The 72,089-nt window shown below is 37.0% G+C and overlaps 5 protein-coding genes across 5 annotated transcripts; 2 read left to right on the plus strand and 3 right to left on the minus strand.

Annotated features, from left to right (window-relative positions):
- Nucleotides 1-20,299: 20,299 nt before the first annotated feature.
- LOC138901755 (uncharacterized) lies at nucleotides 20,300-21,408 on the minus strand. The gene is made up of 3 exons (XM_070189543.1): nucleotides 21,150-21,408; nucleotides 20,762-20,964; nucleotides 20,300-20,440 (listed from the first exon to the last, which is right to left on the minus strand). The coding sequence occupies exons 1-3, from the start codon at nucleotides 21,406-21,408 to the stop codon at nucleotides 20,300-20,302; spliced, it is 603 nt and encodes a 200-aa protein (XP_070045644.1).
- A 7,715-nt stretch (nucleotides 21,409-29,123) lies between these two features.
- LOC138901756 (uncharacterized) lies at nucleotides 29,124-29,582 on the plus strand. Its single transcript, XM_070189544.1, has one exon. The coding sequence runs from the start codon at nucleotides 29,124-29,126 to the stop codon at nucleotides 29,580-29,582; it is 459 nt and encodes a 152-aa protein (XP_070045645.1).
- Nucleotides 29,583-37,847: 8,265 nt separating this feature from the next.
- Nucleotides 37,848-40,587, plus strand: LOC104104206 (zinc finger protein SHOOT GRAVITROPISM 5-like). The gene is made up of 3 exons (XM_009612229.4): nucleotides 37,848-38,088; nucleotides 38,360-38,759; nucleotides 39,704-40,587. The coding sequence occupies exons 1-3, from the start codon at nucleotides 37,968-37,970 to the stop codon at nucleotides 40,380-40,382; spliced, it is 1,200 nt and encodes a 399-aa protein (XP_009610524.1). The 5' UTR covers nucleotides 37,848-37,967; the 3' UTR covers nucleotides 40,383-40,587.
- Nucleotides 40,588-55,210: 14,623 nt separating this feature from the next.
- Nucleotides 55,211-57,228, minus strand: LOC104104201 (CASP-like protein 4D1). The gene is made up of 3 exons (XM_009612219.4): nucleotides 56,964-57,228; nucleotides 56,234-56,369; nucleotides 55,211-55,639 (listed from the first exon to the last, which is right to left on the minus strand). Exons 1-3 carry the CDS (start codon nucleotides 57,170-57,172, stop codon nucleotides 55,424-55,426), a joined length of 561 nt encoding a protein of 186 aa, XP_009610514.1. The 5' UTR covers nucleotides 57,173-57,228; the 3' UTR covers nucleotides 55,211-55,423.
- A 7,261-nt stretch (nucleotides 57,229-64,489) lies between these two features.
- Nucleotides 64,490-66,213, minus strand: LOC104108317 (CASP-like protein PIMP1). Its single transcript, XM_009617321.4, has 3 exons — nucleotides 65,937-66,213; nucleotides 65,433-65,568; nucleotides 64,490-64,926 (listed from the first exon to the last, which is right to left on the minus strand). Exons 1-3 carry the CDS (start codon nucleotides 66,125-66,127, stop codon nucleotides 64,720-64,722), a joined length of 534 nt encoding a protein of 177 aa, XP_009615616.1. The 5' UTR covers nucleotides 66,128-66,213; the 3' UTR covers nucleotides 64,490-64,719.
- Nucleotides 66,214-72,089: the final 5,876 nt, after the last annotated feature.

The following is a 72,089-nucleotide window of genomic DNA, read 5'->3' on the forward strand; positions in this document are numbered from 1 at the left end:
GGCAACATTATTGGTGGGGGAGAATGAAAAAGGATATAGTTACATATGTAGCTCGATGTCTGAATTGTCAGCAAGTTAAGTACGAGCATCAGAGACCTGGTGGTTTGCTTTAGAAGTTTGAAATTCCTGAGTGGAAGTGGGAGCGTATCACTATGGATTTTGTTGTTGGGCTCCCACGGAGTCAAAAAAAATTTGACGCGGTTTGGGTCATTGTGGATAGGTTGACCAAGTCAGCATATTTCATTCCAGTGGCAGTTACCTATTCTTTAGAGAGGTTAGCTGAAATTTACATTTGTGACATTGTCCGCCTATACGGTGTGCCCGTATCTATTATTTCAGATCTAGGTACGCAGTTTACCTCACACTTCTGGAGAGCTGTACAACGTGAGTTAGGCACGCGAGTTGAGTTGAGTACAACATTTCATCCACGGACAGACAGACAGTCAGAGCGCACCATTCAGATATTGGAAGATATGCTTCGCGCTTTGTGTTATGGATTTGGAGGTTATTGGGATCAATTCTTGCCACTTGTTGATTTTGATTATAATAATAGCTACCAGTCGAGCATTGAGATGGCTCCATATGAGGCATTATACAAAAGGCGATGTCGTTCGCCAGTTGGCCGGTTGGAACCGGGAGAGGCTCAGTTGTGGGGTACCGATTTGGTACAGGATGCCTTGGATAAGGTCAAAGTTATTCAAGATCGACTTGGCACAACTCAGTCTAGGCAAAAGAGTTATGCCGGCCATAAAGTTCGTGATATTGCATTCATAGTTGGAGAAAGAATATTACTCCGGGTTTCACCTATGAAAGGTGTAATGAGATTTGGAAAGAAGGAAAAGTTGAGCCCTAGGTATATTGGACCCTTTGAAATTCTTGAAAGGGTGGGTGAAGTAGTCTACAGGTTTGCATTACCACCTAGTTTATCAATGGTTCATCCGGTGTTCCATGTGTCTATGCTCCGAAAATATCATGGTGATCCATCCCATGTGTTAAATTTTAGCTCAGTCCAATTGGACAAAGATTTGACTTACGAGGAGGAGCCAGTGGCTATTCTAGCCCGGCAGGTCCGGTAGTTGAGTTCTAAGAGTTATCCTTCAGTTCGAGTGCAATGGAGAGGTCAGCCGGTAGAGGCATCTACCTGGGAGTCCGAGTCGGATATGCAGAGTAAATATCCACACTTATTCACCAGCTCAGGTACTTTTTCTAACTCCGTTCGAGGACGAACGTGTGTTTTAGAGGTAGAGAATATGATGACCTAAAATGTCAACTTTAAACTTAATAAGTAATTCTATGTTTTAAAACTTCGAAAAGCACTATTTATCACTCCTCGACTTGCGTACGTAGTCCGTATAATTTTTCGGAAAGTGTTTATGTGAAATTTGGATTAAAAGGCGAAATAGAGTTTTAAAACTAAATTGAGTTGACTTTGGTCAATATTTTGAGAAAGCAGACCTGGATCATTATTTTAACAGTTTCGGTAGGTCCGTATCGTGATTTGGGACTTGGGCGTATTCCCGGAATCAATTTTCGAGGTCCCTAGCCCGAGATATGGAATTTTGATGAAAAATTAAAAGTTTGAAAGCTTAATGATTTTTAAGAATTTACTGATGTTGGATTTATTAACACCGAGTTCGTATTTTGGTTTCGGAAACCGGTATAGATCCACTATAATATTTATTACTTGTGTAGCGAATTTGGTGAGAATCGGAGTTGATTTGATGTGATTCAGACGTCCGGTTGTAAAAATATAAGTTTTAAAATTTTCTTGAAACTTTCATTTGATTAGGTGTCCGATTCGTATTTTTAGATGTTATTTTGGTAATTTTATCGTGCGAGCAAGTTCGTATGATATTTTAGGACTTGGGTGCATGTTTGGTTTAGAGCCACGAGGGCTCGGGTTGGTTTCGGGTGGTTAACAGATCATTTTTGGACTTGAGGAAAGTGTAGAAACCTGCTTCTGGTTTCCTTCTTCGCGTTCGCGAGGGGAGTCTCACATTCGCAAAGAGAAAATTAAGGCTGGCACATTTTGTGCTTCGCGTTCGCGACAGAGTGAACGCGTTCACGAAGGCTTGAGGTGCGAAGCTTCGCCATCGAAGCCTCTCGTTCGCGAAGGGAAAGTGGCTGGCCAGGAAAATTGCCTTCGCGTTCGTGAAGAGTAAAATTGGTCAGCAGGAATTTGTGCTTCGCGAACGCGAGGCACTGACCGCGTTCGCGAAGGGTAAAAGTTCGAGAAACAGAACTTAAGTTCTGGAAATCGGGATTCATCCCATTTCAACCCTTTTCCATTTTTGAGATCGGGTAAGGCGATGTATGGGCGATTTTCACGAAAAAATAGTGGGGTAAGTGTTCCTTATCCTATATTGATTATATTTCATGATTCCATACTCATTTACATCATGAATCCGTGAATTTATGGAAGAAAAATCAGATTTTTATGAAATCTTCCAAAAACGAAAATTTAAGATTTGAAGGTCCATTTAACATCGGAATTGGTTACTTTTTATATGGTTGGACTCGTCTCGAAATAGGTGTTCGGATTTCGTAAGTTTTTTTGAGATTTGAGATGTGAGTCCCACTGTCGAATATTTAAATAAATTTTGGATTTTTATCCTGAAAATTAGTAAATTCATATGGAATTAATTCCTATGATTCGTATTGAGTATATCGAATTGTTTGTGAATAGATTTGAAGCTTTTGGAGACAAATTTAAAAAGGAAAATTTGTGGTCGAGTAATTGATTGGAATTTACAAAGCGAGGTAAGTGTCGTGGTTAAGCCTGACTTGAGAAAATAGAACCCTTAAATTATTTGTTATGTGAATTGCATGTGAACAACGTATAGGTGAGGTGACGAGTGTCTATACGTCGTCAAATTAATTGTTTGCATAATTATTTGAAAATCATAAATCGTTTTGAATAATGAATGAATTATTATATTAGTTGTTTCACTCATAATTCTTTGTCAAATATAAATTCTTGAATTCCTGTAATAATTGCTACATGCTTATTTGAATTATGTGCATTAATTGCTATTTGACATTTAGCATATTAAACATTAAACTGCCTATTTTCTTCCTGATTTTCATAATAAATTGCTATTTGTCATTGTTTGTTTCATAATTAAATCATAATTATTCTATGCTTGTTGTCTTAAAATTTTATATTAATTGCTGCATTTATTGGGGTAATTTCTTCTATGAAAATTGGTAAATAAAAATATTGGAGGATCGGGTTGCACGCCATAACAAAATTGATTGAAATGAATGTATTGGAGGATCGGGTTGCACGCCACAACAGAATTGATTGAAATGGATATATTGCAGGATCGGGTTGCATGCCGCAACAGAATTGATTGAAATGAATATATTGGAGGATCGGGTTGCACGCCGCCACAAACTTATTAAAAAGTCCATATTGGAGGATCGGGTTGCACGGCGCAAGAGACTTATTAAAAAGTCTATATATATACTTGATTAAATAAATATATTGGAGAGTTGAAAATGAATATATTGTGGAAACGGGTTGCACGTTGCAACGGAAATTGATTGAAATAATAATTGATTATGACTCCTGAGTTGTCTTCAACTATTGAAAATGAGTTACCTCATTTATTTCTATTGTTGTTGTTTTACTAATATTTCATACGGGTTAATTTAAGTGACCCGCCTTAGCATCGTCACTACTTCGTCGAGGTTAGGCTCAACACTTACCAGTACATGGGGTCGGTTGTACTAATACTACACTTTTCCCTTCTTGTGCAGATTTCGGAGTTGGTCCCAGCGGCGTACCATAGACTTGCTCGGATTTCAGCTACTCACAGGAGACTTGAGGTGTAACTGCACGGCATCCGCAGTTCTGAAGTCCCCGTCTACTTTACTTTATCTGTGTGTTTATTTCCAGACAACTTTATTTTATTCAGACCCTTATTTGTATTATTCTAGAAGCTCGTATACTTGTGACACCAATTCTGGGATGGTATTTAGACACCGTTATTTTTATGGATTATTCACTACATTTCAGACTTTACTTCCGCATTTGTCCTTTGTTATTAATAAATTTTAAAATTATTTTAAAAATAGATAATATTATTCTAACGTTGGCTTGCCTAGCAAGTGAAATGTTAGGCGGCATTATGGTACGAATGTGAAAATTTCTGGTCGTGGCATAATTAAGATAAGCATGCGGAGAAGAAGAACGTTCGAAGTCAAGAAGCAAAAGAGAAGAGCTCTAGCAATAGAAGAGGTATTTTGCAACAGTCAAATCAGGTATATTCATTTAATTTTTGATAATCTATTTCACTTAATCCTCATGTTTAATAGAATTAAAACAAATGCACTATTTTTGAGAAACGTTTACTAATTATACTCACTATATTGGTTTTTCTTTTCCATTTTGGGGTCCAGGTATGGCCGGCCAATTTATCTATGCAAATCATATATATTTTTACGTATATCACTCTGTACAACTGCTGAAAATTCTTTTCTTTTCTTTTTGATCTGTTTTATTCTTGTTAGTTACTTTTCACTAACATATGACTTACATTTTTTCAGAAAAATATAATATATACGAATTGTTTTACTTTTAATTGGAATATTAATGTCGAAAACAATAGTTGTGATTATGACAAAGCAAATCATAATAAAATATACTCCAAGAACATCGTATGTGTAATGTGTGTACGTACCTCATATGATCAAAGTTAATATGATTATAAAATATGCCTAACCTAACTAATTATAACTGTGTACCTATCCAATCATTTTAAGTTCAACACCATACATCTTTTAAATTTTGCATAATACTTAATGCACACGTCCTAATAATATTAATTTCATATTAGAAAATTCTGTACTGGTTTATATGGGACACACGTGCAACGGCGTGCCCATAAACTAGTCATACTAAAAGTAGGAAACTCTCACACCTTCAAAGTTGAATTACAATAATATCCTTTAAAATTCGAGTTACAATTTTGTCCTTGAAAAATAATTTCAATTAAATAATATTCAAATTAGATTAGAAGTTAGCGCTGATGTTGTAGCAATTTAATGCTTCATCAAATCAATTCAATGGATTCAATTAGGTTTAGGCCATTCATATTCTCCTTCCCAAAAACGTTCTCCTTTAACTAAGTCATCATAATTACCAAGGAAAGTGTTTCTCCCTCTTCTCCATTTTTCTTGAATTCTTAATTTCCAAGAGCTTTAACAACACAGATTTGGATCGTTAGGGAGAATCAAAAGGTAGAATAAAAAAGGATATCTGATAAGCAACGTATGGAGAATTTTTTGAGTTCCACTCTTTATATTTTGTTTGTTTCATCTTCCATGGTAACATCTTTCTTTATACATTCTTTATTTATAACATTGTAAATTACCTTAGTTAATTCTGGTTGTTTCTATCTTTCATATTCAACACTAGTAAGTTCTTTTCACATTCTTCACCACACACTATATAAGTGCACAATAAGGTATCTTTGTCCCATTATCCTTTTTTGTATTCTTTCTGCAAGAAATTTCTTTTTCTTTCAAAAGAATATCTTCACTCACCAGTATCTGCAAGGTATATATGTTTCAGTTATTTTATGCTGTAAATATTGACTTCTTTTCCGTCCTTTATGGATCATAGTTAGCAACCTATTATTCTTGATTATGCGATTCTTGAAAAGTTCTAAAGTTAAACATGACACTAATGTGAAAAATCTTGTAGAAAGTATATGGAGAATTTCTAGAAATGTACAAAACCTTTATATTGTCATGTTATATTCAAATAGCTTATGATGCAATTGTAGACTTCTCTTTGGATCATTGCTAATTAACTATTGTCAATGTGTTGCGAATTATGTAGTATTAATATTGCCATGTTATATTCAATTAGGTTCTGCTGCAACTGCAGACTTCGCTTAACTACTTTTGGATCATAGCTAATTAACCACTATAGTACTTAGTGCAGAATATGTTTGTTGCAGATTATTTGGTATTGTCATAGTAAAATTCTTATTACGTTCCATATAGCCGTAGATAGTTACTCCAAATAGAAAACACATCAAATGATTTGTTTGTCTTAATTCCAATGCCTTATTATTTAGTATGAGTGTTAAATTCATTATCTGCATTAAAACTTAATTTTTATGTTAACGATGGTTGTGTATGTATTGTTTAAGTATTCTTCATAGCTACATCCTTCTTGTTAGACAATATTTCATAATAGATAATACAATTCTTTTTTCTTTCTTTATTTTTTGTTGTAGTGTTGTTATTATTTGCTTGTTTGATTTTGATTTTGGTGACTTTGTAGCATGTCCATTTTGTAAGTTTAATTTTCTTAGTTATTCAACTTTGACTGTTTATTTCTTTCATCTTCACCAGTTATAATAATATTTTTGCATTATAGTTTTTTTTGACAATCTTCATTATACGCCATAAAAATGCACAATAAAGTATCGATAGTTGCAAACTTGAGCATACACAAAATATTTGTGGTTCCTACTTTCTTGCCGTTGTAACATATTTTATTCATAAATTTTTATCATCTTTTATATTTTCTTCAATATGAAAATTTTTACTTGAAAACTTATGAGATAATATTTAAATTCCCATCAAAAAATAATTTGTGTGAATCATTCTCTAATCTATAGAAGTGTTAAGTTTTTCATAAAGTAAGACAAATCAAAATATCAAACTATCAGCATTTGATATGCGGGTGCTAAAATTACTGATACTATTATATTTATGCAATTCAACTAATATTCTTCTATCAAATTCACACATGAAAGGGCTCATAATTTTGAATCAGACAAAGGGTACATGTACGTTGCAATTATGATTTATAAGTATTAGTCAAATTTATTAATTTCAAGAATTATTTCTATTTCTATCACAATTGACTACTATTTTGGTAATGACCCGGCCATTCGTTTTGATAGTAATAGCCCTGATCCCCTATTTACTACTTTTTCCGTATCATCTTATGCTTATGTGACTTTCCGGGAGGCTTTGTTCTTGATTTCGGAGTGATTTGGGACACTTAGTCCCTAAAGCAGAAGCTTAAGTTCTAGGTTTTTGACTGTAGTTAGAACTGTGTGAAGATGACTCTGCAATGGAGTTTCGTCGGTTCCAATAGCTTTGTATGGTGATTTTGGTCTTAGGAGCGTGTACAAATTGTGAATTGGAGGTCTGTAGCAGAATTAGGCTTGAAATGGCGAAAGTTAAATTTTTGGGAAGTTTGACCGGAAGTGGACTTTTTGATATCGGGGTCGGATTCTGATTTCGGAAGTTGGAATAGGTCCATAATGTCAAATGTGGCTTATGTGCAAAATTTGGGATCAATAAGACGTGGTTTGATAGGTTTCGGCATCAGTTGTAAAACTTTGAAGTTCTAAAGTTCATTAAGCTGGAATTGGGGTGTGATTCGTGTTTATAACATTATTTGATGTGATTTGAAGGCTCGACTAAGTTCGTATGATGTTTTAGGACTTGTTGGTATATTTAGTTGAGGTCCCGGGGGGCCTCGAGTAGATTCCGGGTGGTTAACGGACCAGTTTAGGAGTTGGAAAAATTGCTGAAGCAGTGTTGTTTTGGTGGCATCGCACCTGCGGTGAGGTTGGCCGCAAGTACGGACTCGCAGAAGCGAGCGTGTGGCCACAGGTGTGAGTCTGTCTTGGCCCAACTGGGGGCACGGGTGCGAAAGGAGAGCAGCATCCGCAGATGCAGAGATGTGACTGTAGAAGCGCAAAAGGCTGGCCTAGGGCAATGTCGCAGAATCTGAAGGTCCTCCGTAGAATCAGGCCCGCAGGTGCGAGCCCTGGTACGCAGAAACAGAATTGTTTGCCTTAAGTAGAATCCCCACTTGCGATGGAATTTTTCGCAGGTGCGTCGTCGCAGGTGTGACTGGAAGCCCGCAAAAGCGAGATCACTGGGCAGAAAAGGGGTAATTACGAGGGTTTGATCTCATTTTCACTTTGGGACTTTGAGAGCTCGGATTAAGGCGATAATTTTAGGGACTTTAATAGGAAACTATTGGGCAATGATTCTTAACTCGTTTTTTGTTATATTCCACTAATCTATCGTTAATTTCGTCATTTAATTAAGGATTTGGGTTGAGCAAATTGGGAAAAAAGTTAGAAAGTTCTTCAACCGAATATTTGGTGTTTTGATTAAGATTTTGGTATCGGATTTGAATAATTTTGGTATGGGTGGACTCGTGGTTGAATGTGTGTTCGTATTTTGTGACTTTTACATGATTTCGAGACGTGGGCACGGGTTGACGTTTTGGGGCAATTTTCAAATTTCTTGTTAAAGTCTTGATTTTATTAATTAGATTCGTTTATTATAGTTGTATTTATAGTATGTGATTGTTTTTTACCATATTTGGGCCATTCATAGTCGGAAAGTTGAGGAAAAAATATTCTTACTGATTGATTGAGCTTGGTTCGAGGTAAGTGTCTTGCCTAACCTTGTGCGTGGAAAATTCCCTTAGGATTTGGTATTGTTGTGATACTTATGTGATATGTGAGCATCGTGTACGCGAGGTGACGTTTGGGTACACGGGCTAATTGTTGAAAATTTTGATTTTTATTGAGCAATAACCTGTTACATCTTATTTGAGTTATACCAGCATGTGTAGTTATCCCGTTAGCCTAATATCGCATGTCTACCTATCTTAATTGCTTATTTGAAACATGTACAACATGCTTAGTTGATTTCCTATTTTTCCTTGACTTGTATTTTGTCATAAACTGTAGGATTTCTTGCTGTAATTGTTGTTTCCATCTATTTTGAGCTATGTGTTTACTTTTGGTACTACGAGGCGGTACCTTAGGAGATCCCCTATCACATATTTACTTTTGGAACTGCGAGGCGGTACCTTGGGAGATCCTGTGCTGCATATTTACTTTTGGGACTACGAGGCGGTACCTCGGGAAATTCCTCTGCATATTTACTTTTGGGACTACGAGGCAGTACCTCGGGAGATCCTCTGTTGAGCATTTACTTTTGGGACTACGAGATGGTATCTCGGGAGTGCCCCCATTGTTTATACCTATGTGTTGTGCTGTTATCTTTCTGTAGTTTCTCCTCATTAAATTTCCAGTCTCTTATTACATTGCTATATTTTTCTGCCTTAAATATTTATATACCAGTAGGGCCCTGACATGACCTCGTCACTACTCTACCGAGGTTAGGCTTGGTACTTACTAGGTATCGTTGTGGTATACTTATGCCACTCTTCTGCAGATGTTTTGTGTACAGATCCAGGTACCTCCTTCCAACCCCGCTATTAGTTGTGTACTTGTTATTGTTCCAGAGGCTTCAAGGAATATCTGCCAGCGTCTGTAGATATCAGAGTCGCCCTCTATCCCTTTCATGTTGTTACTCATTTGTTTCTTCTAGTTATTGATGTATAGAAACAGTTAGAAAAATTCTTAGAGCTTGTCACTCGTGATTATCGTGGTTTGGGAATATTGTTATACTCGAGTTGTTGGTTACATTTACATACCGAGCATCATTTTTCTGTTATATAGTTATCTGATGAAAATTAGTTGTTAATTTTGTCTTTATTTTTTATTTTTTCGCAATTGTTAGGCTGACCTAGTCGTACATACTAGGTGTCGTCGTGTCATCTTACAGAGGGAGAAATGGGTCTTGACAAGTTGGTATCAGAGTTCTAGGTTCATAGGTGTTATGAGTCACAAACAGGTTTAGTAGAGTCTCGTGGATCGGTACGGAGACGTCTGTACTTATCTTCGAGAGGCTATGAAACTATTAGGAAAAATTTCACTTCTTTGATTTATTGTCATGTGAAATTGTTGACTTTTGAATTCTAAACTTCTATATTCTATTCTTTTGGTGAGGACACGCATAGGCGGATCAGATGATCAGGCACTCGCGCCCCCAGCTAGAGCCGCGAGAGCCCGGGGCCGGGATAGAGGCTGAGGACGTCCACGTGGTGAAGCCAGAGCACCCTCACGAGTTTCTACAGAGCAGTCACCAGTAGCTCCAGTTGGAGCGCAGGCGCCCGAGACACCTGCTGCTGCACCAACTCTTCAAGAGACCCTTGCACAGTTTCTGCGCATGTTCAGCACTTTGGCTTAGGCAAGGTTGATTCCACTTGCTCCTGCCACATCTCAGGCCGAGGGAGGAGAACAGACTCCGGCCGCCCGTACCCCAGAGTTGTGGGTTCAGGAAGACGAGGTTCCAGAGATCATATCAATGCAACCGGTAGCTCAAGTTCAGCTCGAGGTTAGGGCAGCTGTTTCTGAGGCGGAGCAGCTCAGGCTTTAGAGGTACAATAAGTACCACCCTCTTACTTTCAGTGCCTTGGCGTCAGAGGATGCCTAGGGTTTTCTTGAGGAGTGTCACTATGTCCTCGTACCATGGCTGTAGCGGAGTCGAGTAGGGTTTCTTTCACTACATTCCTGCTTAGTTGAGCGGCCTATCAATGGTGGCATGATTATGAGTTGGTTAGTCCGGCAGAGGAAACTTCACACATATAGACTCAGCTCTCGGATATATTCTTGAGGGAGTATGTTCCTTAGAGTCTCAGAGATACATGGTGCACATAGTTTGACTAGTTACGCCAGGGTTCTTTGACTGTGTCAGAGTGTGCGGTTCACTTCAGTGATTTGGCTAGGCATGTTCCAGCCTTGGTTGCTACAGTTCGAGAGAGGGTCCGTCGGTTTATCAAGGGGCTCAACCCCAGTATCAGGCTTAGCATGGCCCGGGAGTTGGAGATGGATATTGCATACCAGCAGGTTGTGGGGATTGCTAAGAGATTGGAGGGTATGCTTGCTCGGGAGAGATAGAGAAGAGGGAGGCCAAGAGGTCTCGAGATTCTGGAACTTATAGTAGTACTCCTTCCCCAGGGATAGCTCATCATGGTAGAGGCGCTGTGGTTTGCCATGTTTATGCAGTACTTCCAGCCGCCAGTGGTATTCCGGTTACTCCTAGGCCCCACGAGTCTTATTATGCACCGCCAGTGTCTAGTGTACCTCCTACACGGGGTGATTTCAGCGATCAGTCAAGCAGACCTGGCCCGAGCCAGCCATGCCCTCAAATAGCTTGTTTTGAGTGTGGCCAAGCTATATATTATGCCCTTCCTGCTCGTACAGAGGCAATTGCATCCGACTCTATCAATACAGGTATTGTTCCGGTCTGTCATAAAGATGCGTCAGTCTTATTTGATCCAGGCTCCACATATTCTTATGTGTCATCTTATTATGCTCCATATTTAGGCGTATCCCGTGATTCTTTAAGTTCTCATGTTTATGTATCTACACATGTGGGCGATTCCATTGTTGTTGACCGTGTGTATCGGTCGTGTTTGGTTGTTCTTAGTGGTTTTGAGACGAGAGCCGATTTATTTTTGCTCAATATGGTAGACTTTGATATTATTTTAGGCATGGACTGGTTGTTGCCCCATTATGCTATTCTTGATTGTCACAGAAAGACCGTGACGCTGGCTATGCCATGATTGCCGTGGTTAGAGTGGAGAGGTACCTTAGATTATAATCCCAGTAGAGTTATTTCATTTCTTAAAGGTCAACAAATGGTTGAGAAGGGATGTGACGCATATCTAGCTTATGTGAGAGATATCATTATTGATACCCCTACAGTTGAGTCAGTCACAGTAGTGAGGGAACATCCATATATATTTTCAACTGATCTTTCGGGCATGCTGCTCGACATAGATATCGACTTGTTACCGGGCACTCAGCCCATCTCTATTCCTCAATATCGTATGGCTCCTCCTGAGTTAAAGGAGCAGTTATAGGAGTTTCTTGATAAGGTCTTTATTCGGCCCAGCGTGTCACCTTGGGGTGCTCCGGTCTTGTTTGTGAAGAAGAAGGATGGTTTTATGTGTATGTGCATTGATTATCGACAGTTGAAGAAAGTTACAGTGAAGAACAAGTATCCATTTCCTCATATTGATGACCTATTTGATTAGTTACAAGGTTCCAGAGTGTTTTCCAAGATTGACTTACGTTCAGGCTATCATCAGTTAAAGATTCGAGAGCTAGATATCCCGAAGACTATTTTCAGGACTCGGTATGGTCACTTCGAGTTCCTTGTGATGTCATTTGGGCTGACCAACGCCCCAGCAGCATTCATGCACTTGATGCTTGACTCATTCGTCATTGTGTTTATTAACGACATTCTGGTGTACTCCCGGAGTCGGGAGGATCATGAGCAGCACCTGAGGACTGTGCTTCAGACCTTGAGAGAAAAGAAGTTATATGCAAAATTCTCAAAGTGTGAGTTCTGTCTACATTCAGTGGCATTTTTGGGACACGTAATGTCGAGTGAGGGGATCAAGGTAGATCCGAAGAAGGTTGAGGTAGTGCAGAGTTGGCCTAGACCGTCCTCAGCTACGGAGATCCAGAATTTTCTTGGTTTGGTGGGGTATTACCGTCGATTTGTAGAGGGTTTCTCATCTATTGCAGCACCTATGACCCGGCTAACCCAAAAGGGTGCTCCGTTCGGGTGGACTGAGGAGTGTTAGTAGAGCTTGCAAAACCTCAAGACAACTTTGACTACAACCCCAATATTGGTATTGCCTACTGGTTTGGGGGTCTTATACTGTATATTATGATGTATCGCGGATTGGTCTCGGCACGGTGTTGATACAAGACAGTAGGGTAATTGCCTACGTGTCTAGACAGCTGAAGGTGCATGAAAAGAACTATCATATCCATGACCTTGAGTTAGCAGCTATTGTTCATGCCTTGAAGATTTGGCGGCACTATTTGTATAGTGTTCCTTGTGAGATCTACACCGACCAATGGAGTCTGCAGCATTTTTTCAAATAGAAGGATCTTAACTTGCGTCAGCGGAGGTGGTTGGAGATGCTTAAGGATTATTATATCACTATTCTATACCATCCCGGAAAGGCCAATATGGTGGCCGATGCTTTGAGCCGCATGGCGGAGAGTTTGGGGAGCTTAGCATATCTACCAGCAGCAGATATGCCATTGGTATTAGATGTTTATGCCTTAGCCAACCAGTTTGTTAGATTGGATATTTCTGAGCCGAGTCGAGTTTTGGCTTGTGTGGTCTCCCACTCTTCTCTTTATGATCGTATCAGGGAGCGTCAGTATGATGACCCCCATCTGCTTGTCCTTTATGATATGGTTCGACACCGTGATGCTAAGAAGGTTAGTATTGGAGATAATGGTGAAATGAGGATGCATGGCAGGCTCTGTATGCCCAATGTAGATGGTTTGCATGAGTTGATTCTCCAGGAGGCTCACAGTTCGCGGTACTCCATTCATCCGGGTGACGCAAATATGTATCAGGACTTAAGGCAACATTATTGGTAGAGGAGAGTGAGGAAGGACATAGTAGAGTATGTAGCTAAGAGTCTAAATTTCCAGCAGGTGAAGTATGAGCATCAGCGGCCAGGTGGTTTGTTTCAGAAGCTAGAGATTCCGGAGTGGAAATGGGAGCGGATTACTATGCATTTCGTTGTTGGGCTTCCACAGACTCAGAGGAAGTTCGATGCAGTTTGGGTGATTCTGGATAGGCTGACCAAGTCAGCTCATTTAATTCCAGTGATGACTACTTATTCTTCCGAGCAACTGGCTCGAGTTTATATCTGCGAGATTGTCAGGCTTCACGTCGTGCCGGTATCTATCATATCTGACCGAGCTACGCATTTTACATCACATTTCTGTAGAGACGTACAACATGAGTTAGGTACTCAGGTTTAGTTGAGCACAATATTTCACCCTCAGATGGACGGGCAATTCGAGTGCACTATTCAGATACTGGAGGATATGCTTCGAGCATGTGTGATGGAGTTTGGTTTGAGCCGGGCGAGGCTAGGCTATTAGGTACAAACTTGGTTCAGGATGCTTTGGAGAAGGTTAAGGTGATTCAGGATCGACTTTGCACAGCCTAGTCCAGACAGATGAATTATGAGGATCGGAAGGTTCGCGATGTTGCATTCATGGTTGCAGAGCGGGTCTTACTCCGGGTTTTGCCCATGAAGAGTATCATGAGGTTCGGGAACAAGGGTAAGCTGAGCTCATGGTTTATTGGCCCATTCGAGATGTTGCGGCGAGTTGGGGAGGTTTCTTATGAGCTTGCCTTGCCTCTCAGTCTAGCAGGAGTTCATCCAGTATTCCATATTTTTATGCTTCGGAAGTATCACGGCGATCCGTCTCATGTGCTAGATTTCATCTTAGTCCAGTTGGACAAGGATCTATCTTATGTTGAGGAGCCAGTTGCTATTTTGGACAGGCATATTCGAAAGTTGAGGTCAAAGAACATTTCTTCAGTGAAGGTTCAGTGGAGGGGTCATCCGGTCGAGGAGGGGACTTGGGAGACTGAGCATGATATGCACAGTCGTTATCCTCCTCTTTTTACCACTTCAGGTATGTCTCTATGCTCGTTCAAGGACAAACGATTATTTTAAGATGGGGAGGATGTAACGACTCGGCCGATCATTTTGAGATTAATAACCACGATCTCCTATTTACTGCCTTCCCCGTATCATCTTATGCTTATGTGACTTGTCGGGAGGTTTTTTTCTTGATTTCAAAGTGAATTGAGACACTTAGTCCCTAAAGAGGAAGTTTAAGTTTTAGGATTTTGACCGTAGTTGGAACTGTGTGAAGACGACTCTAGAATGGTGTTTCGTCGGTTCCAATAGCTCCATATGTAGATTTTGATCTTATGAGTGTGTCCGGATTGTGAATTGGAGGTCCATAGGTGAATTAACTTGAAATGGCGAAAGTTGACTTTTGGGGAAGTTTGGCCGGAAGTGAACTTTTTGATATCGGGGTCGGATTCTGATTCCGTAGGTTGGAGTAGGTCCGTAATGTCAAATGTAACTTGTGTGCAAAATTTGGGATCAATCGGACATTATTTGATAGGTTTCAGCATCAGATGTAGAAGTTTGAAGTTCTAAAGTTCATTAAACTTGAATTGGGGTGCGATTCGTGTTATTAGCATTGTTTGATGTAATTTGAAGGCTTGACTATGTTAGTATAATATTTTAGGACTTGTTGGTATATTTTGTTGAGGTGTCAGGGGCCTCGAGTGGATTCCAGGTGGATAACGGACCAAATTGGGAGTTCGAAGAATTGCTGAACCACTGCTGTTCTGGTGTCATCGCACCTGCGATGAGGTTGGCTGTAGGTGCGGACTCGCAGAAGCAAGAATGTGGCCGCAGGTGCGAGGCTAGCTTGGTCCAAGTGGGGGCGCAAGTACGAAAGGAGAGCCGCATTTACGCATCCATAGATGTAGAGATGTGACCGCAGAAGCAGAAAATGCCGGCCTGGGGCAGGGTCGCAGAAGCGAAATGTCCTCCACAGGTGCGAGCCCTGGTCTGCAGAAGCGGAATTGTTTACCTTAAGTGGAATCCGCACCTGCGATGGAATTTTCGTAGGTGCGGCGTCGCAGGTGTGACTAGAAGCTTGCAGGAGCGAGATCACTAGGCAGAAAAGGGGAAATTGCGAAGGTTTGATCTCATTTTTAGTTTGGGACTTTGAGATCACAGATTTAGGCAATAATTTGAGGAATTTTCATATGACACTATTGAGTAATGATTCTTAACTCGTTTTTGGTTACATTCCACTAATTTATCATTAATTTCATCATTTAATTAAGGGTTTGGGTTGAGAAAATTGGGAAACATATTGGAAAGTTCTTCAACCAAAATTTTGGATTTTGATTGAGATTTTGGTATCGGATTTGAGTAATTTTGATATGTGTGGACTCATGGTTGAATGGGTGTTCGTATTTTGTGACTATTACCCTATTCCGAGATCTGGGCCCGGGTCAACATGTTGGGACGATTTTCGAAATTCGTGTTAAAGTCTTGATTTCATTAATTAGATTAGTTTATTATAGATGTATTTAAAGTATGTGATTGTTTTTGGTCAGATTTGGGCCATTCAGAGTCGGAAAGTCGAGAAAAAGGCATTCTTACTATTGTGATACTTCTGTGATATGTGAGCACCGTGTACGCGAGGTGACGAGAGCGTACATAGGCTAATTGTTGAAAATTTCGGTTTTTACTTAGCAGTAACTTGTAACATCTTAGTTGAGTTATACCAGCATGTGTAGTTATCCTGTTAACCTAATATCGCATGTCTACGTGTCTTAACTACTTATTTGAAACCTGTACAACATGCTTAGTTGATTTCTTGTTTTTCCTTGACTTGTATTTAGTCATAAATTGTAGGATTTCTTGTTGTAATTGTTGTTTCCATCAATTTTGAGCTGTGTGTTTATTTTTGGGACTACTAGGCGGTACCCCGGGAGATCCCCTATCGCATATTTACTTTTGAGACTACGAGGCGGTACCTCTAGAGATCCCCCTGCATAATTACTTTTGGGACTACGAGACGATACCTCGGAGATCCCCTGTTGAGCATTTACTTTTGGGACTACAAGACGGTATCTCGGGAGTGCCCCCGTTGGTTATCCCTATGTGATGTGCTGATATCTTTTTGTAGTTTCTCCTTGTTAAATTTCCAGTCTCTTATTACATTGCTATATTTTTCTGCCTTAAATTATTATTTACTAGTAAGACCCTGACCTGACCTCGTCACTACTCTACCGAGGTCAGGCTTGGCACTTACCAAGTACCGTTGTGGTGTACTTATGCTACTCTTCTACAGATATTTTGTGTGCAGATCTATGTACCTTCTATCTGCCCCGCTATTAGTTGCGTAGTTGCTGCTTCTCCCGAGATTTCAAGGTAGGTCTTCTAGTGTCCGCAGAACTCGGAGTCCCCCTCTATCCCTTTCATGTTGTTCCTCCTTTATTTCTTCTAGTTACTGATGTATAGAAATAGTTAGACAAATTCTTAGAGCTTGTGATTTGTGATTACCGGGTTTTGAGAATATTGTTATACTCGAGCTGTTAGTTACTTGTACATGTCGAGTGACATTTTTCCGTTATATAGTTATGTGATGAAAATTAGTTGTTAATTCTGCCTTTATTTTCGATTTTTCCGCAATTGTTAGGCTTACCTAGTCGAAGAGAATAGGTTTCGTCACGTCGTCTTACGTAGGGAGAAATGGGTCGTGCCAATTTCTGTGCAGTTGTACACCATAAAATTAACATTGATTTTCTAGCCATCATAAGAAAGACATATGTTGATCGAATTTCTCTACAGCTTCTACAAAATTTTACTTCCATTCGACAATACCTTCTTGACATGTACGCGACTGTAAAATAGAGGAGGCTACAATTTCTTAAACATAAGGCACAAAGTTTAAGACGAGTATCACCATAGCCAACGTTGCTCATATTCATGTATAAAGTATGTGTTGTTGAAGCATAGTAGGCTCATCATAAATTAGTTTTGAGTATACATTTTTCTTTTTCAAAATTTGTGTAACTCGTTACACGTTTATTCTAAGAATATTCATATCGCTTTAAAATATTTGTAGTAATTTGCATGGTGTCCAAAAACTAGTTACAATAAATAACCACAACTTTTGCTGTTCAATACACACTATTCTGTCTCAGATTAAATTCTATTCTCTTTTATTTTTTGTAAATATCTTTTGATATTTAGAAAATATAATCTTTAAAGATAAACAATTTCGTACATGTTACAAACTTTAACATCTGACTACTCTCTTTTATGTAATCTTAATTAAGTTCGACTTTGATTAGAAGATAATATTTCCTGATACTTTTAAATGCCTTTTCAAAATCATATATTACTACAGAAGTGTAACATAAAACTCACGTTCAGCCAAATTATTATTAACTGAACCAAAAGGTAAATTTCTTTAATTGTTTTTTACAATAACTGTGAAATATTACCATTAACAAACCAATGATTATTACAAACTAGCTAGAGCAATCAGAATTATAACCACCTTCTAGGAAGGATGCTACAATCTCTGAATCTCCCAACAAACAAAAATTAGTTACATAGCCTATGTATTATACTCTAACATTTCCTAGCTCTCTTGTATTCTACTCTATCCTTTCATTATCTTTCTTTGTGTCAGTACTATGACAAAATCTGTATTTACAACAATATGTCTAAATATTTTCCAATTGCTTGCTAGCCATGTATAGTATATATTTGCTTCCAGAATAGCAGTTGCTACCTCTTCTTCCACTTCATCCGTTTGATCCATCTTATGCTGGTTGCTTCCTCTACTCTTACTAGTTGTATTCTGCCTCTACTCTAACTACATGTAGAAAAAAAGTGAAGATCTGTCTCCATCGTATTGGCTGTACACACGCTACATTTGTAATCATCAATGGGAACTTGTAGTCTGTGTAATCTTTCCTTTGTAAGTAACATGTTGTTACACCCCACATTGTTCCCCATATATGGAGTTAAGGATTAATAAGGTTTTGGTACTACCAATCATCTGGCCTCATGTTACCAGGCAGAGAGGTAGATTAAATTGACTAGATTGCACCACTTATGCCACCGGACGCAGTAGCCGGTGTGGGGTGACCCGTTTAACATTCAGGGCGGTAGAATTTCCTAGACCGGACTGGATATAAAGAGGCAGTGCAACTCTCTTTTTTTTCATTCTAGGAGATATCACCCATCTTAATCCACCCCCAAAATGCTCTTAAACCTTCTCTAGAGTTCCGAAACAATTTAAGGCTAAATTAGAGGCGAATCTCGTACCATCTAGCGTGAAGGAGCTTGGAATCGTTACTATAATATCTATTATCTTATTGTATTGATTCTGGAGATTCATTGAAGGCAGAGTTAACCACTATAGAAGTTTAGTAAGTTCTGTAGGATAACTTTTTTTCTTGGCATGACTTGGTATGAGTATCTCTCTCTCCTTCAAGGGTTTTTGTGTTGTGAGATTAATAATTTCTAAGGTCTTCTCAGTAATGCGGTCTTTGTTCTTGTACATTATTCTTACCGGTGGCATTCTTTCAAGTTTGAGGTGTTTCTAGGCAGTACCCTGAGTTCGGAAAAAGAAATATGACTTCTGAGTTTAATCTAAAGTTTTCTTTGAAATTGACTCTGGAGTTCATTTATGTATATATGTATCTATTTTACATTACCGAGTTGCATTATAGACGGTCGGATACGGAACCTATTGTGTAACCATCAGTCGGGTATAATGAGACATGCCATAAGATATTATCGAGCCCTTGTATGGCCGTGTACGATGATGTGTGATATGAGGTTATCAATTCCTCTCAAGGCTGATTATGCTGAGTTTTGCTAAGATCGGGTAAAGCCGAGACCTCCTGAGGCCCAGTAAGACCGAGTTCTCTATGATGTCGTGTATGCAGCGATGTGTGATGTGAGGCTACTGAGTCCTGTTGGGGCCTACGACTTCGAGTCCTGCTGAGGCCAGGTACTGTAAATCTAGATGACAGAAAGAGTACATCTGGATATGTTTTTATGCTAGGCTCTGGAGTTATTTCTTGGTCTTCAAAGAAACAACCTATTGTTACTTTGTTGACTACTGAGGTGGAGTATGTAGCTGCAGCATCATGTGCTTGTCAAGCTATTTGGTTGAGAAATATCCTTGAAGAAATTTGTTTTAAGAAGGAAGGGCCTACACCCATTTGTTGTGACAATACCTCAACAATTAATCTTTCAAAGAATCCAGTTCTACACGGAAGGAGTAAACATATAGATGTGAAGTATCACTTCTTGCGTGATCTCACAAATGATGCAAAGATCAGCCTTGTTTATTGCAGAAGTGAGGAGCAGGTTGCAGACATGTTCACAAAGCCCTTGAAGCTAGTGTCATTCCTAAAGCTACGTGACTTGATTGGAGTTTGCAAATTAAACTAAAAGATGTTTCAGTTTAAAGGAAGGAATGTTGGCAATTTGGCTTTGTAGGTCATTTAGCTCATTTGTTAATATGTTAATTCTTTACTGATGTAATGTAGGCAGCAGTTAAATTAGTAGTTTTCTAGTCTTTAGGCTACATGTGCTAGTGGAGTTTATGGTCAAGTTAGTGGAGTAGTTTCCTCTTCAATTTAGGAGTCATGGACATCTTCAGTTATTAGTTTTGTTCTATTTAAAGTGTGTGATGTATTTGATATATTACTCAAGTCAATTAAGTACTTTCATTGTCGGTTGCTTTCTCATATATGCTACTGATAATTTTTAACATTTGGTATCAGAGTTGTATTCTCCACCCCGATCAGTCCGCAAGCTTTTAATTTTACAACCAGCTTCATTTTCAACAAGCACTTTAAACTTCTTAAAAGTTTCAAATGCTTATGATTTTTCCTTTAAGAAATAAACCCATGTGTTTCTGCTATAATCATCAATGAAACTGATGAAATATCGTCTACCTCCCTTAGATGTAGGACTTATGGGTCCATAAATATCTTAGTGTACTAGCTCCAGCACCTTCTTTGCCCTCCAAGACTTGCTTGTTGGAAATGATTCACGGTGTTGTTTGCTAACAACACACTCTTCACATATTCCGTTAGGAGGTTCAAATTGCGGCATACCCAATACCATCTCTTTCTGAGATAAGGATTTCAAGCTTCTAAAATTCAGATGCCCATAGCGAAAGTGCTACCTCCATGCATCATCCTTCACTTTTGCAGAAAAATAAGACTTTGTGGTGTTGCAAAGATATAAAGGAAATAAAGGATTGGTCGACATATTAATTTGAGCAACTAACCCCTAATAATAATGTCGTATTTGACAAACTCCACGTTTGATATTAAGCTCATACCCCTTTTCTAAAAGTTGTCCAGCACTCAATAAATTTGTCTTTAAAGTAGGAACATAAAAGACATTACTGATAGTAAGAACGGAGTTGTCTTTGGTTGTGACTTGTACCTTCCCTTTTCCCACAATAGAGACAGCTGAATTATCTCCAAACTTCACAGTATCTTGAAAAGTTTCATCTAATTCTGAGAACGCCACTTTGTGTCCATACATGTGATTGTTGCAACCAGTATCAAGATACCATAAATTAGCAGAAACTTTTTCTCTAGAAGTATATGCCATCAAGAGAGAAACCTCTTCTTCCGCCTTTGTCTCTGCAAAGTTAGACCTTCCGCCATAATATTTATTTAAATTGGTACGACACTCTGAGCGATAGTGTCCATACCGATGACACCGATGGCATTTCACTTGAGATTTGTCACGCCTTTTCTCTTTTCCTTGAGAATCACCAGATTTGATCTTCTCCGTTTTGTGATGCCAGTGTTTTACTTCCATTTGCCTTTCTCATGATCTTCTCCTTTTGAGAAAGTCGTTGTCTTCAATCCTAACTCCTCCTTGTCTTGTTGATTTAACTTCTGTTCATGAACCAACAAAGAACTTTGCAATTCATCAATAGAAAGAGTATCAATGTCCTTGGATTCTTCAATGGAGAAAACGATATAGTTGAACTTTGCTGTCATCGAGCGAAGTATTTTCTCAATGATGGTAACGTCCTCCAGCTTTTCTCCATTAATTTGCATATTATTTGCGATAGCCATCGCTCTTGAGACCTCCTGAGGCCGAAAACGACCGACGACTGAATCCTCTATGAGGCCAGGTATTGAGTTAAATGCGATGGTATTCCACAACGAGTGGTTGAACAATGATATATGTAAATTATAATAAATGCATGGCCCAAATGAGTTGCTTGATTTTGCAAAAGCTTGCATAGATTCATGACTCATGGTTATAAGAGTGTACGCTCCTAGTGCTTGTCTACAGTATCGAGGGTAAACTTGTGCATTTCTATCTCATATGTTATGCCTTTGGTTTATATACGATATTTATTTTACATACTCAGTACATCTTTCATATTGATCCCTTTTTCTTTGGGCGCTTTGTCCATGCCCACAAGTACAGATAAACCCGTGACGTCCCTCCCCAATAGGATGTTCGTTTTAGCGGTTGGTCGTTGCTCTCCACTTCTTCGGAATAGGTGTTCAGAAGTTAATAGGCATCAAAGCGTATGTTCCAGTTATTTTTGAGTACGGTGTGGCCCTATCCCGATCAAGTTGTACATATATGCATATTTCTCAACGATCTTAGAGGTTTGCAGACTAGTATACTGATGTATGTAAGGGTTGGTTATGACCATGTTGGTAACAATTGTGAAATTATAGAAATATTAATATTCCTTTCTCGGTCAGATATGTACATTTTAATTTCTGGTATATTTGCTTGGAGGCCTCGTTGGCCCTGATTTCATGATCTTAAATATGTAAGTATGGATGTCGGTTCGCACGGGCCTTCGGGCATCATGTGTTGGTCTCACCAACCAAGGTTGGGGTATGACAAACTTGGTATCAGAGCAGGTTTGTCCTAGAGAGTCTGCAAGTCATATCTAGTAGAGTCTTATTTATGGGTATATCGTGAACCATACTTATAAACAAGAGGCTACGGAATATCTAGGATGAGTACCTTTCCTTCTAATCTAGATCGTTCATTAGAGCAGGGTCATAAGTATTCATTTCTGATCCCCATCATGCTTATGTGTATAGCAATGCCTACCATAAGAAGCCACGCAGTTGTTCAGAATTGAATGAAGAAGCAGTAGAAGGTACCAGTCAGGTGCCACCTGTCCCTTTGGGTCAACAAGGACCGTGCAATGAGGTAGATACTCAAGTTTCAGGGACATCCCAAATATCCCCGGGACGGCAAGGAGAAGCCAACATGCCTTGGATTTATCCCCTGATTTTTCCTGAGCGGGATCTAGTTATGAGAAGCGTTGTGCAGTTGTTGACTCAATTAGGAGTTTCTCAGGCCCAACCACAGGCCCCTTGCACTTCAAATAGAATGGTCAGTGCAAGAGTTCGAGCTTTCATAAATTTGGATCCCCCGGTATTCACAGGAACAAATCCAAACGAAGATCCCCAGAATTTTCTAGATCAGATGCAACGGACTTTACGAGTTATGAATGTTACTAATATGGAGTCGGTAGAGCTTGCCTCATACAGATTGTGCGATATTGATGTTACTTGGTATGAAATATGGGAGAAATCTAGAGGACCACTTGCTCTACCAGTAGGATGGAGGGAGTTTATGAGACCTTTTTGCAATAGTATTTTCCAATTAAGCTATGCCGAGCTGAATAAGACATATTCTTATGATTGAAGTAGTGTAACATGAGAGTCCGGGGGTACAACAAGTAATTTAACTCATTGTCCAAGTATGCTCCTTTGTTCGTGGCTGAGATAAGCGATAAAGTACATCGATTTGTGGGTCGTTTGGGACTATACTTGATGAATGAGTGTACCACTGCTTCTTTGAATCCAAACATGGACATTGCTCGTATTCAAGCCTATATGCAGAGCTTGGAGGATCGAAAAAGGCAATAACGAGCTAATCGAGAGCGTGATCAGGGCCAACATAAAAGTGCCCGGTCTACAGGTGATATGGGTGAGTCTCGAGGCGAGTTCAGACCCCGTTTCCCCGGCACCCATCTTTTCTGACTGCTAATGCAACAACACAGTCCCAATGTTAGCGGCGATATGAGACCACATAGTCCTTTTAGGGTTTGAACCCCCAAGGGCAGAGCTCACCATATAGTGGAGACCTTAGTGAGATGAGGCCCCCAACACCATATTGTGGTCGATGTGGTATGAGTCATTTTGTCATTTTCTACTAGGGTTCAGACGTATGCTATTCTTGTGGGCAGCCCAGTCATATTATGCATTTTTTCCCAATGAAGAATGTGGGTAACATGATGTCGCCAACATGATTTGCATCAACTTCCTCATCATCAGCACGCCCTCATGAAAAAGGAATGCAACCGTCAGTAGGAAAAGGGTAGAGGTAGAGATGGAGTACATTACTCGGGTGGATAACAGAACTGTATATATGCCCTAGCGGAATGACAGAACTTGAAGTCATCACTGGATGTGGTTACATGTATATTATATGTGTTCTCCATAAATATGTATGCTTTGATAGATCCAGGTTCCACTTTGTTGTATATTTCTCCATTTGTTGCTAGTAAATGTGCTTAGGAGCCCGAATTGTTACTTAAGTCGTTTGAAGTGTCCATACCCACATGTGAGTCTGTGATAGTTAGATGATTATATCGAGGTTGCAATATGTGATCCTTATCTGATTTGAATGAATTAGAGACGATGGTATTTTATGTCATCATGGGGTGGACTAGTTGGTTTCGTGTTATGCTAACATGGATTGTGGGATGAAGGTTGTTCACTTTATTTTCCAGGAGAACCCATCATTGAATGGAAGGATGGTGTCTCAGTGCCAAGAGGGAAGTTTATTTTTTTACCTTAAGGCTCGAAAGATGATCTCGAAGGGGTATATATTTTATTTGGCACCAGTATGGGATGCAGAGGCAAAGCCTCCCACCCTTCGATCGATTCCGGTTGTTAGTGAATTCCCCAATGTATTTCTTGATGCCCTCTAGGGTGTTCCTGTGGGGAGTTCCAGTGCTATTTGTTCGAAAGAAGGACGGTTCCCTAAGGATGTGCATTGATTATTGACAACTGAATAAGCTCACTATTAAGAACAAGTATCCACTCCCGAGGATCGACGATTGATCTCAGATATGGGTATCACCAGTTAAGAATTAAGGAAGAAGATATTCTGAAGGCAGCTTTTCGGACCAGATATGGCCATTACGAATTTCTTTTTATGTCATTTGGCCTAACCAATGCACCATCGGATTTTATGGATCTGATGAATTGAGTGTTCATGCCATTTTATGATATCTTCTTGATCGTGTTCATAGAAGATAATTTGGTGTATTCTCGATCAGAAGCAGAGCATGCAAAACATTTGCGAAAGTTCCTACTTACACTCCGGGATCACAAGTTGTACGCTAAGTTTTCCAAGTGTGAGTTCTAGCTGAACTCAGTGGATTTTCTTTGGCATATAGTATCGGGTGAGAGTATCAAAGTCGATAGTCAAAATATTAAAGCAGTTAATATTTGTCAAAGGCATACAACTCATATCGAGGTACGCAACTTCTTGTGCTTAGCCGGTTACTAACGAAGGTTTGTGAAAAATTTCTCATCTATAGCTACTCTATTAACGAAGTTGGCGAATAAGGAAGCGAAATTCCGGTGGATCGATGTTTGTGGGAATAGCTTCCAAGAGTTAAAGGACAGGTTAATCTCGGCACCAGTTCTAACTCTTCCTGAATGACCCGAGGGGTACGTTGTATATTATGATGCCTTGAGAGTGGTATTGGAAAGTATTTTAATGCAACACATGAGAGTTGTTCCTTGCGCTTCGAGACAATTAAGGAAACACGAGCAGAATTACCCAACTAATGACTTGGAGATAGTAGCTATTATATTTTCCTTGAAAATATGGCATCAATATCTATATGGAGTTCATGTCAACATATTCACTGAGCACAAGAGCTTGTAGTACATATTCAAGAAAAAAGAACTAATTTTGGGATAGCGGAGATGGCTTGAATTGTTAAAAGATCACGATGTTGATATTTTGTACCATCTTGGGAAGGAAAACATTGTGGCTGACGCGCTAAGTCAGAAATCCATGGGCAGTCTACGACTGACCTTGTATCCTTTTTATCTCTCCCTCATTTTTATTTATATACGTATTTCACATTTACGATGAAATTTCTTAAAATTGACCCACCGTTCTTGGTGGAAAAAAATATGAATGAAGGATCCCACTGAATTGAATTGGGTCCATGAATCTAAGAAATTGTGAGAATTCTTGATCTCTCTCAATATCTCTCTAAATTCAAAAATCCAGGATTTGAATTGATGTCCTCTCATTGATTCCTCCTAAATTGCATTAATTTATTCTATAGATTTCATTTCAATTGGAATTTGGTTATTCACCATGTACGAGGATCCCCGCTAAGCATCCATGGTTGAATGGTTAAACCACCCAATTATGAAAAATTATAAGTTGGAAATGACTAAAGTCTTACACCGGTTGGATAATTTAAGTGCACGATTATTTGATACCCGTAACGGAGGAGCTCGATAAGCAGGGATTTTAACATATTATATTCTCTCGTGTACTTGTGTTTAGGGCCAAAAATATGTGAAGGTATTCCCGGAAACTAATTTAATATGCTTGCTTACAGGGATTATTCAAAATGAGCCAAAGGAGTCATAATCAACTCATAAAGGAGTCAAAACTTGAACAAAAATCAAGACTAGGCCAAAAGGTGTGAAACGCGGACCGCACAAATATTATGCGTCCGTGAAAGCTACAATGCGGCCACGAGCACTATTTCGAGGTCCGCAAAAGGAAGATTCAAATAGATGGATTTTTGGTCTAAAACATGGACGCGAACCGCGTCATAAAGGTGCGGCCGCAAAAGTACTTGCGCGGCCGCGATTGGAATTACGCAGACCACGGTTGCTGAGGTTCAAAGAGCTTACATTTTTAGTAAAAATAAGAAGTGTGGTCTACATCAAGATTACGCGGCCGCGGAAGTCTCCTACGTGACCGCGATGGAAATTACGTGGTCCGCAAAACCATGCTCAACCAAGATCCAGAAGTGAAGAACGCAGACCTCGATCAGAATTACGCGGCCGCAAAACCATGCTGAACCAAGATCCAGAAGTGAAGAATCCGGACCTCGATCAGAATTACGCGGCCGCAAAAGCAAGAATGCGGTTGTGGTCAAAATTACGCGGCCGCGTAACCATCGTAGGTGTATTTTTGTCCGAAAAATTCAGCTTAGTATAAATAGAACTTTTTGTCATTTTTAGGTTATGTTGTGTATTTGCGGAACACGTGAAACGACTGGAAGTTCCCTTTTGGGTAATTTTGTACTAGATTCACTTTTTAACATTAGATTTTCATTCCCCAAATTAATATTATGGATTTATCTTTATTTCATCTTTAATTTCTGTTATTTCCATGAGTAGCTAAACCCATACCTAGGGTTATGACCCAACCCTAGTGTGGGTATTTAATGGGTACTGAATTTTAGGGATTGAATATTTATGGCTACTAGAATTGTAGAATTAGTGGTTGCAAACTTTGATCCATGCCTTTATGACTTAGTCTCTTTTTGAGAAAGAGGACTAAGTCTAGGAAAACTAGGCTAACAAGGAATTGTGGTGAACTCAAGACATTGATAGCCCCAATTAAACGGTTAAACCTAGAGATACCCGAATTGAGCTAATATCACGTGACTTGCATGAATACCCATTTGGACTTGAGAAAGCCAAATTGGGCAAAATTACTCAAACTACCGAGAGGTATAGAGTGAGTACTTGGGTGTGATAGCTATATTACGACCCCGAATTAATCAAGCTTGCCCTAGATTCTTGTTACTCGTTAGATATAAACCTAATTTCAAATCAATTAACTCCCCGTGGATTTGATCCCGACCTTGTTCGGTAAAACCGCATTGACCATCTTCGCTACTCAATAGTAGTACAGGTTTGGACCCGATCAATTTTTGGTGCTATTGTCGGGGACATAGACGGCCTTAGCTATATATCTAACTATTTGTGTGTTTTGTTTTTCTTTCCTTCCGTTTTTCTAATTTTTGTGTGTCAATTGCTTTTAGGTACAAAATGGCCCTTAACAATGAGCCCCTTGGAAATTTACCATTGGGGGAGGAGGTAGATGATGATCAAGTGGATGAGGTTCATCCCGAGCCTCAAGTAAACAGGAGAGGCCGACCGCCTCCACAAAGAGTAGCGCACCAGGTGTTGCCGAATGAGGGCTATGCAAGTGCAATAGTCTTGCCTCGGATTAGGGCGGGCAACTTCCAATTTACCAACGTAATGCTTACACTGCTTGAGCAGCGGGGTTTTGTCATCGGAGCTCCACACCAAAATGCCTACAAGCACCTCAAAGGGTTCGTTAATACTTGTTGGGGAAGCAAGAAAACAAATGTCACTGAGGATGCATTGCGGTTAAGGCTATTTCCCTTTTCTCTATGGAGAAAGGCTTTGGACTGGTTAGAGAGACTTCCCAATCATTCCATCCAGACTTGGGATGAGTTGGCTGAGAAGTTCATTGCCAAATTCTTCTCTCCAGGGCACATGGTTATACTAAGGGATGAAATTTTAGCGTTCAAACAAGAGCCCAATGACCCATTGTACGAGATTTGGGAAAGATATCGCACCATGGTCAAAGAATGTATGAACAATGATATGACCGAGGCCATGATCCAACTGACCTTTTATAGGTGTATCAACACAACTAACCAGCGTGTGGTGAACCAGCTCGCGGGAGCTAACTTCATGAACACACCATATTCAGAAGCATGTGAAATATTAGATGAGATGGTGGACACCTCTTCAGCTTGGCAAAGTCGGGACAACATTCCTCAGGGTGACCCTAATGTTATCCACCTTCACAAGGAACTTCATGATCACTACCATGAATAGTGGAGATCATAGGGAAATAATCAAAATTGGGGCAACGAAGGCCAAGGGAATTGGAATAGTGTCAACAACAACAATCCGAACAATTGGGAAACAACAATCAAAATTGAGGGAATCAAGGAAATAACCAAGCCAATTGGGGTAGAAACAATAATAGTAATTGGGGAGGCAATGTTAAAGGGTTGGAACAACAACAATCAAGGGAACCGGGGGTCCGGGGGTCCGGCGTTCAAAGGCTCCCGATGTATTAACAACCCAACAACCTGCCTCCATATCCGTTACAAGGGCAAAGTTCTTCAAACAATGAGATGGGACGGATAGAAAGTATGCTCAAGCAAATGATGGAAGGAAACGCCGACTATGATGCCCAAATAGCCTCCCACAACACTTCTATCCAGAACTTGGAAGTCCAAATGGGTCAAATTTCTCAAGCCTTGATTACTCGCCCTAAAGGGGCACTACCAAGTGATACAGTAGTAAACCCAAAGGGTGGAAACAATATGGGCCATGCTATGGCGGTGACTACAAGAAGTGGTAAAGGTGGAGTTGCTAGTACCTCCAATCCAAGAAAGATCATGAATGATGATGTGGTTGTGCAAGAAGAGGATGAGCCAAGAAATGATGAGAATGTTAACTATGAAGTGAGGATAGGCATTGATGAAAACGTGGAGGAGACACAAGATGATGTGAACTTGTCTAGGGAACACGTGACAGACATACCGGATCCGGTAGTTCCCAAAGCCAAGGCTTCTTTGCCAAGGCCTCCTCCACTATATCCTAAAAGGCTCTCAAAGAAAAATAATGAGAACTAATTCAAGAAATTCATTGATATGATGAAACTTTTGTCCATAAATGTGACTTTGGTTGAAGCTCTAGAACAAATGCCGGGATATGCCAAGTTCAAGAAGGACTTGGTAACAAAGAAGAGGTCAATGAAATGTGATACAATCAAAATGACACATCAAGTGAGTTCCATTGTGCATTCCATGGATCCAAAGCTAGAAGATCCTAGCGCCTTTACAATTCCATGCACTATTGGTAGTGCTGATTTCGCCAAAGCCTTGTGTGATTTGGGAGCGAGCATTAATTTGATGTCATATTCTGTGTTCAAGACATTGGGGATTAGGCAACCAAGACCTACTTCCATGAGGTTGCAAGTGGCGGACCGAATAATGAAGAGGCCATTGGGGATAAATGATGATGTGCTAGTTCGGGTCGACAAATTCATACTTCCCACAGATTTTGTAATACTCGACTGTGAGGTTGACTATGAGCTGCCAATCATATTGGGGAGACCTTTACTAGCTACAGGGAAGGCCGTAGTTGATTTGGAAGTTTAGGAGCTCACCTTCCGGGTGGGCGATAAAAAAGTTGTGGTCCACATGTGCAAGTCAATGAGACAGCCTAATAGCAACGAAGTATGTTCGTTTGTGGATCTTGTGACCGAGGTGATTGTTGGTGACACAAGTGCTATGATTAATGTGGAAGACCATTTGGAAGATGTGTTGTTGAATCATGATGAGGATGATAAGGAAGGCTTGGTAGAATATGCAAATGCTTTGCAAGGAATGGGATCCTACACATATAGACCCCAAAAACTTTCCTTGGACCTTGAGAACCGGAAGACTCCACCAAAAAAGCCCTTAATCGAGGAGCGACCCACATTGGAGTTGAAGCCCTTTCCTTCACACCTCAGGTATGAGTTCTTAGGCCCTTGTTCCATATTACCTGTTATTCTTTCTTCGTGCTTAACTAACGTGCAGGTAGATTCCACCCTTGCGATGCTTCAAAGAAGGAAGAATGAAATAGGTTGGACATTGGCGAATATTCGGGGTATAAGCCCTGCATTTTGCATGCACAAAATCATATTGAATGAAGATTCCAAATCCTCCGTGGAACATCAAAGGAGGTTGAACGAGGCCATGCAAGAGGTAGTCAAGAAAGAGATCATCAAGTGGCTAGACGCTGGGGTTGCGTACCCCATTTCTGATAGTACATGGACTTTGCCGGTACAATGTGTCCCAAATAAGGGGGCATGACTGTGATCACAAATGATAGAAATGAATTGATCCCCACAAGAACTGTCACCGGTTGGAGGGTATGCATGGATTATAGGAAGCTGAACAAAGTGACCCGGAAAGACCATTTTCCATTGCCATTTCTTGACCAAATGTTGGATAGACTTTCCGCATGTGCTTATTATTTCTTTTTGGATGGGTATTCTGGATATAACCAGATTCTCATTGCACCTAACGACCAAGAGAAAAGCACATTCACTTGTCTGTAGGTTCATCAAGGATTTCTCAAAATTGGTGAATACCTTGTGCAAGTTGTTGGAAAAAGATGCCAAGTTTGTGTTCAATGATGATAGCATGAAAGCTTTTGAGCTACTCAAGTATAGGTTGACTACCACTCCCATCATTACTGCACCCAATTGGAGCTTACCATTTGAGGTCACGTGTTATGCTAGCGACGTTGCGATAGGAGCGGTATTGGGGCAAAGAATCAACAAGATATTTCATCCAGTCTATTATGCAAGCAAAACAATAAACGACGCCCAAGTCAACTATACGGTGACCGAGAAAGATCTATTGGCCATTGTCTTTGCCATAGAAAAGTTTCGCCCGTACCTTATGGGTACCAAAGTGATTGCGCACACCGATCACGTGGCACTTTATTATTTGACGAGTAAAAGGGACTCTAAGGCTAGGTTAATGAGATGGGTTCTTCTTCTACAAGAGTTTGGCTTTGAAATCATAGACCGAAAAGGGAGTGAGAATCAAGTGGCGGACAACTTGTCCCTCTTAGAAGAAGAGGGGAGGCCCCATGATGGCCTCGAGATTACTGATTCATTTCCTAATGAACAACTACTCTCCGTGCCCTTGACTGGGATACCTTGGTTCGCCGATGTGGCTAACTTTCTTGTGACCATCCTTGTCCCGAGTGAGCTCTCGTCTAACCAAAGGAAGAAGCTCAAATGGGACTGCTTGGATTATTATTGGGACGAGCCATATCTTTTCAAAATTTGCAATGATGGTGTTATCCAGAGATGTGTTCCGGAAGAAGAGCAATTGAGTATTCTTGAAGCTTGCCATTCCTCTCCCTATGGTGGTCACCATGGTGGGGTGAGAACTGCTACAAAGGTCCTAAAATGTGGGTTCTATTGGCCTACCTTGTGCAAAGGCACTAGCAAGCTCGTTAGGCGTTGTGATGAGTGCCAAAGAGCCAGTGGAATTTCCAAGAAGAATGAAATGCCTCTCACCACCATCCTTGAGATTGATATTTTCGACGTGTAGGGCATCGACTTTATGGGATCATTTGTTAGTTCATGTGGGAACACTTATATTCTTGTTGTTGTTGATTATGTTTCCAAATGGGTTAAAGTTGTGGCTTTTCCCAACAATAAGGCACGGAGTGTGGTGGCTTTCTTAAAGAAAAATATCTTCACAAGGTTCGGCACCCAATGGGTGTCATTAGTGATGGGGGTTCTCATTTTTGCAACAAATCTTTCGACACTTTACTTTTCAAGTATGGTGTCAATTATAAGGTGTCAACCCCTTATCACCCCCAGTCAAGTGGATAGGTTGAAGTCTCCAACAGGGAGATCAAGAGCATTCTATCCAAGACTGTCAAGGCAAACCGGACTGATTGGTCAAGGAAACTTGACGATGCTTTATGGGCCTATAGAACAACTTACAAGACTCCAATTGGTATGTCTCCGTACCGGTTGGCATTTGGGAAAGCATGTCATCTTCCGGTAGAATTAGAGCACAAGGCCATGTGGGCGCTGAAGAAATTGAACCTTGAATGGGATGTAGCTGCCAATCTCCGGGTAGAGCAACTAAATGAACATGTTCGTTGGACTGACCGCTAAAAGCACCATGTGCAGGAGGTGCACTAGACAGTGGCGGTGCATAATAGGAAACCTGAGACCTGGAAGTAGCCGGAGCACCACGAAGAATTGGAAGCGCTGAATGAACTGGTGCTCACATAATACCTGCCATGACGGGCTTTAGTTTCAGTGTGGCTACTACTAAATCCTCCAGTACCTCGAGGCCTTTTGGCCTCCCTGTCTTCTCTCTCGCGGTCATGCATATACTTCAATCTCCACGTGAACTCTACCACCTGCTAATATGGGGTATCGGTCTCCACCTCTCGATCCATGCTGAATTTAATACCATAGTTGAGTCTCTCGATGAATCGACGGACTCGCTCTCTAACTGTAGAAAGCAAGGCAGGTGCATGTCCGGATGACTCACTGAATCTAACAGCATACTCTGACACTATCATAGTACCTTTGCGCAGCTGGTCAAACTCCGTGCGCCATGCATCCCGAAGGCTCTCGGAAACAAACTCTCTCAAGAGCCTCTCTGAAAACTGAGCCCATGTGAGTGAAGTTGCATCGGCTGGGATACCCTCTTCGCAAGTGTGCCACCACTGATACGCAGCTCCTTACATCTGGAATGTAGTAAAGGCAATCCCCCCTCGTCTCTGCAATACCCATGGTGCACAGAAAACGGTGGCATTTCTCTAGAAAACCATATGCATCCTCTATATCTAGGCCACAAAAAGTAGGAGGATGGTACTTCTTGTTCCTCTCAAGTCTAAGCTCTTCCTCCTCAGATGTTGCTGCCCTAAACTCGGGTTGAACCGGTACACCAGGTTCTATTGGTATAACCTTTGGGACCTGATCAACATGGACCCCCTGCTCTAGTATACGGGCCGCGGGAGTTTGAGATCCCCCCCCCCCAGCCCGAGATGTTGCTGGTGCAAGTGAAATCATCCCTCCTAAGCTAGAGTACCAAACATGGTCAAGAACTGTGCGAGCGTCTCCTGAAGTGCAGGGGTGGAAACACGTGCCTGCCCCCTAACTGGAGCTACTGATTTCTCCTGTGTCGCAGCTCGGGCAGGTGCTCTAGCTACACTACGTGCCTCTCCTCGGCCTCTATCCTGGCCCTGCCCCGATCTCTCGCGGCTCTAGCAGGGGGCATGGGTGTCTGATCGTCGGATCCAGCGGTGCATGTCCTCACCATCTATGAGAGAATAGAAAGACAAAGATTTAGAATTTTGAAGTCAACAAATTCGCACGATAAGGAATCAAAGAAGTGAAGTTTCCTAACAGTTTCATATCCTCTCGAAGATAGTACATACGTCTCTATACCGATCCGCAAGACTCTAATAAACCTGCTTATGACTCGTAACACCAATGAACTTAGAGTTCTGACACCAACTTGTCACAACCTCAATCTCCCACCGTAGAATATCATGATGGCACCTAGTCTCTAAGACTAGGTAAGCCTAACATGCGAGGAGAAATAGCGGAAACAACAATAGAACTTCAAATTTAAACCATCTAGCTATCATAATAGAACTCGAGAATACTGCTAACATTAACTCCCAAAATCTGGTGAGACTGAGTCATAAGCTCTACACGAATATTATAAAACATCCCTAATACATCATTGTCTAAATAAAGAGTATGCAATAGAAAAATAAGGCTAGAGGATGACTATGAGGACTGCGAACGCCGGATAGATATACTTTGAAGACTCCGAGATGAATAGCCAAATCACTGATGTCTAACATGATATGAGGTGCCTGGATCTGCATAAAAAGATGTGCATAAGAATAGTATGAGTACACCACAACGGTTCCCAGTAATTATCAAGCCTAACCTTGGTAGAATAGTGATGAGGCCAGGTCAAGACACCTACTAAGATAAGAAAAAAAAGTTGAACAAGTATAATACAGTCTAAGAACGAAAATGAGAAAAATGAGGCAATACAAAAATACACCAAGATAGACTACAACTGAATTTAAAGGAATAAATGCAACAAGGAAGAAACACATAATAAAACCATCAAGAAAATAATGCGTACAAATACAAGTGAGGTAACTGAGAGATAACAAGAAGAATCACAACCGACATACCGCCTCGTAATCTCATTTGACAATCACAATCACAATCTTTCCTTATACCGCCATATGAGCCTTACATATAGATAGTTTTGAAAATAATTTCCCGAAATAGCTACACGTACTGTAGACCATCTTATGTCACCGTGTGGCTTCAAGTAATTCCTTTACTAGCAACACGCACATAAATCTCACCTTATGCCTCAAGTACATTAACCCATATCCTTATGTAGCCGCATGCACATCAATATCACAACATAATCACAACTCGCACTACAAGTGCCCATATGCCACAACTTGCCAAAAGAATCAACAATACAAATATTTCCACAACAAATAGCCCATGGCTTAACCACTATGTGTACAAGAGTCTCAACAAAAGCAACTGAAAGTGAATAGCTCAACAAGAATGTATTTCAATAATTAACAACTTTACCTCAATGTGATCACGACTTTTACAACTTCAACACCAATAACTTAACAAGAAGCTATTCCAATAAAACAACAACTTCAAGTAAACAATTCAACAATTAAAGAAGCGATAAATACTAAGGAAGACAATGACTTCAATTAAAGCATATAAGAGCAAATAACAAGTAAAAGGTGGAACACGTGTTAACAATGTCAAATAAGGCGTGTGAGGGTAGATTAATAGATGTAAGGGTAGACTAACAATGATAAAATATAAAATGCTATGACAATTCAATTAAAGGCATGAAAAGAGTCCAAATAGCCTAAGACAGTCAAATAGCATATATAGCCCGTGTACCCACTCATCACCTTGCGTACACGACTTCCACATATCACAAATAACACAATCAGCCAAAATTCTAAGGGATGGTTCCCCCTCCCTCCCCCCCCCACAAAGTTAGGCAACATACTTACCTCAAACTAACTAACTCAATCCACTAGTAAGCCTTTTCCGTGAATATCCAACTCCAAATGGCTCGAATCTAGCCAAAAATAACTTTAACCATAAATACAAACCATAAGAAACTATTTCGGATAATAAAGTTACAATCTTTAAAGAAAATTAAAAAGTCAACCTCGGGTCCGCATCTCGAAACCCGACTACGCTTACAAAATCCGAATATCCATTCAATAACGAGTCCAACCATGCTAAAATTATTCAATTCCGACCTCAAATCGACGCTCAAATTCTTAAATTATAGCTTAGGAAGTTTTCACAAAATTTTCTAATTTTTCCAACTCAAAACACTTATTTAATGATAAAAACAATGATGGATTCATGTATAATAGTCAAATCCGAGTTAAAATATCTCCCAAAATTGCCCAAAACCGAGATCTCTAACTCAAAAGATGAAAACCCTCGATTTACCCCTTTTCAGCCTAGTGATTCCGCATATGCGGACTAACAGTTGCTTATGCGGCTCAGCACCAGCGAAAAATCCATCGCAGGTGCGGCTTCCACTTAAGCCCTGGCAGATTCGCTTCTGTAGACACAAACGCGTATATGCACTTCTGCTCCTGCAGACATATGGGCGCTTTTGCAGACAGTATCCGCGTCTATGACCCCATGCCATTCTGGCCCTATTCGCATCTACGACCCATCCTTCGCACATGCGCACGCGTAGATGCGGAAATCCCCTTGCATCTGTGGCCACTGCCAAACCCCTTGAACCTCGTTACTGCGTCTCACAGGATGCTTCTGCGGTGCCGCACCTGCTGCCCAAAATGCGCAGGTGCGATTGCACCAGATCCTCAGTTGGGCAAATTGTTTCCCAAGTCTCAAATGGTTCCGGATTCAATTCGAATCTATGATCCACAACCCAATTCAAATCTATTGAATCCATGAACATTCAACTTCCAAAACTAACGTCGATTCATACCAAATCAACTCCGATTGACCTCAAATTTTGCACACAAGTCATAAATGACACAACTGACTTATTCCAACTTTCAAAATCAGAATCCGACCCCGATATCAATAAAGTCAACTCTCGGTCAAACTTCTCAACCTTCCAAACCTTCAACTTTCTAACTTTCGCCAATCCAAGCCAAAACGACATGCGGGCCTCCAAATCAATATCCGAACACGCTCCTAAGTCCAAAATCATCATACGAAGATATAAGAACCATCAAAATACCATTCGAGAGTCGTTTACATAAATGTGAAATTTCGGTAAACTCTTTCAATTGAAGCTTCCAACATTGGGACTAAGTGTCACAATTCACTTCGAAACTCATCTGAAATCCAAGCCAACCACCCCGCCAAATCACATAACTACAATATAACATAGAGGATGCAATAAATAAAGGAACGGGCTTAAAGTACACAAAACGACCGACCGGGTCGTTACATGATCTCTTCAAATTAGTTGACTTTTTTACGATTAACTGCTCCTTCATTGGTTTTTACTTTTCGCAATTATCCAAACATATTAGAACATTCATGGCGTTACTACTCAATGAATGCCAGTTGTATTCGAGCTACTACTTTCCCTAACTAAATATGCTTTCTGACGCTACAATTAAAATTGGTATATTTAGCACGTCTAAAGCCATTGCGGAAAGAATGGGATATTGTCTTGAGTTGTTCCTCCACCATTTCAACGTGTACATCATATGCGCGACATACCACATGAAATTGAAACTGATGCAATAGAGGAAATAAAACTATTAAAATAAGGATATCTTACATATGACATTCATTTGTGATTACAGGTTGTTAAAACTCCAGGAGGAGAAGCTGGTGGTCAGGCATAATATTAGGCAAAAAAATGAAGTGGCTCATCGTTTGGCTAAGGAAGCTTCCTAGCAGTCCTACACAAATAAGTTAGCTTATTTGCAGTTTCACGTTCATTACTCGCGTCCAGACTATTGGCGATAGAGAAGGAGCACATTTTTGGAACTTATTCGAATAGCATTTTGTACTAAATTGGCTGAATTTGGCGATCAAAATACCTTAAAAATAACTATGGATGATAATATTTCTGAACCAGGCTAATATTAATATAAGTATTCCCGTTTTACTAAAAAGAATTCTCAGATTGAAACTCCATAAAGGAGCAATATTCCTTTTAAAGATGCAGGTATATAATTGATACTTTGTTAACAAAGCTGCTAATCGTGCGTTTTCCACCATCTTTCACAAAAGCTGCTACAGAGCTTAATCATGTTTACTTTGAGGGTCATTAAAAGGGGAAAACTTTGGTCAATGGAAATTCTTTTTTAAACCACTTTCAAGTTTCACCTTTCACTTTTTAGAAAAGTAAAGGGTTAAAGGCCACGTGAGGAAGACGTGAGATCACGTGTAACTCATCCTTTGTTACTCTAAAGGGCCAAAGCCAAACATTAATTCATGCAAATTACATTGTGTCATGAATAATGACTCTTTGTTTTCTTATGTGAGGGATGTTCTTTTGATTCTCTGTCTGATTGTGGGCTCAAAGTTTCAAGTAAAGAAGCAAAAGTAATTGGTTCAGCTTAAGGCTAAAACCCCACTTCACGTTCTCTCTTTCATCACTGTTTCAACCTTTTATATAGAAACTAGAAGTCATATAGTAGTAAAAGAAGAAAAGATGAGGAAGACTAGCTTCAACCTTACCTGCTCAAGGTGGAGAATCAATGAAAACCTTGCAAGAAAGTTCATAGAAAAAGCTTAAAAGCTAAAAAAGAAAGCTGATTTTTCTCAAAAAGAAAGTGTTTCCCACTTCCCTTACTACCCACCTTCCTAAAAAGCCCCCCCCCCCCCCATTTGAGAAAGCTGTACAAGTAGGGTACCAGTGTCTCAGTATTCATCTTTTCCCTTTGATCTACAAGATTTTATACCCAATACAGTTTCTCCCATGTTGGACAACTCTTCTTCTTCACCCGTTGGTCCATCTTCCTCTTCTGAAGCTTTCAATAATTCTGCAGAAAACTCTGGGGTTTCTAATAGAAGGAAAAGAAGACCTGCTGGTACTCCAGGTATATAACCCTTAACAACTTCTCTTCTTTTTTTTTTTTTTCCCAATAAGCAAGTCTAGGGGTTTGGTCGAAAAAGTACACTATACAAATAGAGAAAAAACGAGTTTTTTTGTAATATATAAATTGTTAATCCCCTTGACATAAATATTTTTTTTGTACAGTGGCAAAGTAAGCTGTGACATTGTAGGAATTTTTTAATTCCCTTGCATAAATTTTTGGCTCCGTGTCACTGACAGTATGTTAACAATTTTCCATACGTTAATTGTCACAGATCCAGATGCAGAAGTGGTTTCACTTTCGCCCAAGACTCTGTTGGAATCAGATAGGTATATATGTGAGATCTGTAACCAAGGTTTTCAAAGGGACCAAAACCTTCAGATGCACAGGAGAAGGCACAAGGTGCCATGGAAGTTAGTGAAGAGAGAGACACCACAAGTTAAGAAAAGGGTATTTGTGTGTCCAGAGCCAACTTGTTTGCACCATGATCCATGTCATGCCCTTGGAGATCTTGTTGGGATAAAGAAACATTTCAGGAGAAAACACAGTAATAATAAGCAATGGGTTTGTGAGAAATGTTCTAAAGCTTATGCTGTTCAGTCTGATTACAAAGCACATCTCAAGACTTGTGGTACTAGAGGCCATTCTTGTGACTGTGGTCGCGTATTTTCCAGGTGTACCAACATTCTGTTTTTAAATAGGTTTATTTTGTTTTATTTATTGCATTTCTGAACATCTTGTGAGTTTCATGAAACTAGAGCGAAATTCTAGATATTCTTTACGCTGGCATATTCCAGAGTTCCAAGATACTCTTAACCTGTGTCGTGCAATTCTTCAAAAATTTTGTGGTACTCATGTTGGATCTTTTAAACTATATGAATACTTTTGAAAAATCCTACCCAGCAATATTTTATTTTTGAAGAGTGTTAACGATTTCGCATTATGGACCTTGTGGCTTTCATGGAAATTAATTTTTACCTTTTCTTTAGTCATCTTTTACAAAGTCTTTAACTTCTCTTTGAGTTTTGTCATAATCCTTGTGGAGATCGAAGAGGTAGACAAACATACATTCCTTAATCCTGTTACAAATTCCAATACCCTAATAACAACTAGCAAGCAGCCAATGGAAGCGATACACAGGCCAGGGGTTCACTACTTCCCATAAATACTTCAATTTTAAAAAAAAAAGAAAATTAAATATTCATTGTTAAGAACACAATGTGCATCTTTCTTTGTGCTACGTATTAATTGACTTTCACATTCTTATTCAATTTAATATTAGTATGACTAACAAAATCATCTCTGAAAATAGTTTTTTTTGTTCAAAATTCTGTCCCTTGTACTTTCTTTTTGCTTTTCTTAGGTAACCCTACAAGAAGTAGCCTCTTTTGTTTTTATCTTGGCCAGTTACTACCCCTAGCTAGCTAGCTAGCTTTGTGCAAAGATCAAGATACCAAATTATTGATGGTTTCTTCTGCCTCACAAGCTAATTAATCCTTGTCATTTTGGTCAAAAAGTTTGTTATACTATTACTCCTATTAATTAATATGCATCATAACAAAATACGAGATAAACAAGTCTTGACACTAATATTAATCCTTGTCATTTGACCTTGCAGAGTGGAGAGTTTTATTGAGCACCAAGATACTTGCACTGTAAGGAGTAGTAGTAGTACTAGGCCAGATTTGCAACCATTGCAAGCTGGTTGTTCTTCAAGAACTGCTTCAAGCACTAGCCCTTCAAGTGATACAAATTTCAGCAGCATTGCCCCTAATTTACCAAGATTGACAATAATGCCTCTGCCTAATAATTCTGATCAGCACAACGAATTCCCTAGTAGTAATAATAATGATCAGCAGCATAATTTGGAACTTCGCCTTTTACCATCTTCAATTGCATGTCCCTCAAGAACCAGTGATCATGAAAATCAAGCACCCCATTTGAAATTGTCAATTGGATCATCTACTAGAGATTCAATATTGGTGTCAAAAGATCACAAGGAACTGAATTTGGCAATGGCTGAAAAGGCTTATGCTGAGGAAGCAAGAAGACAAGCAAAGAGGCAAATTGAATTCGCAGAGTTGGAATTTGCTAATGCAAAGAGAATCAGACAACAAGCACAAGCTGAAATTGAAAGAGCTCAAAATTTGAAAGAGGAAGCTACAAAGAGAATAAGCTCTTCAATCTTGGAAATCACTTGCCATGCTTGCAAGAATAAGTTTCAAGAAACTGATGAGTCTTCTCCAGCTATGAGTTACATGTCTTCTGCAACAACTGAAGCTGAAGGAGAGCATTAATTAATGAGAAAAATAGCAGTGTGTTGGTTAGGCCTTTTTTTTTGTTGGTATATCTGTGTTTCACTGTCTTTCTCATGCAGTAAAATGTAGGCTTCTACCTTTTTTCTTTTATAAAGAAGATTATCAGTATGTGTTTCTTTTTGAATAAGACTCCTTGAATCATTCAAACATTTTTTATGCAATAAAGGGATGATAACAGTATGAACAGTAGGGCGTGGCACATCTCAGTTTTGTATAGTATAATTTAACTTATATGGCAGATTTTATATTATGGTGTATGTGTACAACTTTGGAAAACAATTGGTAAAACAATGATGTACAAGTTTTAATTTCTCTCTTCTTTTCTTGGTTGAAACTTTTTGAATGAAACGACGTACGAAAAATGACTTTTAGCTTTTCAGGATGGCAGTAGTGATAACCAGATCTGCAACGAGATTATATTTTTGGAAACATGACGTTCATTTTGTATTTTGCCAGTTTCAAATAGAAACTTTGCCTTCACAAGTTTTGAAAGGTTAAAGAACGATGAGCAAAGAGCAATAGTTTTATTTTTAATCCGACAAGTGAACTTCTTTATTCATAGCAAAACCAAGCGCTAATAAATTGGTGATGGATACTAGAATATGATATGTTTTTCAGTTGCAAATTTTGCACAATTTTGTAACGAGCAAATAAAATCTATCATAGCATCCTCTTCACCTAATTTTTCTAAATTCATACAGAAAGCCAACAAGCTAAGATATTAATGTTTCATAAGGTATATAAGCAATAGGCAGCTTTTCCTTCGAATTAAGCACGTGCTTTATTCCTTTAAATGTCACCCAACACTGGGGATTCTATACACTAATGTTTTAAAAGATAATTACACAATTAAGTCGCATATCGATAATAAAGAGTTAATTACTAACCATGTGAAAAATAATTAACTTGTTATCACACAGTCTAAACTATATAAAAGACCTTTAAACGATCAGTATATATAACTTAAATATAAATATGCTTCTATAAAGCTTTTAATACAATTAAAGACTAATTCACTTCTTCCATCCTTCCCTCTTCCGTTATTAAACAATGTAAAAAGAAAAAAAGATAGAACAACTATATTTTGTTAAGCTCTTTGATCGTGATCTTACTTAGAGATCCATACTTTCAGCTGATGGTCTAACTTTAATTTTGTTAATTAATCATGTGTTAGGCTCGTTTGGTTTGAACAAGAAAGACATGATAGATATTATCACATAACAGTATTGTAGGATGTATGATGAACGGTAGGACCAATAGCCACCCCTGCCTTAATCAAACCTGTTAGATCTACATATGAGTGTTTGGTTATGGGCTGGTGGTGACAATGTTTACCTAATTCCTTATCTATCATTGTAAGGAAGTTCATGTCTTATACATACTCTAAATATTCTCAACTAAAATTTTCCTTTTCATTTGATTGTGACGCCGTGTACAAATTTTACGTCAATAAAATATGGGAGAGATATTGAATATATAAAGAAGCAAGTTTTAGACTTACGTATTTTAAAACTGTGTGAGCTTTAATTTGGCATGAAACAAACAATATTAGTCGTAGGCTAGGTCTAGGTGCCGAAGGGATTTAATATCCTCACTAAAGTTTGTTCCACCGTCGTATCAAATATGTGAAACTTATTTTGTCTAAAATCAGTTAAAAGCTAGGTTTTCTCACCATTCCTAAATGAGATTTTTACACGATTGCTTCCTATTTGAAGATTATTTTCATAAATAGTAGCATTTTTTGTTTATTAGAAATATGATAGATTTTTTTTACCTTTTTAGCAGGATTGAAAGATTATGTGGTTATTTAAAAAATCTATTGCCCCTCAAAACAAGAAATTCGTTTCTATCCTTACATTAATTATGTCAATGTTCTTTATTTGATACCTTGTCCCTCTCTCATAAAGTTATCGTAATTTCTCAAAAAAGTTCTCAATTCTACCATCTCTCAATTCATTGATGATTCATCTTCTTATTATTTCTTTTTTAAATATTTAAATCTCTGGATATTAAATATCTTAGTTCCTTATACACATTATATATTACTATATATTAAGTATAATATATAAAAATACATGTGATGCACTTAAAATACACATATATATATTATTAATATATAATATGTATTTTATGTGCATCACATGTATATTGTGTATATTATTAATATATAATATGTATTTTATGTGCATCACATGTATATTTATATACTATACAAAAATATATATGTAGTATATAATGTGTATTTTAAGTGCATCACATGTATTTTTATATATTTTTATATAATATATATATATATTATATACACATTATATTCTACTAATATTTTTAGAGTTTTGTAGAGTTTTTGAATGAAATTTATATTTTTTTGCCTTAATTAATAAAATAAAAGTCCCTTGAAGGAAGGTAATTACTTTGAGTCTATTTTTACTCAATTCATGATTCTTCAGAGAGATTTTTGGAACAATAATTGGATGTGATTCTCTGTTAAAGGTCAATTTTTGGATAGTTAATTACTGAACGTAAATTTCCTTTGGCCAAATATGAAATATTTGGTTTACTGCTACATATATATTATATTTTATTTAATATTGTCTAGTTATGAAACTTGCCCTTCCTAAATAGCATGCGAAGTGGCTCTTGAACCATGTATAAAAGCTCAGCTCACTAGTGATAAGTTCTGCGATTCTAGACCAAAACAGATAATATCACTCATAGACCGAGCTTGTTACATTGTTATAAACCTTTCCTTGTACTTGAAATTATTTTAATAGAAAATATTAAAAGAGAAAAAATAATTAATTTCAGTATTGGACATATTTAAACTATGTATAGTAAATGAGGCAATATATGGCCGTAATAAAAGTTGTGGTGTTTGATATTAGTACTTCTCTTGGCATGTACTGTTGCTCAGTTCAGAAGAAAAAATGAACCCCTATGAAGTACAAAATTTGAACTAGCGCTCTAGTCTCGTTGCTTATGTGACCGCTTCACAACAGATCAGCTCAGTAACAAATGATGAGCACTTCACTTCGCGCTATGTAAAAATAACTCTCAACATTTAGTTTACTTTATGTTTAATTAAAAATTTCTTTTATACAAAAACCAATTTAACAAATTTTGGAAAGAGAAGTCTCTGTATCTTTTGTATTATAACTTACTACTCCCTCCGGTCCTTTTTAACTGATTTATTTTTTGTTCTTTTCACACATATTAAGAAATTCATCTTTTAACATTAATTAACAATAAAATTATCCTTATTAACCTTAATTTGTTCATTGAAAATATAACAAACTACTCCTAGGAGTTTTACTCCAACGACTACTTTGAAAAGAAGAAGTTAATTTCTTGATATCTGGGAAAAAAAAAATATTGTATACCACAAAAAAAAATATATCAAAAAATCACTTAAAGAAATGCAGCGGATGGAGTAGTGATCTTTTACAAAGGTATATATAGCATTTGACAAGTACAAATCCTTTTACCTTTCTCAACAAAAGAGGGTAAAAGGAGCTACACTTCTCTCTTGGTAGGAAGTTGGAGATTTTTATAGTTCGGTTCATATTAAATGCTTCAACAAAGGAAGGTTGCCATGTTTTCAGTGCCACTGTTGAATGGTTAAAATTAGGCATTTGTCCTTCTCAGCTACAAAATCACACACAACACAAGAAGCAGAAAAGACACAGTCTGTTTCTCTCTCATAGGTGGTTCTCTTTTATCAAGGGAAATTACACACGAAGATCTGCAGAAACGAGACCTTTTCATTATTCTAGCTAAGACTAACTTTAACCAATTGCTGCTTTTACCAATTAATTTGTCCATCTTTTTAACAAAAATGGTAAAAATGGGTGTAAGGCTTAAAACTTCTGTTTCAATTCTAAAGAAAATTGTCCAAGCCAACTCTTTTCTACTCTTTTTCCCTCTTTTACAGAATCCAAGCCAACTCTTTTTCATTTTTTTTTTCAGAATCCCAAGTCTACTCTTTTACTCACTCCTATTTTGGCGAGTGCACGGCTGTTTTATTATTATAATGAGATGATTTATAACCACATAAATTTTTATGTCTTGTTTTAAACTATAAGTTTTAAATATTTTTGTTTTTCTTCATAAATCTCATATCTAATCAAATACCACCGTATAAATTGAAACGGAAAAATTATTACATAACTTTACCAACCTTGATAATAGTACCAAGACAGTAAGCGAGTAACCCAGACTTGTTCAAAAGCAGAAATTACAAGAGGTGGTAGATGACAATATAAATTTAGCTCTCAAAAATATCCAAATTGCTCCTGTATCTTGCAAGTTTGTCGGCAACCGATTTTGTATGGTCCTAACAATAACATTAATGCCAATGAATAAAGATTTAAATTAGTCTTAAATAGATACCTGTTTACTCATAAAAAATGATCGTTAGTGTCAAAAATAAATTAAAAGAGATGATTGTAAAGGACAAACCCGCTTCAAAGGATTGTCTATGTAATTCTATGTAATACAATATCCAACTCGTTATATGTACTTCTTTGTGTCCTTGTTCTTGGATTGATGCTTTAATTACATATGCTTGATTTTATTTACGTTGGATTGTGTTGAAAGTTAATTTGAGTTTGAAAAACGTTTGGTTGATTTCTGAATTAGTCGTAGGACAAAATAAGGGATAAGAACGCTACAACAAGAAGGCCCAGACTTGATGGTAACTGTGAGTCAAATAAACGCTTAAATATATCTTCATGATTTTATAGGTTGTATAAGTATGTAATCGTCTTGTAAAGGCAATTATAATTACAAAAAATTAAATACGTTAATTAGGTGAAATGGGTAGCGGTGCTTCGCATTAGCTACACGGATAGACCATATTTGACGGTTGATGTGGAATGAAACGTGGACTTGTATATACTCGATATGGACAAATGGTGTGACCAAATGCGGAACTAGAATTTAAAGTTTATATATGGGTTTTGAGTTCGTCACTTAACTCATAGTTCGTCTTAATTATTGGATTTACTATTTGATATTTATACATATTTTCTATATTTTCTAATACAAATACAGAATTTAAGGAAAAACTATTGAATTCGTCTGGAACCCATAGCTTATGCTCTCCTTCCGCCCTGATGTGGCATGCCACATAAACAAGAACTTCAACCACTGATTGAGGGCATGGCAGGCCCAACAAATTCATGTGAATGTAATACTCGACGGAAAAAGGGGTGCATATAACACCTTAGGCAGATAATAGGAGTTTTGATACAATGTGACAACGTACCCACATAATTGGCAGAAAAAAACCCTAAAATGTTGGCACCAAATAGCCAATAAATATATATCACAACAATAATTGTGTATATCAAAACTTTTTTTTTTATTTATATCATAATATATATTAAAATTTTATTTTTCTTCTTTAAATATATCTAAATGTATAACAGAAAAAGAATTATATTATTTTGTATATCACCATGTATAATACATCAAAAATAATGTTTATACCAAAATGTATATCACAAAAAAATATTTTTCTTCTTTGTATATTTCATTATATAACACATAATCTCTTGTAAATATACACAAATATATATATGCTAAAATTTATTTTCCTTCTTTGTATGCCAATTTCTCCTCCTTTATGGTCTTCAAAAAGTAGCAGCCCACTAACATTGAGATACATAGTGATATAGTGCACTTACCTTCCTTCCCTTGGCAGAAACATATAAATCCAGTCCAGATGTGGCCTTGAGGAACATATAAAAATCTTTTGACTTGAAATAATAAGTTCATGATTTGGAATAGCCTCAACTAATTTTCTCTGTAATTTTCGAATTGTCATTATTACAAAAGAATTTTTTATGCTTCATTTTACCTGATCAATTGTCAATTGACTCATGAAAAGGTAATTATGACTGCAAATTTGAGACGGAGTAAAGTCATAATTGAATGTGGAAAAAGAAAACCATACTAACTATTCAATTCAAACTTGAAACGACCCAAGGATCGTAGTCTAACAATAAGAAACAATTTGTTTTTTACATGGGGGATGAATTCATCCATTTGTGGACTTGGACTTTTTGATTCTTGACGGATTCTCTTTTGTGTCAAAGTCTTGCCTGAACAAGAACGACAAGAGTTAAAAGAGACAGAAGAGATAGGTGAGTATGGGAGGCAGTGAAGGCTATCAAGTGGCAGTTTTCGGCAATTTTGTGGTGGAATTGGGAGGAGAAAGGGATAGGGAGACCACAAAGAGAGGTAAAGAAGGGTTATAGGTAGAGAATAATCAGGGAAGTAGGTTTTTTTGGTTTAGTGCCAATTTCTCCAGATAATACATGACTTGGTTTTGGGCTAGGACAGTGAAGCCCATGACCATAAGATCCATAACAAGAACCATGAGAATCTATGACATATATTGCATTGAGACCTTTAAGGATTTGAATCTTAATCAAAACTTGAAAACAGTATGTAACGACCCGATTGGTCGTTTTGAGCATTTGCACTTCGCTCGCTAGTTTGAGTGCATGAGTAGCTCCGTATGATGTATTATGACTTGTGCGAATCGTCGGCTTTGGTTTTCAAGTTAATCGGAGACGATTTGGAAGAATGAATTTCATGATTTAAGCTATAAGTTGGAAAAGTTGACAAAGTTTGCCTTTTTAAATTTGACCTCGGAACGAAGTTTTGATGGTTCTGTTATGTTCGGATGGTGATTTTGGACTTCGGCGTATGCCCAGATTTGTATTTGGATATTTCTAGAAGGATTCGGCACCAATTGGCGAAAATTGGACACTTGAAGAATTGGCAAGTTCATAAGTTTGACCGAAAATTCTGTAATGACCCGGCCGGTAGTTTTGGGTATTAAAACTCTTATTTTTTCATTTACTGCTCAAATTGTGCTTTATTGTTGTTATTTGACTTGTCGGGGTAATTGGTTCGGGTCCGGTGAGGTTTTGGAATGATTTGGAACACTTAGTTATAAGATTTAGAACTTAAGTTGAAAAGGTTGACCGGATATTGACTTATGTGTAACGACCCCGGAGAATTTTTGCTAAGGAAATTAATGTTTTGTGGTGCCGAGGTAGATCAATTAGTATAAATGTTGAACAATGCGCCGATAAGTAAAGGAAATATTTTGCAGAAAAAGGTCATTTCTGCGGCCCACTATACGGTCGTTGAATCACTCTGCGGACCGCATAATGGACGCAGAGTGAAATCAGAACCTGGACAGGGCGAGTGTAAGTCTGCGGTCGATAATTATGCGACCGCAGAACTGTTTTGCGGTATATTATGCAACCGCAGAATAGGTCTGCAGGCTGCATAGTGACCGCACACCAAGGCAAAAAATGCCCAGTTCTGGAGGGCCTTTTATGCGACCCAATATGCAGTCGCATATGCGACCGCACGGTGTGTTTCGGGGCTTTATTTTTCTGATTTTATAAACCCGACCATATTCTTATAAAACACTATTAGAGGTCATTTTTAAGGGTTTCATCTGATATTTTAGAGAGAGGTGAGAGCATCTTAGAGAGAGAAAGTGAAGACCAAACCATTTGTCCATCAATTCTTGTTCAAGGTTTGAAGATTTCACAAAGATCTTGCTAGGGCTTCAAAGAGGTAAGAACTTCTTCCCCCAGTTCTTCAATTTCGATTTTGGGGTAAACTATGGGAGATTAAGAGTATGATTCTTGGGTGTAAGAGTATCATTTATACATATACGTACCAATAAGGTTTGTGGAAAGATTATTGAGTTCAAATGGGTAAAGATTGGGTTGAAAATGGTAGAAATCTTCAAAGACTTTAATTGGAGATTTGAGGGCCGAGTTGATGTCGTAATTTGGTAAAATTTATATGGTTGGACTTGTGGCTGAATGGGCGTTCATATTTTATAGCTTTGTTGGGTTCCGAGATGTGGTCCCCACGAGCGATTTTGAGTGTAATTTCAGATTTTGTTGGAAAATTATTATTTTCATATGAACTTAATTCCTATAATTTGAATTGATTGAATCGAATTAATTTTGACTAGATTCGAGGTGTTCGGAGGCCGATTCGCGAGGCAAAGGCTTATTGGAATAAAGAATTACTCGGATTTAGGTAAGTAACAGTTCTAAATTTGATCTTGAGGGTATGAAATCCCAAATTATGTGTTATGTTATCGGTTTTAAGGTGACGCACATGCTAGGTGACGGGCGTGTGGGCGTGCACCGTAGGAATTGTGACTTTGTCAAATTCCATGGAACTGTGTAATTGAATAACCTGTTGTTATATGTACATTCTCTATGTAATAGATAAATTAAACCACAAATCATGTTTAGATTATGTGTTGGCACTATAAGGACTCACAAAGGTCGTGTACATATTGAACTATCTGCTTAATTATTTTTTTTATACTCAGTCACAATTTACTTGTTTATTTTATTTCAGTGTCTATTGTTCATTATTGATGCATGATATCAATGTTGTTTGGGTTGATTTCATGATTATTGAGAGCCCGAGAGACTAGAGAGATCTATGACTGAGTGAGGTCGTGGGCCTGATTATGAGACATTATACTATATCACGTGAGTTGTCCGTGCAGATCCATATATTATACTATAGCATGTGAGTTATCCGTGCAGCACGTGAGTTGTCTGTCCTGATCCAGATATCATACTGTGACACGTGAGTTGTCCGTGCAGATCTAGATATTGATACTATAGCACGTGAGTTGTCCTTGCGAAATTTAGCGCTTAGGCTGAAGAAGCCCCTCCGAAGTCTGTACATACCCCCAATGAGCGCAGGTACCTACTGAGTGCGAGTGCTGAGTGAATGGAATGGCTGAGTGACTATGGTCATGAGAGGATGCATTTGATTTCATTATTGTTGCACTTCAGCTATCATATATCACTGTTTGGAAATTTCTGAGAGATATTATCTTATGTTTCAATTGAACTTGACATGATATTACTAGTTTGGCCTTAAATGTTGAACTTGAAAGCATGCCTACATTATTATGTTGGAAATTACTGTAATTGGAATCAACTGTGAAGCTCGTCACTACTTTTAATTTTTTATTTAGTATTGTTACTTGCTGAGTTAGTTGTACTCATACTACACCCTGCACCTCGTGTGCAGATCGAGGTACCTATGGATACGACGCTTGTTAGTTTTTCGGAGATTTATCTGTGGATACTATTGAGGTAGCTGCTTGGCGTCCGCAAACCTTGACTCTTTTTTTTTCAGTTATTGTAGTTTTCTATATTTTTCAAAAAATGTTTTTATCAGTCAGACCTTGTAATCATTTAGGTGCTCATGTACTGAGTGACACCGAATTTTGAAAATGTATTTTATGTCAGTAATTTGCGAGATTTTTTATAAAATTCAAATATTATGATTTATTGAGGTTGTCGGCTTGCCTAGTATTGAGATATGCGCCATCATGACAGGTTAGGAGTTTGGATCGTGACAAGTTGACATTGATGATATCGGATTCGGATTGTGGTTCCGGGAATTGGAATAATTTTGTTATATTATTTTGGACTTGTGTGCAAAATTTGAGTTCATCCCAAGTTGATTTGATATGTTTCGGTGCGGGTTCGGATCGATTGAAGCCTTGTTGAAGCTGCTGGAATTTTTGGGTTGCTGGTGCAACCGCTTCTATGGAACTTGGTCGTAGAAGCTGTCACACCCCTTTTCTACCCCCAATAAGATATTATGTGTTTTATTTTATGGATTGTGGGTTAAAGAGTTTTTCCAATTAAAGTGAAAAACTTGAGTAGGGATTATTTTATTTTCAGAGTCGCCACTTGGAATTGAGTTTTTGGGTGTTCCAAGTCACCTTTTATTTGAATCCCTAGTCAAAGGAAGGTTTGACTATATTATTATTGGTCTGCGAAAACAAAGTCCGGGTAAGGAATTTTGTTGACCGGGGAGAAGGTGTAAGGCATTCCCCGAGTCTCGTGATTCTAGCACGATCGCTTTATTGACTACATTTGGCTTATATTATTTTGGATAGACTGTGATTTATTGGTTTCCATGTTTTATCTGTCTTCTTTTAATCATCAAAATATTATCTTTGAAACAAATCACGCGTGTGAATCCGTTTTGTTTATTGTGCCAAAATCATGTCACGCGTATGTGTACAAAATTATTAGCGTTTTATTAATATTAAGATTGTTTTGCCCAAAGTTGCACGAACGCATACTGCGATTTTAATTTTGAAAATCACAATTATGTCACGCGAACGTATACATAATCGCGATTAATTAAAAAGTGCGCCTAAAGCACTCTAACTGTGTTCATCACAACCTCTTATTACATTCACTACGGGACATACCCCGGATAAAATATATACAAAATCCTCGAGGCATTCTCCGAATAAAATAATAAACCAAGGCGACGACCTCTCACCTCAAAACTAAAATATAAACGTCTTAAAAATTTGCCTACCCAAGCGTGGTTGGCCGAAACATGCTACTAGCGGTCCAAACGAATAAAATATAATTAAACTTAGTATTAAGCCCAATTATAAGCATGAACTATGACCAAAGCCTAGATTTTATTTAATTTAAATTAACAAATTCTCATCTTTTCAAATACTGACCCCACAACCCAATTTACTATTCCAAAGTCAATAAAATCGAAGTGGAGTTCTTAAGGATTAGTAGTCTCATTTTAGTTTGGCGTGCTAACACTGAAAATCAAATTCAACCACTAATTTAATAAAAAGCAATAACTAGACTAATTCATGTCAATCAACAAACATACCACAACAGTTATTCATCCATGGAGATTAATTAAAGGAAGCAAAGACAGACAAATCCTATGAGATAATTCTAAAAAAAAATGACAAGAGCAAAGGAAAGAGGAAAGAATGGACCTCAAGTGGAGCTAAAACAATCTCTGAACTCGGATTAACGAAAATATTTTTAGCCGGGTGATTAACAAGAACTCGGTTATAGCAAACTACGGCGAACTAAATCCGACCGTAAAATGAAACCGCATCAGGAACTCGGACTGCGAACCACGGACTTAACTTCAAACGATACCCCGAATCAGCAGCTAAAATAAAATTTCGATCCTCAACGGACCTCCAAACCAAACACGGATTGCAACTCCAAACGAGCTCAAACAATGAACTTCGATAAAAAAAAATCAAACTCTAACTCTGAATCTCAAACTATTTCAATAATAAAATGGGGAAAATATTTTTGTTTAATTTTTCTTTAATCTGGACTTGGAAAATCAAAGATTTGGACACCGTCCTCTGTTCTTTACTATGTTACCCTCTCTGTTTCTGGCTTTCAACTCCCCTCTCTTTCTCTCACTATCTGTCCGTTCTCTCTTTCCCCTAGCTCTCTCATTTTTTCTCTCTTTTTCCAGATCTATCTTCCCCTCTGTTTTTTATATCCTCTTTTCTTCCTCACGTGTGTACATATAATAAGAAAAGATGAGAGGAGTGTTGAAAACGAATGATGGGAAAAGGGGTGGATGTGACAAGTGAATAATGTAGTAGGTGGTTGATGTGACAAGGAAATAGTATAGGAAAAGTAGAAAGCAATTTTATTAGATTTAGTCCATAATTTAAAATAAATTTTTCCGCCCTTTATGTAATAGACTTTGTTAAAAATATTATATATTATCTAATAAAATATACTAATAAAATAATATAAAAGTTAAAATATCAAGATTAAACTTAGAAAATACTAAATACAAATAAGTGATAAAAACTCAAATATGGTCAAAAATTAGGAGCTCACAGAAGCAACTCCACAGAAGCGAGCAACCCATCGCAAAAGCGGGTAGGGACAGTTGGGCGTGATGGTCGCAAGTGTGGGTGCATGGGCACATCTGCGTGACCGCAGATGCGGTTTAGTGTGCGTAGGAGCGCGATCGCAAAAGCGGGTACTGGATGGAAAAAGTGGTGGTTGTTGGTTCAGAGATTTCTTTGCAGAAGCGAAATGTGTTCGCAAATGCGACATTGTGACAGCATATGCGGATTCTGCTGGCCAAAAGCTATAAAAATCAAGGTTTTGGTTCTTTTATCATATTTTGAGATGTGTGACTCGGATTGAGATGACTTTTGAAGCAATTTTTATCACAAGGATTGGGGTAAGTGTTCTACACTAGGTTTTGATTTTATTTCATGAATCTATCTTTATTTTTGGTATTTGGTTGATGAATTTTAAAGAGAAATTGGGGGTTTTTTACTAAAGTTTCATAGAGCAAATTCTTGGGTTTTGAACATCGATTCAGAGTCGGATTTGGGTGAAACTAGTATGGTTGGACTCGTAATTGAATGGGTTATCGGATTTTATAAGTTTGATCAGGTTCCGAGATGCGAGTCCGGGTTTGACTTTTTGGTTGATTTTGGGCGTTTGATTAAGAATTAGACCTTTATCATTGGAATTGTTTCCTTAGGCATTAATTGATGTATTTGAGTTTCTTTTGGCTAGTTTCGAGCCGTTTGGAGGTTGGTACAAGCGGGATAGCATTTTTGGAGCATCGCTTGACTTGCTTGGTATTAGATTTCGCTTATTCGAGGTAAGTAACACTTCTAAACTTGGAGCTGAAGGTATGAACCCTGATTATACGTGTTATGTGATTTATTTGGAGGTGACGCATATTCTAGGTGACGGGCGTGTGGGTGTGCACCATAGGAATTGAGACTCGGTCGATTTCGTAGAGCTGTGTAGTCAATTGACTTATATTTTTCATGTGTTTTTCATGTGTTGGAAAAACTGAGCTGGGACTCATGTAAGAAATCATGCTTAGGCAAATGTCGGTATTATTGGGAACCACTGAGGTCATTTCTAATGTCGAATTATATGTTTAATTTGTAATTTCGTACTCAATCATGTTCATTCATTGCATATCATATCTCAGTCTCTGTTTCTACTTATTGATACATCATATCATAATTTTGGGCTGATTTTCATGACATTGTGAGCCCGAGAGACTGGAGAGTCTGATAACTGAGTGAGGTCGAGGGACTGTTTGTGAGTGATGTTTATGTGATTGGGCTGCACGCCGTACCATATTTTATTAATTAATGCCTGGATCTGGCTTATTTTAGCGCTTGGACTGATGGATCTTCCCTGGGCTAGATTGGCCATATACAGTACCGAGTGACTGAGCATGTCGAGTGATTGAGCATGATGAGTAGAAAGTGTGAGGCACTGAATTGAGTACTCTGAGAGTGTGAGTACATGAGTTCTTCACTGAGATACATTGCATTTGACATGCATAGTTAAGATGCAAGCATAGAGATGCATTTCTTTCTGCGATCTGTTTTTGGTGACATTCATGATTTCACCTGCATACTGACATGTAGGTATAAAGATGTACTTTTCTCATGCTATGAAGAATGAAACATCTTTTTATTGTTGAAATGTTTTTGGAAAAATCACAGTTTTTACAAACCTACTCATATTTTGGTGATTTCGGTAAAAGAATTGGGTTTTCACTGATATACTTGAAAAGTATGCCTATTTTTTGGAACTGCGAAGGAGTTGAGAAGCTTAAATCTACGTATGTTTCTTGTACCATTATTATTATGTTGTTATGAACTGTTATTGTCTATCAGTGTTGGACTCCGACCTCTTTTTCAGTTCGCCACTACTTTCAACCTAAGGTTATGTTTGTTACTTATTGAGTACATGGGGTCGATTGTACTCATACTATACTTCTACACCTTGCGTGCAGATAGATCCTGAAGGAGCCCCTCCGGAGTCTGTACACACCCCCAGTAAGCGTAGTTGAATTATACCTAGGGATGAATCTTCCCTAGGCATGGATCTTGCCCGAATCATTTATATTTGGGGATGGATCTTTCCCTGAACTGGATTGGTCTTATACAGTACTAAGTGACTGACTGTCAGTTGATTGGGCATGGATCTTCCCTGGGTTGAATTGGCCATATACAGTACTGAGTGATTGAGCATGATAAGTGGAAAGTATGAGGTAGTGAGATTGAGTAGTTTGAGAGTGTGAGTACATGAGTTTATCACTGAGATACATTGCAGTTGACATGCGTACTCTTGAGATACATGCATAGATATGCATTTCTTTCTGCTACCTGGTTTCGGTGACATTCATGATTTCACCTGCATCTTGACGTGTAGGCATAGAGATGTACTTTCCTCATGCTATCTTAAAAATGAAACATCTTTATTATTGTTGAAAAGTTTTGGGAAATATCACAGGTTTTACAAACCTACTCATGCTTTGGTGATTTCGGTAAAAGAATTGGGTTTTCACTGATATACTAGAAAAACATGCTTATTTTTTCGGAACTGCGAACGACTTGAGCATCTTATATTTGCGTATGTTTATTGTACCATTATTATTATGTTGTTATGACTTGTCGTTGGCTATTGGTGTTGGACTCCGACCTCTGTTCCACCTCGTCACTACTTTCAACTTAAGGTTAGGTTTGTTACTTATTGAGTATATTGGGTCGGTTGTACTCATACTACACTTCTGTACCTTGCGTGCAGATGTTGGATTCTGATGTTACTGTGTTCGACGGGAGTTGGATTTGAAGATATACCTGTGTTCTGGTTATAGCCGCCTCTTGTTCACGGTCGCTCTAGACTTATGAAAGATATGTTCATGTATATTTCAAACAGATGATGTACTTTATTTCATACCAGCTTTGTAAATTCTAAATCTTAGACGCTCATGATTTGTACTACCAGTTTTTGGGAAATGTATAAGATGCAGATATTTTCTTTTACTTAATTGTCTTATTAAATTTCATTAGAATTGGATAGTTGTTAATTGGCTTACCTAGCGGGTTGGATTATGTGTCATCACGACTAGTTGAATTTTGGGTCGTGACACAGTAGTACAAAGAAACATAAACTAAAATCTTCAACGTACAGACCACACAAAGCTGAGTTGATATTCTCCACAAAAATTACTAACTAATTTCACTAGTTAACCTAAGATATGAAGATATCCACACAACAAAGAGTAACATACAACACCCCCAATTTTGGGTACAATATTTTGAATTTCTTTGTCGTGAAAAGATTTTTGAAATCGTCTACTTTTTTTTAGTCTTGATCACTCTTGTGGAGATTCAAAGATGAGAGGACAGACGAAATTCCAGAGCTAACAAATGCAGCTACAAGAAGTGCACTAGGGGCATACATCACCGACAAGAAGTTATGCATCTGTTTTGAATAATAGTCTGGGAAATGAGCTTTTGATAATTCCACAGTTGCACCTAGTGCTGCTCCAGCTCCAGTTGCCAATACGGCTAATATGATCTGCATAAAATTCATGAAGTTGAATTCGTTAAAAAAATATCTTTTTAGCAATGTTTCTTTCATAGTTTTATGTCTTGGTACCTTGCTTTTTGGTTCTCTATTTTTCTTGTAATTTTGAAAGTCCTAAATTATCTATTCTTTGTGGGAATATAATATTCTCAATGACAAATCTTACCAAAAATGTAATAGTTTGTGTGATGTTGCATCTCAACCTAGTGATTTGCAAATCCTTGTCAAAACACAAAAAATAAAAAATAAAAATAAAAAAATTGCAGTTTTCTGAAAAAAATCCGGTATTGACTATTGTTTAATATAATTTAAGAATGAATTTCTCTTAATTAAATTTTTATAGAATCGGTGCAATTTAACCTACAGTAAATGATTGTTTGCCTCACTTTACGGGTTACTAGTCCACTGATTATGGATAGTTAGATTTAGTTATCTTTAAATGGTGATATGATAAACAATTTTACGCGATCATCATATAAAATGTTAAAACATTTTAAGAAAATAGGAATGTTTTAAAACATTCTGAACACATATTAATGCTTTCAATATCTGGAAAAAAGGAAAACGAAGAATTTAGTAGTTAACCTTGTCACCAAAAAATTCAAACATGCGAAAGCCTTGGTGGTCTACGAGACGTTTCTTTGCTACCAGGTAATATGCTGCGAAAGGAATATGCCATATAGTGTAAATAATTCCTGCTACCAGTACACCAAACATGTACCTGTACAAATAAGCAATAATCATTATCATTAACACTATTTATGATATTACCGTTCAAATGCTTATCAAATATGATCTTATAATGTACCAAATAAGTTATTTTATTCATTTCTAAAATTTGTAGTTTTATTTCAAACGAAAATCAGTCTGAATCTTCAAAACAAACTGAAGTTTGACAATTTATTTTGGGACTAAAACAAATTACCTTTTATCATTGCACCTAACAAATTCGTAAAAAGGTGACTAACAAATCAACTCAAACGAAAACCTAGAAGGGGAATATTAATTATCGAAATATAAGCATACCATTAACACAGCAATTGCATGAATCGCAGCGCACTAAACACATGTCTATTTTTGACTAATTTTCTCAGATTCCCAAAATATACGCCAAACTTCAACTTATAATCTCCTTAACAATCCGTATACCTGACCAGGCAATTGCTGATTGTTTTAAGAATGTAGGATATATTATCCGATATTGAAACCACTAGCTTCATTATATTCAAATATAGATTTACTAAAATTTCATGATCTTATTTATTTCGTTCTTTTTTGTTTAACCAATGATTGATAAGGAGATTAGGAAGCTTACCTGTAAGAACTGTAACCCTCGTAGTTAAATTTCCCACCTTCCATACCATTGTACATCCAAGTAATTTCATTATTCTGCAATACAATTAATGAAATTACACAAGCGGCTAAGGTTATTACCCTTGCCAATAGTGTAAACAATGGCATCTTATTGGATGATAATGAAGAAGATGGCTTTTCATTGAAGTCATACTGAGGTAAGTCAGCCATTTTTATTTTTTTATTTTCACCTGAAAAGCCTCTTCACCATAGCACTTGGTAAATTTTTCAATGGTTGTCTTTTTATAATCTTGTAGGGGACTCGTTTCCGTTATACGTAATACGTGATTCAAAGGACGACATATGTCTCACAAACAAGTTTTCCTTATTTAATTACTGTTTTGCAATTCCTGTTGCATCTACAGATTTCTTTCTCTTCTTTTTTTTAGTCTTAAAATATTAATAAAATTTAAAATGCACTAGATTTTTTTTTCTTCAAAAAAGACCCTAGATGTCACTCACTTTATAAGTTACATATTTAAAAGTTTACATTACCCTTTGAACTACAATTTTTGGAGTCTATAATTGCCACGCAAAGTGTTAGGTGGCGGAGAGACAGAGTGGTTTAGTTCATTGGTGTTGTTGACACTAGGGTTGTACAAATAAAATCGAAAAATCATATCAAATTTATAATTCGAGTCAAATCGGAGAAAAACATTCGACTATGATTTCGTTTTATTTGGTTTGGTACTAGAGAAAAACCGCCGATCATAATTGGTTTGGTTTGATTTTAACTAAAAAAAGTCGGACCGAAACCAAACCAACCCGATATTACATGTATACAAGTTTTAAAAATATATTATACATAAAAATATTTATTGTAATACAATTTATAAATATTTCTTAAATTTTTTCATAGTTCTTTATTTTAACGTATCATTTGAGCTTCGACTTAGAACTTTTCAATGGTCCAATATGTTTTATAACCCATAAAATATTAGTAACTCAAATAAAGTCCAAACTAAAACTAAATCAATACTAATTGATACTAACAAAATATATCCAATTTAATACTAAGAATAACAATAGTTGTACATATTTTAGCACGACTTAGTATTTTTAGATTGTGTTCATTTTCATTATGATTTTATGCGACTACATTATATTTATTGTTGAATATTTTAGTACAATGTCACAACTCATCTCACATTTTCTTGTGTTATTTTCTTGGGTAATATCTTATATAGTTGTATCTTACTTAGTACATTTTGATTTTATTTATTTTCATTATGGCTTATTAATTAGCAATATTTGATTTTATGCGATTTTATTATCTTCATTGTTGAATATTTTAGTACAATGCCATGACTCATCTCACATTATTTTGTATTATTTTCTTAGGTAGTACCTTATATAGTTGTATCCTACTAAGACCAAAAAAAATATGTGGAGCACAATTATATGTTTTGTAGCATAAATTTACCGGAAACAAACCCGAAAAATCCGAGAAAACTGAAAAACCCGAAAAAAGCTGAGATTCAAAAACTCGAATAATTGTTTTAGTATTGAACATAATCAGTGCGTACGCACCCCAAGCAGGCTTGGATGAGGAAGTCAAGAGGCGTTTCTGGCAGGATTTAGATGAGATGGTGCGTGGTATCCCGCATATCGAAAAAAAATTCATAGGAGGAAATTTCAACGGACACATTGGAGCGACGTCTGAAGGTATGATGATGTGCATGGTGGCTTTGGTTTTGGAGATAGAAACGGAGGAGGAACGTCTCTGCTGGACTTTGCTAGAGCATTTGATTTGGTGATAGCAAACTCGAGTTTTTCGAAGAAGAGGGAGCACTTGGTCACCTTCCGGAGTTCGGTGACCGAGACTCGAATTGATTATTTACTCTTCAGGAAGTTCGATATAGGTATTTGCACGGATTGTTCATCCCGAGTGAGAACCTCTCGCCCTTTCATAAGCTCCTGATCATGGATCTTGAGATCACGAGGAAGAGAAGGAAGAGGGCGATGTATAGCCAACATATGATAAAGTGAGGAGCCTTGACAGAAGCTAAGGCGTAGGAGTTGGGGGTCAAGCTGGTGACTATGGGGGCTTGGAGGAGTAGTGGGGAGGCAAGTGCTATGTGGACCACGACTGCGCAGTGCATTAGGGAAGCTGCAAGAGAGGTATTAGGGGTCTCAAAGGGTTACTCTGGTTGTCACATGGGAGATTGGTGGTAGAAAGGAGAGGTTCAAGGAAAAGTGGAAATCAAGAAAGCAGTGTATCTGAAGCTAGTGGAAAGTGTAGACGAGGAGGAGAAAAGGGCGAATAGGGAGCATTATAAGTTGGCTAAGAAAGAGGCAAGGCTAGCAGTTACAACGGCCAAGACTGCAGCTTTTAGTCGTTTGTATGAGGCACTCGAGGGCCGAGGTGGGGATAAGAGGTTGTTCATGTTATCCAAGGCGTGAGAAAGGAAGGCACGTGATTTGGACCAAGTGAAGTGCATCAAGGACGAAGAAGGTAGAGTTTTGTTGGATGAAGGGCTTATCCGTTGGAGATGGCAGACCTACTTCCATAGTCTCTTGAACGAGGAGGTGGACAAGAGCATTGTATTGGGTGATTTGAAACTCTCCGGGAGTCGTTATAACTTTGGGTATTGTAGGCGGATTAGAGTCGATGAAGTTGAGGAAGTTATGTATAAGATAAGCAGGGGCAAAGCGACCGGGCCGGATGAGATCCCGGTGGAATTTTGGAAGAGTGCGGGCAAGGCAGGCTTAGAGTGGCTCACTAGGTTATTTAATGTCATTTTTAGAACGAACAAGATGCCCGAAGAGTGGAGGTAGAGCACGATGGTTCCTGTATACAAGAACAAGGGTGATATCCAAAATTGTAATAACTATCGAGGTATCAAGTTGCTTAGTCATAGTATGAAAGTCTGGGAGAGAGTGGTAGAGCTAATGGTGAGGAGGAGTGTGTCTATTTTCGAGAACCAGCTTGGGTTTATGTTGTGACATTCGACTACAGAAGTCATCTACCTTGTTAGGAGATTGATGGAGCAGACATGGCGCAACTTCAGCTGACCGAGGACACGACCCTTGATAGGAAGGTATCGAGATCGAGGATTATGATAGTAGAGTAGGTAGTCTAGAGTGTTCATAACATTAGTAATGGCACACAGTCTCACTTTATGTTAGTAGTAGGTTTTTATGACTAACTGTTGTTTTCTTTCATTGTTGATCACCTTACTGTTTTGTTGTTTTTATTCTGCTTTTATATGGCCTTTTGGTACTGTCCATTCTTGTCTATATTTTCATTAATGTGGTGCATATACTTTTCGGAGCCGAGGCTTTATTGGAAACAACCTCTCTATCCTCACAAGGTAGGGGTAAGGTCTACGTACACATTACTCTCCCCAAACCCCATAGTGTAGAATAATATTGGGTATGTTGTTGTTGTTGTTAGTAACTGAAAAACCCGAACCAACCCTACCTATGTACCCCTAGTTGGCACGTTGGAGCAAGGAAAAAGTGAAATAAGCTTTAATATATAAATAAAACAACAATTGAATAAGCTTCCATATCACTGTTTGTTTCCGTAACAACCTGATTGACATCTGGTCATATAAAATAACAATTTGCTCCAATTGTACATGTTTTTTTTGTTGGATTCTCACATTTTGTTCTTCTTTTGGTTTATGTTATTGTTGGATCTAGCTAGGAGAAAAAATATAGTTCTACCAAGCTTGTTACAGATCTGGTTAGGAAAAATGGATGCCTAAAAATGCATGATTTAAACGGAAAAAAGTTATTCAATTTAAATTATGCTTCGAGCGAGTTAATTATGAAAAAGTTTATTCAATTTCAAATAAAATATCGCTTCTTTAATGTTTAGAAAACAGTGGAGTTCTTACCAAGCTTGTTATAGATCTGGTAGGAAATAGTAGATTCTCAATAATACACAATTAAACAGAATAATAATATAGTCAAAATAAAATGTCACGTATTTAAAATTTAAAACTGTAGTTGCGCCCGAAAAAATGGCGTCTTGGCCAAACTTGTTGCTAGAAAAAACTAGATCCCAACAGTGTGCGAGATTAAATAGAAAAAAACTTACTAGTATTTTATGTAAAATAGAAAGTCGTGTGCTTAAATTAAGTATTATATTTACGCTGGAAAAAATAGGGTCCTAGCCAATCGTTTTACAGATTGCCGAAAGTAAAATATGCTCCAGAAATGCACTGATTTAAAAGAAGAAAACAATCATTTAATTTAAAACTGACACGTGCATAAATGCTCCACGTGCCTGGCCCGTGAAAAATACATCCCACCAAATTTTGGTCCAATGTGATAATGAACACAGAAAAATCTAGTTCATGGGACTAAATGGAATTCAACATTATTTTGATGTTTAAGTTGCAATTTAAACTAAGTTTATGGTGTTTTTATGTATAAGCTATCTTTCATTATGTCCTATTATTCATTTTGATCCTTGCATACTAGTGTTGGAATTCGCGCAGTGTGCGAATAATTTGATATAATATTAATCTTATAAAATTATGATATAATATATTATATTATTTTAATAAATATTAATTATTATTTTATTAATTAATATAGTATACAGAAATATAATAAAATCTATATAAAATCAAAGAATACACATCAAATAAATTGTTTATTCCTTGTTTATTCTTTATTGAATTAGCAAATACTTAGTACTATACATTTACTAATGTGACTTTTTATTAACTTGTCAATTGGCTTAATATTTCGATACTACTTCTCTTATAATTGAATATAAGTATTATTTTCTTATTCTGGAAATATTGTTTTTTTATATTTATGTTATATTGTTCAAAATTTGTCAATTGTCTAAATTTAACAATAGTTTTTTTGAGTATTATATATTTATCTTTTATTTATTAATTAATTCAAAATACAATATTATAAAATTATCTTTATCCTTCTCTTTTCGTACATTCTTTTCTACCGTAATATTTGATTAGTTTTCTCATTTTGTATTTTACTGTAAATTTAAATAATATATTTTTTTAATACTAAATTCTAATTTTGAATTCATCAAAAGCATAAAGAGATGAGCCTTTTATTATTTTAAAAACCTACTATAATATTTTTAATATTTAATAATTTGTGTTTTATATGTAATATATTATCTTATATATAATATCCTAATATATATATATATATATATATATATATATATATATATATATATATATATATACACACACACACACATACATATACACTACTACTACTACTACATTAGGAAGAAATTACTCCCCAAATTGAATTGGTAGTTTTTTTATTTTTTGATTAGTTTTTATTTTATTTTTTCATAATATTAAATTTCCAACTTGAAACTACTCCCCAATTTGAATGAGTAGTTTATTTATTTTTTTTATATTTTTTTTTTCATAGATAATTATAAGATATCCATATTTATTAATTCAAATAGAGTAACCATTAATTCAAAATTTAAAATTCAAAAAGTTTTTTAGTTAGACATGCAGTTTATTTTGTCTTAACAAAGCCACTTGAGTTTTTGAGGTTATGCCACTTATCTTAATATACTTCTTTTGATTCTCCTATTCTATATAGAAAGAAGATTTATATATCGATAAATATTGATATCGATATAGACAACCAAATGAGGAAGAAATTACTCCCAAATTCGAATTAAAAGTTTTTTATTTCTTTATTTTCGTTTTTTATTGTAAAATAATTTTAAAAGTCTAATTTACATCTACTCCACAATATGGCTTGGCAACCTTTTTTTATTTTGTTTTTTATTTAAAAATAATTTTAAAACTCTAATTTTGTTGGAACTTTGTCCTAAAAATCTACACTTGTCGTCTTATTGTTATGCCACTTGGCGTCATATAATTATTTACTTCTTTTTATATATAAAGTGTGTGTATATATATATATATGAAGAAATTACTCCCCAATTTTAATTGGTAATTTTTTTTTTGTTATTGTTTTTAAAAATAATTTTAAAAATCCAACTTGAAACTACTCCTCATTTTGAATGAGTAGATTTTCTTTTTAATTTTATATTTTCGTTTTTTATAGATAATTATAAGATATCTATATTTATTAATTCAAGTAAAATAATCAATTAATTAAAATTTTAAAATTCAAAAAGTTTTTTAGTTAGAAAGGCAGTTTATTTTCATTTCTATAGTTAATTATAGGATATCTATAGTTATTAATTCAAGTAGAGTAACCAATTAATTTATAATTTAAAATTCAAAAAGTTTTAGTTATAAAGGTAGTTTATTTTATCTTAACAATGCCATTTGGCTTTTTATGGTTATGTCACTTGTCTTAATATACTGCTTTTGATTCTCCTATTCTATATAGATAGAAGATTTATATATCGATAGATATTGATATCGATATAGACTATCATATGAGAAAGAAATTACTCCCTAATTTGGATTGGTAACTTTTTTTTTTAATTTCGTTTTTTATTTAAAAATAATTTTAAAACTCTAACTTTGTTGGAGTTTTGTCCTAAAAATCTACACTTGTCATTTTATGGTTATGCCACTTGGCTTTATATAATTATTTACTTCTCTTTTTATTTATAAAGTGTATATATATATATATATATATATACACTACTATATTAGGAAGAAATTACTCCCCAATTTGAATTGGTAGTTTTTACTTTTTGTTATTTATTATAAAATAATTTTAAAAATCCAACTTGAAACTACTCCCCAATTTGAATACGTAGTTTATTTTTTTATATTTTTATTATTTTTATATAATTATAAGATATCCATATTTATTAATTCAAGTAGAGTAATAAATTAATTCAAAATTTAAAATTCAACAGTTTTTTTATTAGAAAGATAGTTTATTTTGTCATAACAATGCACTTCGCTTTTTGTGGTTATGCCACTTATCTTAATATAGTGCTTTTACTTCTCTTATTCTATATAGATAGAAGATTACGAGAGGTATTTATCAAGAACTGGACTGTTTTAATTACTTGGCCAGGTAGGACGTAGGACTAAGTGCTATGTTTAACTATGAAAATGTAAGAACTCTTTGCGATGGATAGTATAGTTTGACTTGGGTAAAATTTGTACATATTTTAAGGACAAAAAATACCTAGCAAACTCAGATCCCCAAAATATCTTAGCAAACAGTGAAAAGCTCTCTTAGACTAATTATAAAACAGTAATATATTAAGGTATCAACATTAAAATAAAAAAAGTAGATCACACATACATTCAAAAAAAATTATACTATCTTTTTGATTTCTTAAACGTCTAAAGGTAAGAATAAACTTTGGTAAGCATCTTCGATAATAATGGCAAAAAAGGGTCCCTTATTTTCTTGGGTAGGTTTAAATTATTCTTTTAAATAAATTTCTGAAGAGTTTTTGTCCTTTAAGTATATTAAAAGTAAGAAAATTTTGGTCTCTATCAAATATTTAATAAACTTTGGCGGTTGATTTAACGAAAAGTATAATAAAAAATTAGCCATAACTAAACCAAAAAATATATCAAGCAAAAATTACATTTTCAAATGTGTGTTCTCATTAGATCTTTTTTCTTCATAGTAACCGTTAATCTAACGACTAAAGTTTATTAAATATTTGACAGAGACTAAAATTGCTCGCTTTTGGCAAATTTAATGGACCAAAACTTTACAAGAATATATTTAAGAGACTATTTTAAACTAACTCCAAAACATAAAGGACCATTTTTATCATTTTAGCAAGCATCTTCTTGGTTTAATCTTGGTCATTCATTCTTGCGAAGACTCAGAGAGGATAGGACAGAAGAAATTCCAGAGCTCACAAATGCAGCTACAAGAAATGCATCTGGGATGTACATCAGTCCCAAGAAGTCATGTATCTTTGAGTTATTATCTGTATAAACAACTTTTTGTAAATCCACGGTTGCACCTAGTGCTGCTCCAGCTGCTGTTGCTAGTATGCCAAATGTAATCTGCATATGTAAAACCATGACATCATTTAATCTCGTTACAGGAATATTTTTAGAAATAATCTTTACCTTTTATTTTATGTCATGACAAGATTGTTTGGTACCTATAAAATTGACCAAAGTTACACCGAAAGTGTCAATATTTTTTACACCAACAGATTTTACATGTTATCGAAGGTTAGTTACTCTATTACTTTTTATAATTATAGATTACTAATTAATGTTTATCATGGAGATTTACTTGTATTAAAAACAAGGATAGTCTGGTGCACTAAACTCCCGCTATAAGCGGGGTCTGGAGAAGGGTATTTCTGCAAGAGACCGTTTCCACGGCTCGAACTCGTATGACAGCAACTTGACCAGTTAGTCAGTTATGCCAAGGTGCTCCCCTTCAGAGATTTACTTGTATTATCTTACTTAAACTCAAACTCAAAAATAAAAAAAAAATACCGTTAAAATATATAGTTTTCAATACTCAAGAAAGTTAAAAAGGTAAAATCTTTGTTAACCTTATCACCATAAAATTCAAACTGGCGAAAGCTGTGATGGCCTAGGAGACGTTTCTTTGCTATCAGGTAATAGGCTGCAAAGGGAATATGCAATGTGTTGTAGATAATTCCTGCTACCATTACACCAAGCATGTACCTATGCAAGAAGAAAACAACGAATAAGATTCTTCTTGTTGTTGTTAATGTTCACATCATCAGCAGTATTTACATTTCTTTCCCCTTCAATTGCTTATAAAAAATGTTTGTGCTTTATTTTTAAGAACTTAAAGTGTTTATTCCAAACGATAAATCACTTGCGAATTGTGACAATTCAAATTGAGACAAAAAGTAACACTTTAATCATCGCAAATACGTATGTGTATTTGGAAATGATCATTATGTAATTGCTAGACTACATAATTATTAATTAGCATAGTCATTTAAAATTCAAGATAGACTTCGGCCTTTAAGTGGGTAGTTTGATCAGAATATGAGGGTCTAGAAATTAATAGTAGTAATAATTACCTGTATGAGCGGAAATAATCGTACTCAAGTTTGGCTCCTTTATCTAAAGTAACTTTATTACTCTTCAACACAACAACTGAGACCAGAGCACAAGCTATGGTTATGATCCTTGCTGCTAGGGTAACCAATGGCAACTTTGATAAAGAACGAGGCTTTTCATTAAAGTCATACTGAGGTAACTCGAACTCCATTTTCTCAGCTTCAATCAATGCCTCTCATCCACCATATAGCCCATCGTTAAATTCAATGCTCTCTTATATAGTCTTATCAGAACCTTCCATTACTAATACTATAAAATACTATACTAATTATTTTATTTTAAAAAAAAACTATGATGATCAACTTGTAACATGGATTGCATTGGAAGTTTCTTTCTTTCTTCTCTTTTTTATTTTTGAATAAGTCCTTGTAATTTGGATTGCACCGGACGTTTCTTTCTCCTCTTTTATTTTTGAATTAGTCCTTATATTGTTAAATTGTTGCATGTAAAGTACTAGAGGTATATAACATCTTTTTTGACCCGAGTAACTCAAATACACATCACGTATGGTTTTAAAGGGAAGTGCTCCCTAATCCTATTATAAATTTCTTTATTCTCATGACTCGAATTCGAGACCTCTAACTAAAAGTGAAAGAATTTTATCCATCCCATCATATCCCTTAGTGGAAGAGAGCTATCTATCTATCTATCAAAAATATGAGTGTTGTAGTTTGCCGTCAACGTAGAAGTAAACGTTATCTTGAACCAGTCAAATGTAGAAACAATCTACCCTAGCTAATGTTGCTTTCATTTGGTATATCTTTTATTGAAACCTTTAAAAGACTAATGTGCCCCTTTCAACATGATATTATATCCTCTTGCAATCTACAGTTTTATAGGTTGTATTAAGAAACTCTTCATTGTAAGAGTTAATTACTGCCTAGCTGTCAGAAGAGAAGCCAGAGTGAGATGTTCCTCATGAACCCAGTATTATATTTCTAAGCATGTTGCAAGATTTTTTCATTGTAAAACATTTAATCCTTCAGTAATTTTCTTTATTACATAAAAAAATTTAAACCAAATTTATATTGTTTCACAGTTATATTTGTCTCATGTCTAAATTAATTCGAAAGTTAGTCTAATTTGACTCGTAGAGACCGAATGAAAGAAGGTTCCCTTGTTTTAATATTTATTTCAAGTTGGGTCTCCATGCTGATCGAGACTTGTTGGTTCCAAGTGCACACAAGTATACATGGTCGTCAAGTAATAAAGTGACTTGAAAGTCGGATGTCGAACTCACAGAGACTTAGAATAATCGTTAACTAAGCTAACTAAAATCAATTTACGGTCCAAGATAATCAAAAATATTTTTTTTTTATTAATCTACTGTTGCAAAAATTAAACAAGTAATCACTAAATTAATAAGAAAGCAAGAAGTTGTGGTTTGGACTTTAATCAGAGGAGGTGAAGATTCTAGGGTTGTGGTCGGTTTATCAATCCTATTGAATTCATAATTACGCCTGTTAATCGGAATAATCTATGATTTCTAGTTGACCGGATCATTTATATAAATAGCATGTTTTCACGATACTATTCGTCTAACCATAGTATATCAAACCTATATTCCTATGGTATTGAATCTATCATGAATGAATATACTACGACATTCAACTATACAAGACTGTTAGGTATATTACTATCCTAACCGCGAAATCCTTTCCTGAGCCACGGGTTCAGAAATAAACTTTCTTTAATTCTACTCCAATCTAAATATGTCTTTTTCAAGCATAACATAGATAGTAGGGTGAATCGGTATCTACAACAATTCACACGTTAAAACTAGAATTTAAGAAACAACCACAATTTGATAATCCGAATTAACGAAGATGCAATTAATAAACGTCAATAATCATGTCAACCACAACCATAAAAACTTGAGTGCTTAGCCACTCATGTTCGTAGTAACAATTATTCAATTATTTTACATAAACAAATTACAAAATGATGAAAAACTCTATGATTTTTCGCTCCAAAGTTGTTCCGCAATGTGTTTTTCTTCTAAATAAAGTCCCCCCCCCCTTTACTAAACACGTTTAGAAAGTACTTATAGGCTAGGGTTGAAATCTCTAAGTCAAAAATCGGGTAGGAGAACTTTTAATTCGTGGGTTGAGGGTACTGGGCGCCTGACCTCGCAGGGCCAGGCTTGGTGTGCGCACGAGGCCAAGCCTGGCACGAGATCAAGATCGTCTTAAGCTAGGCATCTCGCTTGGCTTCATCGTATATTCATGCTCTTTTCTTGTATTTTCGTCACCCTTTTATGCAATATTAACTCGTCTTCATATTCCAATGATCCTACACATAAAACAGCGTAATGAAGCTCACACGTTGCATAATTAATCATTAAAGTTCCAAAATATAAGGTGAGTAATGTACTAAAAATATAAAATTATATCCAAACATCACTACCCCAAACTTAAACGCTACTTATCCTCGAGTCAACCAATAATTTATACTAACCTTGAGAACTTTATATTTAACACAATCGAAGGACACTACACTAATGACTATGGTTGATAGCAACAATTAAACTTTAACACATGCTCTTTTACTTATGCCAAACTACAAAAAAAAATTCAAACAAAGACAACAAGCTCATAACAATCCTAGCCTCTAGAACCGATGCAATATCACAATGCACTCATAGCTTGAACATCCAATATTATAGAGATGTCTAATAACATTGCTTATCCCGTATGAAATCATGTTCCCTCACAACAAAATCAAAGAGAACAAGTAGAATCCATACATTCGATTCTTATGATCAAATATAGAGTAAGAAATCACATATATCAAAGAAGCTTCTCACACTCACAAAGAAGTCACATGCATGCAAAGGATAGCATAGGCTTGCCCATTATGTGAACCTCTACTAATATAGGCCCGCTCGATCTAAAATCAATTAGGACTTTTTCATGGTTGTAATGTGGGCTATGAGACGGATAGGATATATTTTAGGAATAGTGGATAGCCCTCCTAAGCACTTTAACACATCACAAAATTAACCTTAAGCGCATATTTTTTCAATCCCAACTTCAATTTCATAAATAATATCACCCCACATATATTCCATTTTTCTTCAAGTACTACTTTAATTCATACTCACTAGCAAGACAAGATGTTGTAATGATTTGACCGGTCATTTTACTTTCTAGATCTCCGTTCCCCTATTTAAGACTTCTTGTATGTGATTTTACTATTTTATGACTTGTGGGAATGATTAGTTTGATATTGGAAGGATTCAGATTTAATTCGGAATACTTAGTTCCATAATAGTGGCCTAAGGTGGCCAAGTTTAACTTGAGTAAACAACCTCGGAACAAGGATTTGAAGGTTTTAATAAGTTCGTATGATAATTTTGGACTTGGGCGTATGTTCAAATTGAATTTTTGGTGCACCAGGAGCGTTTCAGCGCTTATTGTTAAAAGTTGGCGTCTTAAAGGTTTTAGAGTTTTCTAAGTTTGATTTGAAGTAAACTTTGGTGTTATCAATGTCCGTTTGGGATTCCAATCCTTTGAATGTATAATGATTTATGACTTTTGCGTAAAATTTAGCGTCATTCCGAGTTGTCTAAGTATGATTTGTCGTGTTCGGAGCTAGTTGGAAGAAGTTTGAAGTTCAAAGATTGACTAATTTGGTTTTGAGGTGTGATTGTTGGTTTCGATATTGTTTCATGTGTTCCGAGGCTTTGAGCAGATCCAGATTATGTTTATGAACTTGTTCGAGCATTTGGACTACGTCCAGGTGGCTCAGGTGTGTTTTGGACCAACCGGGGCTAAGTCAAATTGACAGATTTTTATAGTGCTGGTTTCCTTCTTCGTGAACTCGGAGGGAGTCTCATGTTTGCGATAAAGGATTTGGGCTGGGGCATTTTTGTTCTTCACGTTCACAGTAGGGATGACGTGATCGTGGAGCACTGGGGCTAGTGGCCTTCACGTTCATGATCACTGGGTCGCGTTCGCGTAGAGGAAGGCTGGCTGGGTGGGGGGGATGACATACTTTGTTCTTCGCGTTCACGAAGGGTCACCCGCATTCGGGAAGGGTAAGCCAGGCTAGGTATCATGATCGAGAATCCCCTGGTAGCGTTCGCGATGGGCATTTTTCTGGGCAACGGTAGTTTTGCCTTCCCGATCGCGAAGAAGGGTCAGTTGGCAGAACACTTTTTAAAAATTGGGACTTAGGCTCATTTTTGCCATTTCTCATTTATGTTGGCCGATTTTAGAGCTTCTTGGAGAGGGATTTCCATCTAACACTTTAAGGTAAGTGATTTCAACCTAATGTGAGTTTAATACATAGTTTATGGTTAGATTTTAACATAGAAATTGTGGAAATAATGGGATTTTGTTAGAAAACCGAGAGTTTAGTAAAAATGGGATTTAACCACTAAATTAATTATAGACTTGGTTATAAATTATATATTTGAGTTCACAAGGTCATGCGTAATAATTATCTAAGAAAATTTCTGGAATCCGAGCACGTGGGCCCTGGGGGTGACTTTAATGGGCTTTTCGGGTTGGGTTGGGAAATTACTCTATTAGTTTAATTATGAACTTTTTAATATATATTGATTGATTGATGCATTACTTGATTAGTTTCAGGTTGCTTGGAGTTGTTTTGAGGTGACTAGTGTGCTTTGAGGGCCGAGTAGAGGACTTGCAAGCAAGGTAAGTCTCTTGCCTAATCTTGTAAGAAGAAATTATCCTCATAGGTGCTTTAATTGTTATGTGCTACTTGTTGTAGGTGCTATGTACACATGAGGTGATGAGAGTCCGTACGTAGCTAAATTCATGTTTATGTCCGGGTCGACATAGGACTTTACCATGCAATGTCTGTATTACTTGAACACAACTTGTTAGTATAATTACTTAAGGTTATAATCAAAATTTGATTATGGATTATATTAGGCCGAGCTTCATCACCTTGAGTTTTTGGTGGGATACTTGATTGTTGGTAGGATTCATGTTTTTCTCTATGTTCCTATCCTTGTGTTGTAATTATGTAACCCGTAATTCGGCGAGTTTCCTCTATTCATTCGGATAGGGCCGAACGCCTCAGTAGTGTTATGAAATAGCATTATGGATAGGTCCTGACGACCTCAGTAGTATATTCGAGATGCATTCATGGTTCGGGCTAACCGACCTAGGCAGTGTACACGATTATTAAGGATCGGGTTGTACGACCTCAGCATAATTCACGCGTAATGTCGCTAGGAGTCAGAATATACATGAGATTTCCTTCCTGACTTGAGATTTGATATTGACTTGATGTTCCTTATCTGTTTGAGATAGCACATAGTATTTGAGGATTTCATACTGTCATTATATTGAAGGATCATGTTACTTATAGTTTTTCTTATTTTCTCGTTACTGTTTTGCTTCATGCCTATTCATATTTCATGTACATTATTTATTGGACCACTAGTAAGTGTCGATGTCGACCCATCGTCTCTACTTCTTCGAGGTTAGACTAGATACTTATTGGGTATGTGTTGATTTACGTACTGATACTACACTTCTGCATTAATTGTGCATGTACTGAGGCAAGTGCATTTGGTGGCCATTCAGGCGTGGATAGGCACTATCCTGAGACTTAGTAGTGAGATGCTCCCTATGCTCCGATCTGCAGCACTGGGAGTTTCCTTCTTGATGAATTTACTATTTCTATCTATTTCATTTTAGACAGTAGTTGTAGTAGTTTGTATATTCTACTAGATTATTTGTGCACTCATAACACCGGGTTTTTGGGGAATTTCTAGTAGATATTTATGATTTTGCCTAATATTGTCACCATTTCATTTTTATGTTTTATTAATGCCTTATATCTCCATGGTTTTCTATGCATTAATTTCTTTTACTTAATAAAACCCATGATTTCAAAAGTAATAAAATTAATAATTAAGTTGATAGTTCATTGCTGGCTTGCCTAACAGTGATGTTGGGCACCATCATGTCCTATAGTGGGAATTGGATTGTGACAGCTTGGTATTAGAGCACTAGGTTCACATAGGTCTCACAAGCCATGAGCATGCCTAGTAGAGGTCTTGCGGATCAGTGGGAAGACGTTCGTACTTATCTTCGAGAGGCTAGGGGTTAGGAAACTTCTCTTTCGTCAACTCC

This window comes from Nicotiana tomentosiformis, chromosome 11 (assembly GCF_000390325.3).
Source record: "Nicotiana tomentosiformis chromosome 11, ASM39032v3, whole genome shotgun sequence".
Lineage (NCBI taxonomy): Eukaryota > Viridiplantae > Streptophyta > Magnoliopsida > Solanales > Solanaceae > Nicotiana > Nicotiana tomentosiformis.

What these genes read in the sequence shown, in the direction of transcription:
- LOC104104201 (XM_009612219.4), bottom strand. Translation starts at nt 57,172, where the DNA reads ATGGCTGACTTACCTCAGTATGACTTCAATGAAAAGCCATCTTCTTCA. An exon ending in GAGGGTTACAGTTCTTACAG is followed by an intron (nt 56,370 to 56,963) that starts GTAAGCTTCCTA and finishes TTATTTGTACAG; the next exon opens with GTACATGTTTGGTGTACTGG. An exon ending in TTGAATTTTTTGGTGACAAG is followed by an intron (nt 55,640 to 56,233) that starts GTTAACTACTAA and finishes AATTTTATGCAG; the next exon opens with ATCATATTAGCCGTATTGGC.
- LOC138901755 (XM_070189543.1), bottom strand. Translation starts at nt 21,408, where the DNA reads ATGGCTATCGCAAATAATATGCAAATTAATGGAGAAAAGCTGGAGGAC. An exon ending in AGGAGAAGATCATGAGAAAG is followed by an intron (nt 20,965 to 21,149) that starts GCAAATGGAAGT and finishes CTAACTTTGCAG; the next exon opens with AGACAAAGGCGGAAGAAGAG. An exon ending in CTATTGTGGGAAAAGGGAAG is followed by an intron (nt 20,441 to 20,761) that starts GTACAAGTCACA and finishes TCCTTATCTCAG; the next exon opens with AAAGAGATGGTATTGGGTAT.
- LOC138901756 (XM_070189544.1), top strand. Translation starts at nt 29,124, where the DNA reads ATGCCGGGATATGCCAAGTTCAAGAAGGACTTGGTAACAAAGAAGAGG.
- LOC104108317 (XM_009617321.4), bottom strand. Translation starts at nt 66,127, where the DNA reads ATGGAGTTCGAGTTACCTCAGTATGACTTTAATGAAAAGCCTCGTTCT. An exon ending in GATTATTTCCGCTCATACAG is followed by an intron (nt 65,569 to 65,936) that starts GTAATTATTACT and finishes CTTCTTGCATAG; the next exon opens with GTACATGCTTGGTGTAATGG. An exon ending in TTGAATTTTATGGTGATAAG is followed by an intron (nt 64,927 to 65,432) that starts GTTAACAAAGAT and finishes TTACATATGCAG; the next exon opens with ATTACATTTGGCATACTAGC.
- LOC104104206 (XM_009612229.4), top strand. Translation starts at nt 37,968, where the DNA reads ATGTTGGACAACTCTTCTTCTTCACCCGTTGGTCCATCTTCCTCTTCT. An exon ending in AAGACCTGCTGGTACTCCAG is followed by an intron (nt 38,089 to 38,359) that starts GTATATAACCCT and finishes TAATTGTCACAG; the next exon opens with ATCCAGATGCAGAAGTGGTT. An exon ending in TGTGGTCGCGTATTTTCCAG is followed by an intron (nt 38,760 to 39,703) that starts GTGTACCAACAT and finishes TTGACCTTGCAG; the next exon opens with AGTGGAGAGTTTTATTGAGC.